The sequence below is a fragment of the Lepisma saccharinum genome, chromosome 6, assembly GCF_977018435.1.
Source record: "Lepisma saccharinum chromosome 6, izLepSacc3.1, whole genome shotgun sequence".
Lineage (NCBI taxonomy): Eukaryota > Metazoa > Arthropoda > Insecta > Zygentoma > Lepismatidae > Lepisma > Lepisma saccharinum.
Genome location: NC_139234.1, coordinates 30,127,192 through 30,199,280, shown reverse-complemented (window position 1 = coordinate 30,199,280; position 72,089 = coordinate 30,127,192). Strand labels below are relative to the sequence as shown.

The 72,089-nt window shown below is 40.6% G+C and overlaps 1 protein-coding gene across 4 annotated transcripts; it reads left to right on the top strand.

Annotated features, from left to right (window-relative positions):
• The first annotated feature begins 45,583 nt into the window (after positions 1 to 45,583).
• LOC145989291 (uncharacterized) lies at positions 45,584 to 62,634 on the top strand. 4 transcript variants are annotated; one of them, XM_083124623.1, is made up of 2 exons: positions 45,584 to 45,733; positions 61,051 to 62,634. In XM_083124623.1, exon 2 carries the CDS (start codon positions 61,060 to 61,062, stop codon positions 62,512 to 62,514), a length of 1,455 nt encoding a protein of 484 aa, XP_082980749.1. In that variant the 5' UTR covers positions 45,584 to 45,733; positions 61,051 to 61,059; the 3' UTR covers positions 62,515 to 62,634. The 4 variants fall into 4 exon arrangements, with proteins under 4 accessions (XP_082980749.1, XP_082980748.1, XP_082980750.1 ...); XM_083124622.1 differs by having other exon boundaries at positions 45,584 to 45,747; XM_083124624.1 differs by lacking the exon at positions 45,584 to 45,733 and adding an exon at positions 52,993 to 53,113.
• The last annotated feature ends 9,455 nt before the right edge of the window (positions 62,635 to 72,089 follow it).

The following is a 72,089-nucleotide window of genomic DNA, read 5'->3' as shown; positions in this document are numbered from 1 at the left end:
GTCTCAAGAGGTCTGCACCATAGTGGTGCTGACATACTAGTACTACAGATAAATGGGTTGCCAACACCATTTTAACACCACTGAGATTGAACGTTGACCAAAATGTGGTGTGTTCCTCCTCGGACTACTGTCAGTGTCGCCGATCTCCGCGGCGGAGTATAAGCACAGTACCCTAAGACGCCAGAGGTCCCGGGTTCGAATCCCGGCCTGAGCATGGGTGTTCTTTGTGAGCGTCCCATCATCAATTTTCTATCATTTCTTATCCTCATCTTTGCGATTGGCCAAGAATGGCAGAGAAGCGAAGTAAATAAACAAAATCAATCAATCACAGTGCGTGTCGCTTTGGAATAATTGTTTCAGAGAGATTCCCACCGAAGCGACAGCGACGCCTATCAAGCCGCTACATTGTGAAACGTTGCTGTTCATAGGTTTGTTCCCCCAAGCTAGAGATGTCGCCTGTCGCTTTGGTCTGAAAGCTACCTTACGAAATAGAGTTTCAAAATTTGATTTATTTGTAGAACTTGCAAGCAGGGTGAGCAGTCAAATTGATGACGAATGAGAAAATGAGGAATGAAGTTAGAGAAGCGTAAACAACATGGCGCCCTGACACTGTTGTTTATCTAACCAACTCTCTACCATTCCTAAACACGAGGTTTATGGCTGCAGCAACATAAGCTTTCAAAAAAGTTGACGTAACACAAATGTATTTGCTCCCTCCGCTCCCATTACAAACATTTCTGGAAGACTCGATTCAAGTGTATTACGTAAAACAGTTCTTATACACTGGTGGCTAGCATAACGGGTAATCACTTATTGTGGAAAGGTCTGTCGCAAGAAACCAATGACACTGCACTGAATAACAACAAACAACTACTGAAGCACATTCTACTGCAAATGGCAGTTCATGGACAGTATAACGAGAGTGTTGCCAACCACACACTGTTGCCAGCATAATCATCATTTCATACTCAAATAATGCTAAGAACGCTGCCGCACTCTGTGTATGATTTGTTAATTATTAATATTATGTGCTGATCTGTTTTGAAAATTTGAAATACATGATCGATATCTCCAGATACTATAGCTAGTTTAAGGGTCGCATAATATTCTTAATGTCAATTATAGTTAGGCACGGACTCAGAGGTTCCCCCAGAAAATCTGCCAAATTTGATCAACAACAGAAGATCCTTGTAAAATAATTTGCTGCAGAGATCTTTAAAATCACGCTTTTAGCACGAATCAGGGCGAAATCTCGGTTTGGAACAAGTAAATGGGGGAAAAAATTCACAGAGAGCAATCAATAAATTTGATAGGATATTTTTTTTCCCCAAATCCCTACGGACTGCTTGCAATTTGTTTGAAATATATCTTCTATCCTTGCTAGAGAAGAGCTATTCTTCTCCATCCTTTATCGATTAAAAAGGGAAGGCGTATTTAAGATGCACCTGTGCACAGAGACTTGCGGAGAACACGAACAGAAGTTAAATTTTGTATGTAGCAAATTGCCTACAAAACTATTTTGATTTGATTTGATTCTTGTTATATAGCGTTGCTTTTTTGCCATTTTTGGAGCTTTTATTTACCCAGAGCAATACACACTTCTTTATGTAGATGGCTGGGGACCTCACATGCAGAAAAATTAAGAAATTAGGTGTTCTTTAGCGACAGACTGGTGTTTCAGGTACGTACAGTCACCAGCAAATCAAATGATATATCTAGATCCTAAAATACTCGCTTCCCTGCAATGCGTTGTGTAGATTTTAATAGCAAATTTTCAATTGCAAGTTCTACAACCGCCGTAAAGTTAAGCAATACGCTAAGCAGGGAAGGATTGTTTCGAGATCTACGTGTTCCATTTTTATTGCCGCTAACTGTACATTGCAAGTTGTTGCTTTTTTTTCACTATTTTCCCCATAACATTTTTTCGACCTTTTTAAAAAAAAGTCTAAGGTTGTGCTCTACCCAAAAATAAGTTCTGGCTGGGTATATAATGAAAATATTAATGTGGGTAACACTGAATTATCGTGCAGAATATCGCGACTTTGCATCTGGTGCCGTTATTGCAGCTTCAGATTGTTGACTTTGTTGAAATGTTCATCCAAAACGCGCCAGTTACTGAAATTGTCCCCCCAGCGGGGAGTCTGGCGACCACGACATGCGAAGTAGGCAAATGAACAACGGACTTTCGTTTCACGCGGCGCCAACAATTGCTGTCAAGATGCGCAGGTGCTCGTGTGATAAACGATTCATCCTCTGCAGCGGATAGATTGCCACTGCTCTCGGCCACGGCAACTTTTGTGCCGGGAGTAGCGTTGCCAACTATTTGTATGTAATGTCACTACGAATTGGCGATTTTCTTATTTTGCGTCTCATAAACACCCATGCCCAGGCTGGGATTCGAACCCGAAACCCCTAGCGTCGTAGCGCGTTGTGCTAACCACTCCGCCACGGAGGCCGGCGAAACGCAGGATAATTCTTTATTTCTTCTACAACGACCATTGTTAAGCACGCGTTTGCCGGCATGTTCTTTACATAGCTTGCATTGCCTATACGCGCAGACGCACATCACTTGTCCCTACGTTCCAGCGTTTGCCAAATTATGGCAAATATCCTACTTGTAGGGAGACATTCGCACATTTGGCAACACTGACCCAGAGTACGTATTTCCTCCGCCTGCACAATCCATTTGTTCCCTCAATGCACAGAATCAGGTAATTAATTGCCGGCACTCAACACTGTCATGGACATGTCCGTAGGGACGCTTTGCGACGTGCGTGTGACGCTGAAAGGCCTAATGGATAGGGAGCACGGTCCACTAATCTATTAGCCGGTGCTTATGAGTGGAGGAAGGGGGATGGGTCAAAATATTGTCCACTTCTTCTGTGTGAATGAACAAAAGCGGATTCTGGAAACAGCAAATGAAGGATGTGACCCATGTCCTTGCATTCAGAACAAAAAAGGACCACTTTGCTGACTGAAATGTTAGGAGATCTATTTTTCAGAGCATAAAGGTGAAGTGCTCCAGAAAATATGGCTGTGAAATTAGCTCTTGCATTTCAAACAGACGGGATGAAGGAATAATCTTCATTAATGGGTAATTTTGGGGATGTAAAAGACAAAAATGGCCTATCAGAAGCGAGATTTGTGTACTTTAGGTACTTAGGAGGGACGGAAACACTTAGAATGAAGTAATTTACCTTCAGCCTGTGCTCAGATTTTCGTAAGGGAATGTTACATCATATTCTTTTAGTAGTCAGTCCTATGTTTGTCTTCTTCCTCGGCATTTGGAGTTATTTTCTTGGAGTGCTGGACCAGAGGGGAGTTATGACCCCCCCACCATTACTCCCTCTACTACTACGCCTGTTTCTCTTCACTTTTTAACATACACCATCTTAAAGAAAAATGTTTAAAGTTAGTCTTGTGTTAATATTGTTTTTCCATTCGCATTTTTCTTTTGCGTCGCTTTCCTGCTATTAATATCTAATCTCGGCGACGAGGATGATATTGTCATTACAGGAAAGCTATGAATTTTACACTCGCAATGGCAGGGCTGGATCCCAGAACCATTGGTAACGAGATCGGCAGTCGACCACTCAACCACATAGGCGGTTAATCTAGTCACTACCAAGCAGTCCCTTATTAATTAATCACGCACTAATTAAAGAATATTGCTGGAAGTCGCGACTTTTGTTATAAGGTAAAATTTATTTAAAATGTTCACGTTCAGACTTGCAAATGTCATTAATGCTTTTAGCTTCCCATTTTGGAAATCCAAAATTCATGGGGAATTGAGTTTATGTTCGGAGAGTGACATTCTACTTTGGGGAAAGAGAAGCAAAAATCTGATTGGTTGAAAATGTTCAGAAGTTGACTTCAGTTATGGGAAAAAAATATTTTTACTTACCGTGTATGTACTTTATAGACCTAACTTAACCCTTTCCTTTAATACGACACATTCTTCGGTAAGCCCAGGCTCCTGGCGACTTGTTGGATGAGGATGAGAGCGGGAGATAATCTTTTCCCAAATTAAGCAATTAGTAGTCAGAATCTAACCGAATCTCTAGCAATAACACAATAAATTCATGTTCAAATTTAACGTGCCAGGTATAACATACTTATTGGTAAAATGCACTGGGAAGACTGGTGTTATACTAGCTTATCGATTTTTTAATCGAAATAGCATTAAATTTCAATACGTTGAGTCAGACAGAATTATACGGTTTTTAGGTGAAGTTAAGAATTTCATCCAAAAGTGAGGATAGATAATATTGAATGGACAGTCGAGTTGTCCGTAGAGAACCACCTTCCGGCAATTTACGAAAACAAATCCATCGTTCAGTTTTGATACAGATACAGGTGAATTCCAATTCGTCTGATGATGCTGGCCTTATGCCGACGAACTTAATTTCAATACCTATTTAAAAATTACTCCTAGTGCACACAAAGTCTATAAAAAAACTCTTGGGTTTATTAAAAACTGAAACTCAGGAAAAAGTAAATACATATTTTTGAAGGTAATGTTATCTAGTTTTGTTTACAATTTAGTTAATTTCAATGTGTGCCCGTTTATAGCAAGGCACACATCCAAACCATAATCAACTTGGCAGGGGTGATGGTTGTCACAGATGCGATAATTCTTTGCCTTAGATGGTTGACATCTTGAATTTTCTCCGCATAAACCATGTTCTACTCATGTCCCCACAGGAAAAAGTCTAAGGGAGTAAGGTCCGGACTTCTTGGAGGCCATGGAAAAGGCCCTTCCAATCCACACTTCCAGTTTCTTTAAACGCCTTAAGCCATTGGCGAATGGTTTTGTCCGGAGGCTAAACACCACCATACTCGCGTCGAAAGTTCGGCTGTACAGTAATAACAGATCCAGTTTCTACAAGCCATATCACGCACTGCACCTTCTGTTGTGGCGTCGCCGTTTCATGACTGTGTTCGGCTCTGCTCGGCTCGGCTCGGCTCGGCTCGGCTCGGCCACTTCAAGTTCAACGCTGCTCAGCGTTGCCAACCTTTTTTGGAATAAACTCCAAACGGCGTGAATAAAACTTGATGAGCTACTGATTTCAAAGTAATTAACTAACCTGAGTTACCTAATACAGTTTGCGCGCTAGCATTGTTTAAAATCCTGGAGTTCTTTTATAGACACTAGTATTTAGTAATATGCTTATATGAGTCGTGCAAAATTAACCGAAGTGGCTGAAAAAAATTAAAATAGTCTTTTTAAGGATGAGGTATTTGGAATTTCATTAAGTAAAACAAGCAAATATCGTTCTCTATTCGTAATTGTAAAAGTTTGAACACATCAACCCCTGCACAATTCTTTGAGCACAATTTGATAATCTCAGGGTTCCTTTGTTAATCAGACGACGGGACGCCCAGAATGCGATCAGAGGTTCGAAGCCCCTCTGCGAATTTAATGTCAGGCGTTTTCCATGCAAGTAATGTCAGTTAAAATAAAACTGATTCTTGTAAAACTGTGGCGTTCCGCAGAACCTTAAGATGACGCCAAAGTCGAACTGTACTTTACGCAAGGTTAGATAAAACTAAAACTAATTCAGGCGCCAGCTCCTTTTTGGCAGGAGCTGTCTTTTTTTTTAATACACGCTAAAGAAGCCAAAGTTACATATTTTGAAATCTGACGTTAAAACATTAATTCATTAATTGGATTGGATTAAAAGTAATTAATAATTATTGCGCCAGAGTGGCTCTCCTAATGAAGGCTCAACTGGTATGAGCATGATTAACTATGCAATACATTATAATATATGGCCGACTCAATTTTATCGCCACAGATTTTAAAATTCGGCCAGCAACAGTGCAAAAATGTATAATGGCATGTTTATTATTCTGATGTAATGATCAGTGGCGTATTCTGAGTCCAAGATCTGGCCTATCTCACTATGTCACGTGGTCCTAGGCTATGAATAGAAATCACTTTGCCAACCCATAAGAAATCAGGTTGCCAACTCATAGGAAATCAGGTTGCCATCTCATAGGAAATCAGGTTGCCATCTCATAGGAAATCAGGTTGCCAACTCATAGGAAATCAGGTTGCCAACTCATAGGAAATCAGGTTGCCAACTCATAGGAAATCAGGTTGCCAACTCATAAGAAATCAGCTTGCCAACTCCAGAATCAGCATCATCATCTCACTGATATGAATAATAATTTACAATTTCTGATCGATTTTTCTCCTGAATTTTATTCTCTAGACTTCAGGCTTCGCAGATAGCCTAGCTAGCCTAGAATATACGCTCCTAGTAATGATATACGTGATACGGAAAACACATACTGTACTCGTTATTTTAAAACAGGTAATGGAAATTATCTTAAGCAAACTTCAAATATTTTTTAAAAGAGTTTTTTTGAGAACTCAATTTGAAAATTCAGTGCATAAAGTGCACTCCAAAGTTAAACGAACAAGCGCGTAGACAAACACATTGAGACAACACATTCCATCATCATCGAAATTAGAACTCCATCTTTGTAACAGATTCCTTTCGCTTCTTGAAAATGAGAAGCACACTCAGCGAACGCAGCCTCTGAATTATCCATTCCTCCCCCGGAATTCCGCACCTGTTGATCTTTGCTCTTTTGGGGAGATCCACCTCGGGCCCCAATTTAAGTTTCCCCGCCTGCGTGGGAATGGATTCCCCCCGCGATGATTCGGATTAGGGAGAGCCGTTCCTGAGGAGAGATCGATTCATCCGGAGATTCCGTGTCTCCGCATCATCTTAAGTAATTGAAGAGCGACGTCATTCCTCGGATCCAATTATAGGAATCTGTAGCAGTAATTAGTTTCATAATCCGACTTCTTTTCCTCCACCGCCAGATGATCCCCTTTGTCGCGCGGGTCTCCAACTGATACATCCTACCTTGAACAAAAATATTGAATCAGTGGTGCAAACTGTTTTGTCAAAAAGTCTCATCTAGCGTTCGCGGTATTGTAGTGCTCAAAATTAAAAACTCTCTTCTTGTGAAATTTAGAATTTGTTCTTCATTGAGGAAATTGTCTGAAACTATTTTAGAACGCTAATTGTGTCTACTGGGAGGTTCATCTATTTCTATATAGATAGGTCTATTTCGAGAGTCAGCAATCGATAACAAGTGTCCGTATATCGATATCGCCAGGCACGTAGCCAGGGGAGGGCTAAGGGGGCTGAAGTCCCCTCCGAAATCCTACAAATATCTAATATAAATAGTGTATAGTGGTAATTAATTATACTTCCTCAGCAAGATTAAACATTAGATGGAAAAAAGTTTAGTGTATATTAGATCAACAAGCTTATATTTTTATATTCTACAATTGTATCCAAAGAATAAATGGATCCACAGCTCCCAAAATTTATAGCTTTCATTGTGAGGTCACACAATGTAAACTTTATGAGTAATATTTGACCCTAACTTTTAAAGTCCTTTTCTGAACGGTATATGTAAAAGTTAGTAACAAAATACAATAACTATGAATTTCAGTACACTAACTGTACAAAATGTAAGATAAATAATGTCACTCATACTATGTATCGAGTAGCAAAGTCCCTCCATTTATATAATTATAATAACAATAACAATAAATTTGGATTGAAATTGGTTTATTTTTAATAACTTATAATAGTTATTGTAAAATGACAATTACAACCGTGGTACTATTTATTATGATTATTATCATTTTTACTAATCAAGTTTTTATCAATGGCCTGCCCCCTTTGCAAATATTTCTGGCCACGCCTCTGCTGATAAGGGATGAGCCCCACCCCCGAAATAAAATCCTGGCTACGGGCCTGGATATCGCCACATCTCAGATACTTTTACTGCTATAAAGACAACAATAATCCCTCTGGAATTATTCCCCAATCTTCCTTTAGCACTCAATCAAACTTTTTAATTTTTATATCAAAAGAATTTTAAAACTCCGTGTTACATTATATTTTGTGTGAATGAGATTTATGTGTGCATGAGATTTATGTGGCGATGAGAATGACTTATGAAAATATATTGTTCATTTAGTTTATTTTACTTCGCATTTTTGGCTAATCGGAAAGATGAGGATGAATGACGATGTTGATGAGAGGACACACAAAAAACATCCATACCCAGGCCTGGATTCGAACTCAGGACCGCGTCGTAACGCGGTGTGATAACCACTCCGACGCGGAGGCCGGCCTATGAACTTATGAAGTGGATGATGGAACAAAACACAATGCTTTAACAAGGGTTCCAACCTGGAACCTCTGTCTTCGTAGATCGTTAAACTGGCCGCTCCGCTATGGAGACAAGCTAAATGCTGAGATCGAAATGTGATAGAAAAGACAAATTATGTTTAAGGTAAAAACACCCACCAAAAAGTGGTAAGTGATCCGCTGCAACAAATATTTGCACAGATTTCATGAACAAATATTAATTAAAGTGCTTCAGAATGTTTATTTTATCTCCATTTTGACGACTTCGAAGTGCTTTTGAAGTTAAACTTTCGTGAAGAATCTTCATGCAAAAATCGCGTGTGCTGCTCGGTAAATTATAGAAATGTACAAATTTCTTGCTCTTACTTAAACATCTTGACACCAACACACATAAAAACGTCTATGGCATGTGCAACTACTTCAGAGATTGAGTACGTGCAGGAACGCGACAGCAATGGAAGGTAATGAAGTCAAAAGCTGCCAAATTACCAGTTTCATTTGACTTTGAGTGATAAAATTACATTCAGCATATTGCATGATATTACTTTATTTGGCAACACTGCATAGAACGTGGAATTTCTTCTTATGAATCAGGTTTCCGGTGATTTTCGTAATGAAAGGTTCCCCGGCCCTAATTGCTTCTTCCACTGCAGCAAATGCCTAATTAATTAACCTTGGAAAGGGATAATTACCTTTCTCCAGAAGTAAGCCTTCGGAGGCAAAGGGAAGGAAGGCCTCGTTACTTATGACGAGAGTCTCCTTGGAGGGAGAAATTATCTTGTCATTAACTCCCAACTGTTGCTTCCAAACACACTTGATTGCATGTGAAGTTTTGTGCAACAATGTTAAGTGTCCTTCGTGAGCGGAGTAACGACATTGTTTTATTGGCGTTTCCAGCAGTGAAAGAGCCCATGACATAAATTGGCTTAGAACCGATTACCGCAAACTAATATTAAGTTGGTTTAATGTCACTCGACAGCTGGATAATGTACCGTTACACAGAGAGAAATGTGCCTTGTGGGAAATGCGCTAAGCACTTAGAGACAATGAAGAGCATTCTATAGAAGCGCATCACAAGTTAACTGATTAGATATGACACCGAGATCAGACTGATCCCTTGAACGAGGTAGCTGCCGTATGTGGCGCTGCGGTCGTTAAAGCTTTAAGGGTCGTTTTTGGAAAGTCTGTTAACTATCTACCAGTTGAAGCGACAGTTAACTAATCCCAACATCGCATTTCAAAACAGGGAGTTGGCAACCACGCTGATTAATTTTCCAGCTTATATGGACAGTGGTTGAACTCTGCCAAACGAAACAAGTCTTCTACACCAATGTAACTTTTTAGTGAATTGTGTCTTGATTAATTCGACCGTGACGTTGTCGAATGTGGAATTTCTATAGCTCCATGAGGCAGCCATGTTGCTTCGCAAATTCAAATTTAGCTGTTAACTGCACACAACACTTCTAGTTAGAGGCAGACACACCAGTCTCTGCCGCGGCGCAGATCCCAATTTTCGTTTCGTCTCCCTCCCTCTTAGCATCACGTATTCTACCCTGCTCGCCTACCTTCGCCATTGTTGCCAATTGTCATTCCATTCCTGGACACACTCGAGAAAACATAATTGAAAATAATTTAATAGCGCTCCAGCTCACGGTTCACACTGTTCGACAGGGACGTTAATGTGGCAATATAGCATGACGTAGTGGTTGCTTCTTTTATGCAGTGCATGTTCATTGGCTAGCTAGTGTTGCCAACTGTAATAATGAAGCACTATTTCTATCACGGAAGGGGGTGACGGTGAGTTTTCTTGGATTGGAAGCACCATATTATTATTTTAAGTATTTGACCAGTTTGACGTTGGGTGCGTGTATTGCGTGAGTGTATGTGAAAGTGCATGTGTTTGGTTAGTGAACGCTAAATTCCATTATGCCTCCAGCACTATTGTCCATATTTCACAACTTCAGAATTGCTCAAAATAAATAAATTATGTTGATTTATAAGCTTTTCAACTCTCGGTGTTCTTGTAGGAATTGTATGATGGAAGCTGTTATATTTGCTGTTTAATGCGGTGCATATTGTTTTCTTTGTTAAAATTAGCATGCTTTGATGGGTGACAAGTTCATAACAAAGAAAAAGCCGCGCGGCTTATCGTCTGGTGGCAGTATATGTACTTGTTATTCTTGTTATTGTTGCGGAAGGCAGCATCCTTTGTAAATGTACAACAAAGGCAGCCGACTGTCGCCCATCACAGAGAGGAAATAATACTCCTTAAACTGCTTAAGGAGGAGTGTTTGTGGTCCAATTGTCTCTGTTTAACACGTTCGCAGGTTATTACCAGGGGGTGCTCGTTCGGCGGTGCAGATCGTATGCGCAGTTGTCCGTGGATGCATTACGTCATCGCTGAAAAGCTCGGCACGGAAAAAGCTGGTTCCTTATGCAAATATTGAGATATTTGACAACGGATATCTTCTAAAATATACTAGCAGGGGAAAAGTTACAATTTTACTGTTAAGATTCGTCCTTTGTAATCAATTTATCACAAAATTGATTCAAATGCGTCGAATAGTTTTTAAAAAATCGTCTTCCGAATGATCCCCTATTTTGTTCTCTCCGCGCTGGCCATGATAGAAGCGCGTTGGATTTATTTTTGCTGGATGTTTTCCAAGGATTTTCTTATGTTTTTGTCAACTGAAATCATGCCTAAATGCTATGGAAAGCTGTGGAAACTATTATCAGAAAACTAAAGAAAGGGAGATAAAATATCACAGTTATCCCGTCGATAATTGTGCAAGTAAACGAATAGACAACATTCACGTAAAGAATGCGGGATTGCCCATTTTTGTGAAAAAGGCATTGTGCGATATCTAAAAGCAGAACTTTTGTATATTGTATGTAAATGTAAGGTCATAATAAACGTGGCTGCTTCCCGTAAAATATCACTGTACTCTCGGCACTTTACCCTGGGGGGTAAAGGCGGTCAGGGGCGTGATGCTGATCACATCACCCCCACTCACGACCGGATCAAGAAAGTGTGGGGCGTTACCCCCACACCCCCTATACGCCTTCATGGTATGGTGCTAAGCACAGGGGAGCACTTTACCTTATTTTTACCTTTACTCTCGGCGTTTCTCCTCTGTCTTCTCTTTGGCGCCGTCAATAGCTTCAACACTTTGTTTTTTTTGTTCTTTTTTAAATGATTTCCGTAAGTACTTTCTGCTGTAAATTTGAAGAAATCCGTTTCCCTTATACTATAATGTTACCCTAATTTTCCTTCGTTAATTTTTAATATAAAAACTACTTTAATTATATTACATTTTAATTTCTTATATATTTTAGCACAAAATCATATTTTTCTGAAAATTGTTTACACAAGACACCTCACGCCCTCATGCTCACTAACAATATTTTATTATAGAATTGTTCTTTCACATATTTTTAAAATTGAGAAACCTGTTGATGTATGCGTCTTGCACGGTACGTGTATTAAAATAAGACATAACGATTAACGACAATTTATTTGGATTGGATCTCGAAGTTTTAGTAACAGCTTCAAATTCCTTTTTCATGCATATTATACACTTGCATATGATAATTATGATTGATCCATAGGCATGCGCACGGGGAGCAGTTGCCTCCCCTAATACTCTCACTTAGAATTTTAGTGTAGAGGAATATTTTCACAGTTATTAAAAAAAGTGTTTTCAAGCCTGAGAATATTCCAAGCAACTACCGAGGGGAGGAAGGTGCATTATTTCCTATGAAATTGAACATATCCAACTTCGTTCTCTAGCATCTTTTTTGTTATTAACATTTTCGCACCATTGGAAATCAGTAGCAGCGATTGGATGGGAAAAGTGGGGAGGGGGCAAGGAAAGATTATTTTGTCTTTGTAGACAAGGCTTAGCATTAAGATGCCATAGTGCGGGGGCAAAAGTGCGGGGGCAAAAGTGCGGGGGCAAAAGTGCGGGGGCAAAAGTGTGGGGGGCAGCTACCCCACACGCTCCATTGATTTCCGCCACGGTTAGAATTTAATAAATTATGTGTAGTTGTATTGAATCTGCTGTACGAAACCATGTTTGCATGTAAAATAGTCTCTGAACTACAGGAGGGGTCAAAGAACATTGGTGCCACAAAGTTTGAATTCTTCTAATACATTGATTTTCGGAGGATACGCCTCTATTGCATACTAATCAATGCAATAAAACAGCGAGATAAAATGAGGTTTTTCTTTGTCAGATTGAACTTTCATCAGGGCTTTTGCCCCCCCCGTCCCCTAATCAGAGGATCTGCGCACGCCTATGGACTGATCACATCACCCCCATCCTCGGCCATGATCAATTACACCCTCTATATGCCTTCATGGCCTGGTGCAAAGCACAGGGGAGCACTTCTGCATTTTACTTTTTTTTAAATTACAAATTCGGAAGATAAGTTTCTTAAAGCCTTTTTTTTTCTACTACTGCCAACTGCCATACATAACAATATCCATTGCAAAAAACATGTTTTGTTTTCATTTTTGTTTCATTCTTGTTTCTTTAAGTACTTTACGGCTATTACGCATTTTAAAGCATAATATACGTGTCATGTAGAAAACCTTTTTTACGCGTAATTGCACAACCCTGCTCCTCTCCCCGCCATGTACGATTTCAGTTATGTCAAATGGCCAGCTACATTTTTATAAACTTGCGGCATAAAAACAAATATTTCCACTATTTTCTGAAGCATCATAGCAATATTTTCCCGGTGGAAGCCCCTTTATATATCGAGGTCCGGTAATATGGTATTTCAAGCAACTCCCTCCCCCCCTCAACCAAACCCGGGCCTGACCTCATGATAGAAAATTATACATATGAGAGATTGATTTTACTTCGCAGTTTAAAATTTTAATAGCTTTACACTGGGATCTTGCGTTGCCCAATAGTTAGCGCCCTCTCCTTTGGCAAGAGGGGTCCCGTGTTCGATCCTCGGCGGTATCTCGCAGCGTCGGGACGACAATTGGGAAGCTATTTGGAAAAGGTTAGCGCCAGAAAACAGGCGCGATGGGATTCAATGCGCTGACCACACCTCACCCAATGAAAAAGCCGCTCTAGCAGGACCTGGCTGTCGCAGGACTGTTGCGCCAATTCATTTACACTAGCTATTATCAGCAAATGTTATGCGTACTCCTACAAGTACATTTAGAGACTGCAAGGGGTAAGTCTCGATTAGAAATATTATTACTGTTCTTATTAAAACTTATTGTAAAAATTATTTGTTACTTCAATAACCACTCGAAAATGCTTGTCGGATTAAATAAATAGTATTCCACATAGCTAATTGTCACTGTATATTTCCACTGTGAAGTGGTTAACACCCGCCAGGGTCCCCGGGTTCGAATCTCCGCCTGGGCAAGTGTGTTTTTGTGAGTATCATTTCATCAATTTCATCATATCGTGCATCCTCATCTTCGCGATTAGCCAAATATAGCAGATAAGCGAAGTAAAATCAACTATCAATGAACTGTTCATTTTTAACTCTTTCATTTATTATGTATTATTTTTAGCATGCGACGTTTTGGTTAAAATTATAATACCATTTATAAAATCTTGAAATGCTAAATGACAACACTGCAACTTTCTTTGTAGCGCATCGATCAGAATGTTTCAGACATGGATTTTCAAAATACATTTGCACGTGTACTTTGCTCCTTTTAAAAGTAACGCGTTTTCAGTTATGTTACTAATCATTAAAAGGATGCATCAATACCATCTCTCAGAATGACAATTCATATTCCCCCCCCCCCCTCCTCAAAGTTAAAAGAAAAATACTTTTCACCTCTGAATCTCCCATATAAATGCTACGGGCCGTCTGCTTCAGCCAAACTCAGTGCCTCTGCAGTGACGTCACGCGTTCGTGACAGATCGGCAATCTTCGGATGGCTCTACCTATCCTCTATTCCTTGGGTTATTAGTTCTGAAACCAGTGGTAGTGCCAGTTGTGTATCACACATATCGTTGCAGTACCAGTATGGACTGGACGAGCTTATTGGGAGTGAACAGTTGAAATGCCACCAGGTCCATTAATGCAATGGAAAAATGATACATTGCTTGCTTTATTTGAAATTTTACGGATGTGTTAGTCCATATTTGGCGACGTTTTAGTCCATATGTATGTACATATAAAGCCACTTGTTAGTACATATTAATCCCAGCCCTGGTTATATGCACGGTGTTTAAAACTGAACGTTAGATAGAGCTGAGTTCTCTAGTTTCCTTGTTCTACGTAACAGATGTGACTCGACGCACTGTAGCGATTTTTCTATCGAACAGATTAGCAACACTGGTTCTGGCGTTGTGTTGTGCCGCGCGCGGCAGAGACTGGTGGGTCATACTCTACCGAACTAATTGTAAATTGAAAAACCCTATTTCTTTTTTCAATCTTCCAGTTACGTGCTAACTTGAACCTTAATCATACACTGAACAATGGGACCTAAGTCCACTTTATGCCCAGATGGGTTAATCGAAACTGGACCTACAGGTTAAAGTGGAATCCGTACCACTATGCAACGTCTTCGCCGGGGATCGAAACCCGGACTGGTTGATTACAAAATTATAAGTTTACCACTACAGCATCGGGGAGATTCCTCTGTGATGACTGAAGAATTTAAATGGGATGCACGGTGTCTTAGAAGCAGGAAAAGCTATATACAGATTGGTCGTATTTTGTTTATGAGTTTTACATATATATATATATATATATATATATATATATATATATATATATATATATATATTGTGGCATTTTTGATCGAGGAATAAATAATATAAGGTTATATGGTAATGGTACTTTTCATTTCAAGGTTTATCGGACACCTGGAGTATTATCTGCGTTCCCATTCCCAACAAAAGCCAATCTCGTTTCCCGTACCGCCATAATATCAGTCCCATCTACTCTCGGAACTGAGTTTTTGAGTCCACAGATAGGATAAACAGGACTGGACCTACAGTTTAAAATGTGATCGGAACCACTCTGTCCCTCCACTGGGACACCTTGATCACGAGACAGGCAACATTTACCACTATGGCATCGGGAAGGCTGGCCATAAATAAAACAAGTACAAAAACTGAAACAAACGGTCCTGAACAGCTAATTAACGCAAAAAGGCAGATTTTAGATAAAACAGACGAGAGAAACGAAAACAAGCTATTATTAATGAGTTTCCCAGTTTGCAAATTTCGACAGCAGAAGTCAACAGTGGCCAAGCGTGGTGTCGCTGGAAGGGTAGGCACAGGCGTGTGAGTTCGTGTTGTTATGAATGCGACTTTTTTAAAATATAAAAAATTATAACCTTTAAAGTTATTTTTGAAAATGCAACAACATATTCTTGCATCTATCAACGTACCTGAATAGTAACTCTTGGTGTGTGCTAACTCGTAGAATGGAACAAGTTGTCTTTGCCATTCTACCCTCACCTTCCCTTCCCCCTCCTTGGACACCCCGTGCTGGAATAGAAACAGATGTGAAGCCCAGTTTGTACCGTGTGTCCAGCGTTGCCAACCTCCCAATCAGGAAAAGTGTGCTGATTAAACTCTTAAATTTTGCTAAATGCAACCAAATTGTGCTCGCATGACTTAGGCCTTAAGTTCATTTTATGCATCTATTTTGGCGGCAGTTGTTGATTAGTTAAACAGTATTGGTAATTTCTTTCATTAAATTAGTTACAATGATTTAACCAATATAATTGGTTCAATATAAAGCTTGAAAAAGTTTGAGAAAATTCGAAGACTACAGAAAGCGGCGGCTTGTTTTATCTGTGACTCCAACTTTCTAGCAATTTCCTTCAATAAAATGTTCCTCGTGAGCTAAGTAAGGAAAGATAAAGAAAAGATGTAGCTGGATCGGCATGCTACCTTTCGATTGAAACAAATAAGATTTGCTGTTTTATTTAAATTTATTTTTCAAAATATATTCCTCTGAATTCAATTTATCTGTCTCCCAGGGGCGCATGTTTATAGATTATGCTATATTTTACCATTATTCCAAACACAGGGTGATAGGTGACAATGAAGTTCAAATGTTACTACGTTTAGCGCAATTATGCTAGGGTTGGCATCACTGCGCGAGGCCGGACTCACTGTGTCCATTTCGGGCGAACGCGCCCCTGAAATTATGCTTTCCCGCATGAATCACATAGAATGTTATGGGACCTGCTGAGGCCCTTGGAGAAGTGGCTCAACATGCGACGATATAGTCTCTGGCAGGGATGGAAGTTTGTGGAAATTATCTTAAGGCCTAGAATTTCAGTTTTCTTGTATTAAGGCGTCGTTTAATGACATTATAAGTAATAAAGCAATCCGTAATAGCCAATTATATTAGGCCTCCGGGCCTCTTATGACGCTTCGCCACTGGAAGTCAATTATAGCTAAATAGCTAATAATAAATTTAGGATTTCTTTTAGGTCGGTGTAAAAAAGAGAACAGACATATGCAGAAATCTCTTACATTGAAGGAAATGGAACAAGTTTGTTTCCATAAAACTGCGTCTCTAGCGTGGATTTAAGTTCGATGGAAGGAAATAAAAAGCAACCGAAACAGATCAAATAGCCTGAGGGCAGAACAAAGATAATAAACTCGAAGCAGAAGACTGGGAAAAAATAGACGAGTAGAAAACATGAACCTAGTTCTCAGAACAACATACAAAAAATACATTCCCCAGAAAATAAACTTTGTTCAAGAAGGTATCTCAACAAGCTTCAGGTTTCGTTTACTTATCATTTCTCCACTCAGGTTTGTTTCTCTTACAAGAGGAAATTTGTGAACGGATTTCTTTGAAATTTTGTGCTGGTAGTGGCGAATGGCTGCCAGAAAGACACTACTAACATTCCTGACTAAGAAAGATTAAACCTCCCAGAACAAATTACCACACTCTTTCTGACAGTGTGTATGGGAGTTTTCAGACTGAAGCGATGCGATATTTAGAGATGATCCTGAAGAATTAAATGCAACATTTCGTACCGAGTGGCACCGACAAGCTGCATATGTCGCTTGCGAGGTAGATTTCTGAACTGCGTATTGCGCATACGCAGTGAATAACTCTTCTACAGACCACCTACCCTTCATCCTCTCTTTCTTTATTTCTTTCTCTCTCTCTCTCTCTCTCTCTCTCTCTCTCTCTCTCTCTCTCTCTCTCTCTCTCTCTCTCTCTCTCTCCTCCCTCTTCATTCCCCCTTTTCTGCTATTTTTACCCTCTCCCTTTCTCTTTATTTTCCTTAGTCTGTTTCATCTCCTTTCATTTCGTCCTCTTTCCCTTTCTTCTCGTCCTCTTTCCTTCTTTTCGTCCTCTTTCCTTCTTTTCGTCCTCTATCTCTCTCCTTTATATTTATTTTCGTCCACTTTCTTCTTCTTTCATTTCATCCTCTTTCTTCTCTTCTTTCTTTTCGTCCACTTTCTTCTTTCTTTCTTCTCGTCCACTTTCTTCTCTTCTTTCATTTCATCCTTTTTCTTCTCTTCTTTCTTATCGTCCACTTTCTTCTCTTCCTTCATTTCGTCCTCTTTCTTCTCTTCTTTCTTTTCGTCCACTTTCTTCTTTCTTTCTTTTCGTCCACTTTCTTCTTTCTTTCTTTTCGTCCACTTTCTTATCTTCTTTCTTTTCTTCCTCTTTCTTCTCTTTCTTCTCTTCCTTTCGTCCTCTTTTTCCTTCTTTCTTTAAGTCCTCTTTCTCTTTTTCTGTTCGTCCTCTTTCTCTCTTCTATATTTTCGTCCTCTTTCTCTCTTCTATCTTTTGGTCCTCTTTCTCTCTTCTATCTTTTCGCCTTCTTCCTCTTCATTCATTTCGTCCTCTTTCTCTCTTCTTCCATTTCGTCTTATTTCTCTCCCTTTCCATTCGTCCTTTCCTCTCTTCTTTCTTTCTTTTCGTTATCTTTCTCTCTCCCTCCCTTTTCTTTATCTCTCTCCCTTTTCTTTCTCACTGTTCTTTCTCTTTCTCGGTCTCTCTCTAGCAGAAAAAAGAATCAATCGATAACAACATTTCACACTACATCGACGTCACACTGCATAATCCTATGTTCGATTGGCTGTTAGCTTCGAAGCGAAATCTCCCTCGAACAAAAAAAAAAAAACATTGGATAAATAAAAAATAACACAGGAAGTGAAAAAATCAAGTCAAATCTCTCCCTTACGATTGCATCCTAATCGCTTTTGGAAAATTCCTGATAGTGCTAAAAAATTCCATGTAGAAAATTATCGCAACGTCGTGTTTTCGACTTCCGATCACGTCTAATTCCAGTAATTGAAGAAATTGCCGGCCAGTAGACGGTCTGGGGCTTCACAGATGAGCGAAACGAAAGAGTCCGGTGATGAGGATGAAGACCATGTTGCAAATGCCTGCTCTCATCGTCCCTGCTCTCATTATCTGCTTGACGGGCGAGGACAGCCGCCTCTCCGAAACCTAAAATTGTTTCCGGCTAACAAATGAAGGCTATGATAAATGTTGACACCCGTTCTCCGAAGGATTTGCTGTATGTCCCTCTGCTATACGTAGCAAGCGCTTTGAAATATTCGCCCGACGAAACACAACTTCCTCCTGTGTATATATATATATATATATATATATATATATATATATATATATATATATATATATATATATAAACATCCTGAAAGTACAAGAACAGCTAGAAAAAAAATAAAACGATATTTAATTGTTTACAAACTGCTCACACTTTTGTGTGAAGGGTGGCTGTCTAATATGACAAATATCTGACATTGAAAAATGATAGATGAAGCAAAAACGTGTTTAGTTTTGTCACGTTTCACTCCGGTTTCATTTTCGAATTTAACGGATGGCACATGCCCCTCCTAAAATGGATAACTAGGTATTACCAAAGTGATGATATTTGTTACATCCCAATAAACACAAAATGTGCGAGCAACATAAAATAGAATTATTCGATAATTCCCTTCAGTTTAGCACAAACAGGTTAATTGAGACTGGACACTACGGGACACTGAAATGTAGTACTACCGGAAATCAAATCTGGGACTTCTTCATTACAATACAAGAACATAACATTAATGTTACACCCTTGAGAGTCCCTCAAAAAGTAATGTTGTACTTGAAATTGGATGTAAATTTACGCTCACAGAGCCAAAGTCATTCATCACAAATACGTAAGAAGAGGTTAATGTCGGTTATTGAAGTTGATGTAGATATGAAACACCTTTTCTTTTTCTTATCTGATTGGAAATATCAAGATTCAAACTTGCATTTTATGTAATGGCTAAGATATATAGACCAAAGTCTTTGGGTCCTTCTCACATTTGAGCCATAAACCGTATCATATTTCAGGAAATTTAACATAACTATAATGTTGATATTTGTATTAAATGAAAATCGTTGTGACGATAACGTTCTATTCTGATCAATGGGTCTGATCACAGATATTTCTATTTCATGCTGATTGATAGAAGTCGTTTGCAACAAAGCGGCTAGGTGAAATCTTTCAGATATTTGTGACAAATTCGCCTGAGGAATTGAACATTCTCCTAATCATCTACATACGAGGGTTGGGGAGTAAGTCATGGCAACCCAGTAATAATTCGACAATCGAACAATGTACTAAAAATTTGTTATATACAACTGAAAGAGTATCCATTATGGATATTTTGTTGGTAGGAATCATGAAATGTACAAGTTACAAAAACCTGTCTTCGAAAGGTTTGTCATAATCAGACAAGTGTTTGTAACATGTGCACATGTGTATGTCACAGGGTCAGAGAGGTTTTTGTAACTTGTACATTAATACATGTGTATGTCACAGGGTTGCTTGGGTTTTCTTTCATGGTTCCTACCAACAAAATATCCATAATGGATACTCTATCAGTTGTATTTAATTTTTTTTGAATACATCCTTCGATTGTCGAATTATTACTGGGTTGCCATGACTTACTCCCCAACCCTCGTATATACAAGTACCACTGGAACCTCACAAAAAACTGCTAAAACTGTCGCCTCATTATTGGTGGGTAAGGCCTATCCTAGGTGGAGGCACATTATGCAACGGTTCGCATTCCACTTAATACCGAAGGTCCAATTCCGATTATTTAGGTACGAAGTGGACCTAAAACTAATTTTGCTATTTTTTTTCACACAAAAACTGGCGATGTAATGTAATAACTGATGAAAACAAATCAGTGGTAACTGCAATGTAGCAGGCCAACGAGGTTGTGGCGCCTGGAATAACAGTCAGTATAATCCTCTGTGAGGCTTGTGTTGTGACTGTAAAATATATCACCATTCATCCTCGCCTTCGCGATTAGTCAAACTTGGCAGAAAAGCGAAATAAAATGAACAATATCAACCAAACGAGAACAGTATGTTTTATCCTTGCATGGGCGTAACTTAGGACCGAACTTGGGGGCTTAACTTTGAAGGGGGCGAGTAGAATCAAAAAGTTTCATATCCCATAATAGTAGCGTCAATGACTATTTTGCTAAATAACTGTTAAGTTTGCGAAACCATTAAAGTTACTCATTACTTTGTTTCTCAGGTCCGAGGAGGTTAAAAAAAGTACCAATAACTTGCAAATTTTAATACATCTGCAAATTTTGTGGGGGGAAGTCCCGTTTGCCCCCGCCAAGTTACGCCTATGCATCCTGGTGTTTGTGCGTGTTGATGCACCCACCCACACACACACACACACACACACCCACACATGCACACACACACACACACACACATATATATATATATATATAAACAAAAAAAACTTGCACACTTCAACTTTTGACAACCTTTCATAAGAAACGCTAACAAGACAAAAACAGAATTCCAATTCAATGCCTTTCACTTGTCCTTCGTTCACGGCAGAAGCCAATGTTTGATATAAAGGTTTAATCCTACACTGCTACAAAATTTGAGCGGATTCCGTCCAGGACGCAGGTGAAAGAGGCAGGTTCTCTCCCGGCATAAATTCAGGATTTGGAGAAACAGAAAATTATAGCCAGTACTTTCCAGTATCCCGAGGGTTAAAGCCTCCTGTCAGAGCATCCCGCACTCTGGAGGACAAATTTAAAATTCCTGCAAAGTCTAGGATTATCCGGAATAGTTTCCCCTTCCTTTTTTTGGCGATTGCCTGCACGGTTTTTCGAGACTTGGGCGTGGAGGAAAATCCAATAGGATGGAAATGGACAGTACCCTTCTCTCGCCCTAGGCTAAGCTCGGGGAAAGAGAACTTCAAGCGAAGACCGTAATTCCGCTAAGACCCGCAGCTATTTTACGGGCGCTGCATCTCGCTGGTGCTCTCTTCCCAGCATTCTGGGATTAACCTGAGCTGTGTTCTTCATATACTATGTACGAGGGATGTTCATAGAGTTCCCAAAATCGGATAAACCGTCACTGGTTGTTCTAGAGTTATTTGCTTAATTATACGCTGGGATCAGCTGTAGTGATTTATCAACAGCTCCAACCCCAATTTTCTCAACGGTTTCCTAAAATTCTTTGATAAAAATTTGATGTATGGTAATTCTGATGCTAGTTATACCTTTGCACCCACCCCTCCCCACCAGAAGGTGCATTCGGATTGATTGGCTTATTTTACTTTGCATTTCTGCCACCTTTGACTAATCGCGAAGATGAGGATGAGTGATGATCCAATGAAATTGATGAAGGGACACAAACAAGGACCATCCATGCCCAGGACAGGATTTCAAACCGGGACCCCTAGCGTCATAGCACGCTGTGCTAACAATTACGCCAAGAGTTGATTGAGTTGGTGTATTTTAAGTCCACTTTGTGCACAGTAATGCTAATCGGGACTGGACCTACGGTTTAAATTCGGATCCGAACCACTATGTGCCTCCACCGAGTATCGAACCCGAGACCCCTTGATAACAAGGCGACGACGCTACCACTGCACCGTCGGGGAGGCCATGCTCCGCCACATGTGTATTCTGGATAAAACCCCTGCAGTGGCCCAAAGAGGTTCGTAGTGCTTCGGATCACAATTTAAATTGTAGGCTCAATCTCTCCCGATTAGCCTCATACACAAACCCTGCAGTTGCCGACTTGCGATCTATCTCCAGATTCAGGTTCACATGTTTCTTGTCTGTCTCTCCCTTTCATCAATTTCAATTACAGCTCAACCAAGATAAGAATAACCGCGACAAACTAGCGCACTGAAGCGGACAGTCATTTGTTTTATCCTCTCGCTTGCCGTGTTGCCACATGCATAGCCTCGCTCCCTCGCTTCGCTGTCAAAAAGCTTCTACAAGGTTAAAACATTACATCTCTACGTTTGAAATGTATTTTTTTTTCTCTTGGAGATGGCACAAACACTTTGCACTTATAAAAGGTGACGCCAATGTGTGCAGAAAACACGTTGCACATTTTGGCAACGCAAGGGCAGGACTATACATGGTAAACAGCTGATAGCATCGCCCACTATCTCTCCGCTCGCTTGAGGTTGAACATTCGACAACAGCGCCACGGGGGTTTTCTGATCTTGGTTCAGCTATAGTCGTCATTCATCCTCATTGTGAGATTAACCTAGGGAAGTAGAAACAAACAAGGAAAATACGAAAGACATTTTCAACTCGGCTATGATTGACGTGATATGATATCCAACTGACTGTGACCGACTTTCTCCCAAGAGTCGTTATGTTTGTTCAAAGTGGGATCCGAGACACTGCGCAGTGTCCCTCCACCGGGTACCGATATCGTTCGCACTATGCCATCGTGGAAGCCCTTAACAGGCTTGCCGGTTGTATTAGGTACTGCCTAGTCACATTTAGTTTATAGGCACGAATGAAATAATATTTTCGCGCCTTGATCAATATATACCGGGTGGCCACAAATAAATTTCTCCTTCTCAGAGCCCTGTGGAGCCCGTTCGAAGCAACGGATTGCGCTGAAACGTGGTATAGAGGTTATGGAGACCAAGGGGAAGCGAATGCTGGTAGGAAAAAATAGTTCCGGTTTCCACCACCAGGTTGAAATGTGGTACTGAAGTAACAACCAGTACTTTTAGTATATGCTGTTACAGTAATGTTCAATATGCGTGAATGACCCTTTGGAAGCGTAAGCATATGTGATCAATGGGTGTACGAAGCGTTTCCCAGGATGTTGTTCACTGTACACAACATTTCAGCACGACATTTCGACATGGTGGTGAAAATTTGTACTTTTTTTTTTCATCAGCATTCGCTTTCCCATGGCTTCCATAGCCTCTATACCAGTGGTTCTCAACCTTTTTCAGTCCGGAACCCACCTTGAAGGATATTACACTTAATAGGACCCATAAGGACGGGCGTCGACAAAATTACATGTAGGGGTTTGCACCCACTTAACAATCATATTTTTTCTACCATCTAGTACATGAAGAAGCCCTCTTTTACGCTTGGGGAAACAAATTACACATACTTCATTCTAGAAAAGTAAATACGTAATTTAATATACTAATTTGCTCTATTCTAACTAAATACACATGCTGAACTTAGGAGATGCCGGTAAAAACAATGCTAGAGCGCGAATATCAGAAATATAGTATTTACTACGTACAGCACTGGTTCAATTTAAATTGTTAAAACAATATGTATGTTAGTTATTTAAATGTAATAGGTTTTTAAGGCAGTAAATACATTTTCGAGTCCGACTTCGCGACCCACCAAACGCTCCCTCGGGACTCGACAGTGGGTCGCGCCCCATAGGTTGAAAAACTATGCTCTATACCAAGTTTCAGCGCAATCCGTTGCTTTAAACGTGATCCAGAGGACTCTGAGAATGGCAACTTTAATTGTGACCACCCGGACATATTCATCAACGCGCGAGAAGAATATTTCATTCGTGCCCATAAATTAAATAATTCCACAACACATAACATTCTGATTTAATTTGCTACACGAGAAAGGGAGATGAATGCAAATTAAATCAGAACGACTTTATCAATTACATAAGGAACTAAAATATATTTCAAGATGAAAGACCTTAGAGACCTTGCCTTTTCTAAGGTTGCCAATATTGGCAGGTCTATGGACAATGTTCGAATTGGGCAACATTTAGAGCAGTAGAAATTGGGAAGTTTGTTTACGAACATTTAGGTAATTTCTCGGTGCTGTAACCTACCTAGCAAACAAATAACATTCACATTGTGTTATTACAATAACAACAATGTGTACTGGGGCCTCCCCGATGGCCCAGTGAACAGTCTCGCGCGAACCGCGGAAGGAGGAAGTTGGATCGGTGCTCTCTCCCGTAGCGTGTAGTTGAGACAGCGCGCGTGTATTACGTAATCGTCCAGTCGAACAAAACTGAAGTCTTGAAAATCGCCATCAAGCGAGTGAACACGTTGAAATTGAACTTTAGAGAAGTGAGATATAAGCCAACGTCAAATGAACTACATCGCTGGATAAGTACGAAATTGAAACTGAAACCAGAACAGGTTGTAAGTATAGAAGTAGACTATTATAGAAAATGTGTTTTTGTGAAATTATTGTCTAAAGTAACGGGTGAACAGTTATTACGCGAGTCGAAAGGAGTGTATATGTATAATGACGATGACGGCGAACATGAAGTGATTATGACGTGGGCAGATGAAAATCATGTGATAGTGCGGCTGCACGTCGTGCCGAGTGAAATGTCGGATGAAGCAATATATTCTGTACTAACTAACTACGGACAGGTGATATTCCTTGATGACGAAACGTATTCGAAAGACCACATATACCCAGTGAGAACCGGAAGAAAATTCGTAAAGATGAACTTGTCCCGTGCGATACCTTCATATGTTACGATCAGTGGCGGCCGATATTGGGTCACGTACAATGGTCAAGAGCGTACGTGTTCCTACTGTGATGCGGTCGATCATTTCTTTAACCAATACCCTAGTCGTCAGAGGCCAACAGCACGCACAAGTGATAACTCGTACGCAGAGAGAGTGCGACCCGTCCCATTCAACCTCAACAGCGCTGAAGAAGTTATACACAATGATCGGACAGTACTTCCAGCTACAATAACCAAGACGCAAACTGAATCAACTGTAGACGCCAGTTCCGATACAATACAGGATGTCCCTTTAACGCCGACCGAAGAAAACAGCACCCTGCCTAGTGTCGATCCCATGGAGGTTCCAGTATCTGCCAATGACGAGACTACAATCATGCCGCTAAGTATCCATACTACGCAGATGACTCCTGTGGAAACCATCGAGAACTCACCACCAGTAGATGCAGGTTCTTCGCAGACGACAAACATGGACCTGACTCTAGAACCCCCATCATTGCCGACCCCATCTTCACCCATACTGGGAAAGAAGAAGAGGAAGAAGCAACGTTACACAGACCAGAATCACACCCACCCGGCGAAGAAAACGAACGAACAGCGTTCACCATCGCCAGTGAAGTATACCCTGACCCCAAGTGTGCCCAACCTTTTGGAAATACCCCCCACCCCACGATGACGAACACTCTAAATACCGATTCTTCAGAAAACCTGAAGTTTATATCATTAGTGTGTTATATGACGGCTCCCGTGTATCATTCTGCCACACTAAATCTGAACAAACTATCCTCTACAGTCAAACACCATGCCTTGACCGATTATATAAAGCAAAGTGCTCTCGATCTTCTTTTCCTTCAAGAGGTCGGTACAGACGATTTTACATGTGGCCACGACTACACTATATATAATAATTTCACATACAACGCCACAGGTACTGCCATTTTGGTACGACAAGGTATACCTGTTAACAAAACTTTCCTGCATCCCTCTTGGCGAATTACGTGCGTCGAAATAGGTAAAATCTGGTTTTGTAATATCTATGCGCCTTCAGGATCAGTGGCCCGCGAGGCACGAAACCCCTTCTATGCAACGGAAGTGGCGACAGCTTTAGGGGGCAACCACCAACATAGTGTCCTTGCTGGGGACTTTAACTGTGTGTTTCGACGACAAGATCAATATCCAGGGTTTAACTCATCCCTTAGTCTCTCTACCCTGGTCGAGGCCTTTCACCTAAAAGATGTCTGGGAAACCAAGCACCCACAACTGGAAGGATTCACCTTCATACGTCCAGACTCGGCCAGTCGATTAGACCGTTTCTATGTAAGTGCAAACTTATTACCCAAAGTGTCATCTATAAAGATTTTTCCCACTTGCTTCACCGACCACCTCAGTGTGCAACTAGACATGGCAATCGACGCCAAAACTGCAGTTCGGGGATAGGGATACTGGAAACTTAATAGTCGGGTTCTCCAAGATGAACAATTTCGAATAGCCTTCAAACAAAAGTGGAAGGAATGGGAAAATATGAGCAGGCGCCAAACTGATATCATCACATGGTGGGACACGTTCCTGAAGCCGTCAATCAAGCATTTTTGTATAGCATACACACGTATGATGCACACGGATTTCCATAAGAAATACAACTTCTATTATCGCGTACTCCACGAGTTGACGACACAACTCATACGGGGCGACTCCGTCCTGCAGGAACTGATGCGCATACAATCGGTCCTACTGAGGATGCACCACGAGCGAATGGCAGGTTTCGTGGTGAGAAGTCGTCTCCCAACAACTGACCCCCAAGAACAAGCCAGTGTTGTCCATGTAAGCGCATAACAGCGAAGTGGGAAAAGGAAACTCATAACGAGATTGCAACAAGGGAACGAATGCCTCACACAACCCTCAGACATTCGTGCATGCCTATATGAACACTATGCAGCACAATTTAAGGCACCCCAGGCGGAAGAAGAACACGTGACATACCCCGATATCCCCACGCTATCAGGGGAAGATGAAGCCATCTTAAACCAACCGTTCACTAAGGAAGAAGTGGAAGCGGCCATCCAAGAACCTCAAAAAGGAAAAACCCCGGGTATAGACGGACTACCGATTGAATTATTTCAAACATTTTGGCCTACCATGGCATACCTGCTTATGCGGTGGCTCAATGCCTGTTTTGCGCAGAAGAAGTTAGGTCGTACAAGCTCGACAGGGGTCATGGTCTTAATCCCGAAAGTGATACATCCCTTAACACCTGAACATTATCGCCCCATCACTTTGTTATGTGCCGATTATAAAATATTGGCACGAATATTAACGCGCCGACTACAACACTATGCAGCTACTCTACTAGGCCCTCATCAATTTGTGCACGGAACTAATGGCAATATAACAACCGTGCTCACTAGCATACGAGACATCGTTACTGTAATGAATAAAGCCCCTGACTCGGAAGCAGCTCTAGTAGCCCTGGACTTCAAAGGAGTATTTGACTCATTGTATCATCATTATCTATTTCGGCATTTAACTCACGTTGGATGCGGAGAATCCTTCGTAGAAGCGATAAAGAGCCTATACACCCAGGCTCGGGTACATTTGTGTGTAAATGGAACATTATCCTCGCCATTTGTTCTTCAACGCTCTGTTAGGCAAGGTTGCCCCTTTTCACTCCTCGCCTTCTGTACAGCTCTTAGCCCCTTCCTACACCAAATAAATCAACGACTACAAGGAATACAAGCATATGGCATGACCTACCGAGTTTTTGCATACGCCGACGATGTCACAGTGGTGGTGCGTGATCATCAGGATTATGTTAACCTAAAGGAAATCTTGGAACAATTACGAGTAAATACAGGCTTGTGTCTCAACCTGAGAAAATCAAAAATACTACCCTTGGGGACAATGGCATGGAACTGGACAGAATCTGTCCCAATGACCGTGACGGATGTATTGAAAGTACTCGGGATCTACTTCTCGAGAAACCTGGTCGAGACTTCCAACCACACATTTCAAACCATAGTGCCCAGAATACAAGCAGTATTACATTTCAACCGACTCCGCCAACTGTCACTAAGCGCTAGAATCAAATATGTCAACAATTATGCACTCTCGAAACTATGGTATGTGGCGCAAATACTACCCGTGCCTACCCAAACGGCTGCGAGAATCCGGAGAATGATCACACGCTTTCTCTGGCACGGTCACCTGTTCCATGTAGCTCATAACACACTATGCTTACCAACTCGCCTTGGAGGATTAAACCTGCTGAGCATCGACCGACAAGCGCAAGCCTTATTTTTGCACCGCCATATCACCATGATAGTCCAGCATCAAGATAGCATTACGGCTCGTGTGCTACGCTCCATGCTGGATGAAGTGGAACTATGTGCCCCAATTTACCCAGGTGTTATACCCACTAAATTTCTCTATTTACGAACAACCATAGTGGAAATTTGTTACATGTTGATGCTCCTTCCAAGTGTGGATCCTTCTGATATAACAGTCAAATCTCTATCAAAAATGCTGCAAATCCGGATGAAACATATTCCGCGTATTGTCCCATTATTCCCCAGTGTGGAACATCGTGTGGAGAAACATATCAGCGACCAACCTCCCCAATCGAGTGCGCTCCATATGGTACTTAACTGTACACGATGCTAACGTCACTAGAGTACGATTGCAGAGATACCTTATGGCAGACAACTCCCATTGTACCAAATGTGCACAGGACGACACCTTAGTGCATCGACTGACGACATGTGTGGCAGTCGTGGAACATTGGAAACACCTTAAGAAGTTACTTGGAATCATATGCCGCCGCTTCCCGAATGACTTCACAGTGAACCATTTATTAACTCCAGAGTTTCAGTATTTTCCTCTCACAAGAACACGTGCAGTACAATTTCTCATAGGGCATTACGTCTATTATGTGCTTGGCAACCAACCTCATGTACAAAAACTGTCATTCAAATTCTATGCCAGTGAACAATATTATCACAATGATCAGATAACCTGTAAAGCCTTGTATGCAAATTTCCTACATATGATCCTTTGAAATTCACGTCCAAATGTAAAATCTGTGTAAGTAGTAGCTTATTTCAATAAAGAAAATTTAAAAATGAAAAGAAAGTGGTATCGTCGTCGCCTTGTCAAGGGGTACCGGGTTCGATACCCGGTGGAGGCACATAGTGGTTCGAATCCCACTTTAAACTGTAGGTCCAGTCCCAATTAGCCTTACTGTGCATAAAGTGGACTAAATACACCAACTCAATCAATCAAAACAATGTGTACTGGTTATCAAGGTATATTTTTAAATGCCGTAATCATTTTATTTTTTAAGAATATAATTTTTATGTAACACGATAGTACAACTTACAGTTCCAGAATTCCCATTTATTTCACAAAATATTACCATGCCAGTTGTGTAGTGGGTTTAAAGTCACAATAGTGCAAGAACGTATTATTCGCAAGCCAAACTGACGTAAAAAAGTTGAAGTTTGAGAGGAATGTTAATCCTGCTCACATACGTTATGTAGTTATAATTCGTCTCTTTTCCGATAGAGGTCAGTCATTCCCAATACCATAGTTAGGAGTCAGGTTTTCCGATAGAGTCCGTTCGAATGCTGAAGTTAAAAGCCATGTATGAACTCCGTTGTGGATTTGAAAGGAGAAATTTCCCGTGTCGTCATAATCATAAACATCAAAATGCTGAGGCGGGAAAGCGACGAATCTAGCTGTACACCGAGAATGATGATCAATATACCGAGAAGCTGTACCATTGAGAGTAGCACTGACATGTATCCTTGTCCTACTTCGCTCCTTAATGTATCTTGTTCAGTTCAATAAGTTTCTGCATTGCTTACTGCATTTTCTTTATCAATAATAAATCAATATCCATTCGTGATTTTTGGCGCACCCTGTAAAATTAACACCTCCCCTCATTAAATGAGTTCTAATGGTAAAAATTGATGAAAAATAAAACGTAACGATGATAGAACATCTATTCGTAGGGGGAACTTATTTTCCCAGCGAACGAACTTTGAAATGTAAAAGTTGAGAAAGAAACTCCATGGCATATTAAATTCAGAATTAATTTTACATGTTTGCAAATAATAAGCTGTAATGGAACATTTTGCTGTAAGTGCTTTATTTTTCCTTGCCTTAAGCACTCAACTTCTTTCACAATATGGCAATGGGTGGCAAAAAAAAAACAACTTGTCGATTCTTACTTCACTGCTAACCGGAGAAAGTCGTCAGAGTATTCTTTTGTGTATTTTAAATGCTTTCTTATCAAATGTTTTGTTCGACTATAGTAAAACACATAGTAAAAGATATGAAAATTTTAGTGCATAACCAACAATTTCAAATTCACATACTTCAATTCCCCGTTGCGTAGAGGTTAAAGGCCGTCAAAGAAAGAATAGAGGTTAATGTCTTTTTACCTAATACCAATCACATTAGGATTTTTTTTATAACCGACTGTTTCATAATCAAGTGTACTTTGCACAAGAACATAACTTTTAATTATCTGAATGTTACTGACAATGGTTCTCCATTACCATACAATGTTAATTGAACATTATCCATTTCCTAAATCATGTAACTATTCTAACACTACGTTCTCTCGTCTTCTGCTGAACAAATTTCTTTTTCCGGTGGTGGGGACCTAACCTACGACAGAGCTCCGATTTCACCACAAATCCGGTACGCCCCACGTAAATCTATGCTAATTTTTGCTTCACTTATGCTACTATTTCTAATTCCGTAGTAAGGTTGGAGGACGTATTTGCTTGAATTCTACAATAGGATGACTTGGTTTTGGGCCATTCCTATTCCCTTGAGGACTAGAGAAGATATGTTCTCTCGAAACATAGTGTTATAATTATTAAAATAAGTATAGTTAAAAGCACTAGATAATGGATGTCCAATTAACATTGCATGCTTTCAGAAATTATCTCCTTTTCGAAATGTTACTGCATTCCCACTAGCTTAAACAGCTTGGAAACAAATTTCTGGTGGGTGATTATTTAAAGTTGGACTTTCTACAAAATTTCGCAGCCATGCAGCATGTTCGTTTTAGGATAATTTGTAACAGTATTGAGGTAGCTGCAAATAGTATTGTGGGGTGTAATGCAAATGCAACATTATTTAGAATGTAACAGTTGTTTCATTATTTAACACCGTACTTGGAGCATCTGCTTGTTTCAATTTATGCCCTCGGCTTGGCTTCGAGTGGCCTGCTTAAAACATCCTCTCCGCACAGACGAAGTCTTTCCCGCTGTGCAATCTCAGCTACCCGACCGATTCGCCTCATAAATCAGCACGGCTCTTCTTCTGGAATTCATTTACGCTGCACCCAGCGGAACAACTTCTCTAGCGAAATTAGGGAATCCAGCCAACCTAAGCTAGGAAGAAACTGCTTTGAATTGTTCCGCGTGGAGAAACAAAACGTGCAAGAAAAAAGTCGATTTTGAACAAACTGACTCGTTCATGTACTGTAGAATGCTGAAAAAAAAGTAGTACTTCCCGTACTAATTTCGTTGCTGATATATTCCTAAACTGCCATGAAAAGAATGCAATGACGACTTGCAATTTCAGTTAATTTATTGGACTCTTCGTCAACATGATAAAACTAGAATAAATTGTTCAGGAATGAAATTTTGCTGTCTCTTAAGTGGAGTAACCTTACGAGACAAAAATAAAAGTGAAGAAATCAGAAATAAATCGAAGGTCGAATGAATGGTGGTAGAAATTAAAAAATATCAAAGTGGAATCAAGTTGTTCTGAGGGTGCCAGATAGCAGTTTTCCTCGAAAATTATTAAATTACAGGCCGTAAGGAAAAATAAATTTAGGAAGACCAACCACATCGTTGATTGAATGATCAATTTTTGTAACCGCATAACGGGCTTTGGTTATCCAGACCTGCAAGAGGAAGAAGAACAACAAGTTTTTCTATTCTGGTATATCTATTTTGGTTATCTACCTCTTGAGTTAATCATGAAAATTGATCTCTTGTACACTTTCCACGTATCTAACAGTACACTTAAGAAAAAACGTATGATTCTACCACATCTTTGCTCCACGCGCTTGATGATGCGTAAGAGGCGACCTATTCAGAAGGCGTCCAAACGTCAACCTCACTTGCACGTAGTATACACCACTTGCAGGCCAACGAAGCTCTGGCGTATTTACCCACGGCCAGTATAATCCTTTGTGGAGCTCGTGTTGTGTGCTGTCCATTTGTGATTGTCCTTTCATCCAATCATCATTCGTCGTCATCTTAGCGATTAGCCAAAAGGGACAGAAAAGCTAAGTAAAAATAAAACAAATCAATCAATCCACGCATTTGATGATTTAACCATACCTTAATTCTATTCCATACTGGAATGATATCTGGAGGACAATAGGAGTTCATTTGATTCATTCGAACCTCCCTGATGGCATAGTGGGAATGATGGGGTCTCGAGTTCAATTTTCGCTGGATGCACACAGTGGTTCGGATCCTACTTTAAACTATAGCCACAATTAGAACACTTCATTTCTTCCATCCATTTGAGTCCCACCCATGGTCACTTGATGCAAGGGCTGGAGCCTCCATTGTGTTGTGCTGTCGTTTTAGGTATTCGGCATATTCTTATTGAATGTGCAGATTTTGTTCTCGTCAGGCAGACTTTTTCTTCCCAACTGTTTGTCATCCCTGTTGGGAGATGACGACAGTGTTCTAACAAATGTTTTAGCTTTTTACGAAGAGCTGGTCTCTTCCACTGTCTATGAGGAAGTTTCTGTTCTTACTTTTTAATGTGTTGTGTTTGTCTTGTGCAGGTCTCTTAACAACCTCGCACATTTAACCTTTCTCAAGGGGCTTCTTACATCCCTTGCTTTAACATTTTAAGTAAGCATTTTAGATAAGGGATATTTAACTGTACACATTGAAGGGTGCAAAATATGTGCTGACGCACCCACCAATTTTAAATCAATCAATTTAAAACATTAGTATAATTAACCCATCAGAGTATAATATTGCATTTAACTTAACATCGTAGTGAAATTTTATTTTTCTATTATTAATTCTTATAAGTTTTTGGTATTCATTTTTATTCGAGTGTCTTTTCCGTCCAGGTTCATTTCGAGTTGAGTTGGTGTTGTTGAGTTGGTGATTTAAGTCCACTTTATGCACAGTATGGCTAATCGGGACTGGACCTACAGTTTAAAGTGGAATCCAAACCACTATATACCTCCGCCGGGTATCGAGCCCGGGACGCCTTGATTACAAGGCGACGAAGCTACCACTGCGCCATCGGGGAGGCCCAGGTTAATTTCGACTATAACGATTGATTGATTGATTGAGTTGGTGTTTTAAGTCAAATTTATGCACAGTAAGAATAATCGGGACTAGACCTAAAGTTTAACGTGGGATCCGAACCACTGTGTGCTTCTACCGGGTATCGAACCCGGGACCCCTTGATTACAAGGCGACCACTGCGCCATCGGGGAGGCCCTCCTACTATAATGATGTTGGATCGATGAAACAGATGGAACTAAATAAAAGAAAGGTAAAAATCTACTGGAATTCCAGTCTACTTCTCCCATCTTCTAGCACATCTCTTCGTACGGAGATTAGCTTATTATTTATAAGAGCATCTTTCTGTGGACCAAGTGGCAGAGTGGAATGGGGAGGATACCGTTCTTTCCGTCAAGCAGTTTCAATAAAGGTCAAATCGATTTTACTCCTGGCGAACGTAATGTAATCCGTCATCGCCGTGGACACGGTGAAGCCATCAATAACAAATTGAAACACTTTGAATCACTCGTTCCAATTTCCTTAATGCAACCGCTCAGATGTTTGTGGTGGTTCTATGCATGAGATGTAGCCTATGTTACAGCTGCCGTTAACCTTCCTCCAATTCCAATTGTATATTCGTTCGTTCTTCACTGGTGCGAAAATTGCTGATAATATCGTCAATGGCATGCGTCCAAGTACACCTTGCATATTAATGTGTGCTCGCTTTATTGTAATTGTCGCCTACCTCTCTTGCATTACTCGTTCCATGTTGTGTATTCTTGTATTGTCTGACCCTTGCGTCACTGAATTTATTATCCCTATGTGTTTGGCTTATCATCGGGGGTTTCTCTAACACTTGGCATTTATGTTCCAGAAATGCCAACCCACACCAAGAAGTCAGACGCCGCCAATAAACCAAATCAATCCATAGATTATGCCAAATGTGCAGCACTATTGGTTTTATTGTTCAATACTACATAAGGATTTGTTAGCAATTGTCCGAACACATGAAAGAATTGAGATTACATGAATCAAATTATAACCGTGACATGACCGTGACATGATTTTGTAAAATCAGTAAAAGTTATTTCCAAGCCAATTGATGATGCTAGTTGGGAAGAAAAGGAACGAATTTGCGTCGCCTTCGTGTAGAGGACTAGAAGACAAATGGAGGGCTTCCACGGCTGAAGCTCTTGGAGCTGGTGAACTGGCGGGTCGTTCGTCTCTCGTCCATCTTTCCACTGCGAAGTTTGCTTCTTTCTCTCTGTCTGCCCTTCTGACAAAACTTCCCGCCAGCAGTCTCGTCGCTTCGCTTTCTCTTAGGCTCCGAAGCCGCCCCGACCTTTGTCCTGAGGATGCGGTTGTCCTCGTACTCCATCACGCAGCCACGAGTCAAAGTATTCTCCTGGCCCTTCCTCGCTGGCCCCTTCAAGCTCCATGGACTCCTGGCCAGTTGGACGGCGACCGAGCTGAGGATGTCTTTCTCCGAAGAGCATCTCTGGTCCCGCAGATCCCTGATGGCCCGACGGACCAGCGTCGAGTACCCGGGCATCTCCTCTCGGAACCATGGGCTCCTTATGGTCGTACAGCCCGTTGAGGGGGTCGTAGCGAACCTTTTTGGTAACAAGGTTGCCCTTGTGGTCGGCCGCATGGCTGTTGTCTGCCGGTCTCTCGCCTCTGTTATTGCGAAGCCGCTGCAACGAAAGCAGAAACATTGGTCAGAAGTTTCCTCCACGGTCTGATAGAAAGTTCTGTTGCTAGGCGACGTGAACAGCGGCTGGCTTCGTCAACAGCGAGGAGAAATCTGAGACAACAATACGTTCCGCGCTTGTTTAGAGCTTCACGCGAACCTCCTTGCAGACAAACTAACATGCGGCATGTACCAATTGCAGCAACAATTAAGGGTCTGGTGTGGGGCATATCCAGCTGCTAACAGTCACTAAAACTAATTGCTAAGGGCTATAAACCCAGGGGCGGCGCCAGGGGGGCGCGAGGGGGTGCTTGCATACCCCTTAATTGGATTCAACACTAATATCGGTCGTTTTACATGTCACCCCCTTCCCACCCCAACCGCTAGGGGTGACAGTGGTGTCTTGGAGTTGAACGGCATTGGGAGTGTCCCTATTTGTCTTATCGACCCCGAAAACTATGGATTCCACACTAACATCGGTCGCTTTTTTTATTTTAACATTTTACCCTACCCACCCCCACCCCTAGGTTGCCAGGGGTGTCTTGGAGTTGAACGGCATTGGGAGTGTCACTATTCTTCTTAGCAGCCCCCAAAACTATGGATTCCACACTAATATCGGTAGTTTTCCATTATTTTTACATGTCACCCCCTTTCTACCCCACCCCTAGGTATGCTAAGGGTGCCTTGTGCTTGAACGGCATTCGGACTATCACTATTCATCTTAGCGACCCCGAAAACTAAGGATTTCACACTAATATCGCTCGTTTTCGATTATTTTTACATTTCACCCCCTTTCCACCCCCACCCCTAGGGGTTCCAGGGGTGCCTTGTGGTTGAACGGCATTGGGAGTGTCACTATTCACCTTAGCGACCCCGAAAACTATGGATTCCACACTAACATCGGTCGTTTTCTATTATTTTTACATGTAACCCCCGTCTCACCCCCACCCCTAGGTGTGTCAGGTGTGTCTCGGAGTTGGACGGAATTGGGAGTGTCACCATTCATCTTAGCGACCCCGAAAACTATGAATTAGACACTAATATCGGTCGTTTTCGATTATTTTTACATGTCACCCCCTTACAACCCTCACTCCCAGGGGTACCAGGGGTGTCTTACCCCCAAAGTATTTCATTCCAGCTTGTAAGTGGTACGCGTACCAAGTTTGGTTGAAATCGCTCCAGGCGTTCGAGAGTTATGCAGGAACAAACATACACACATACATCCATTTTTATATGTTAAGACATCTATAGTTCAGTGTTAGTTGTTTTATGATTTCCTTTGCACTGTTAATTTCTTTCTTAACCCCATTCCATTTCAGTAACTTTGCGATCTCCGTTCAGTCGTATTTTGAAAGTGGGTACGTGTTACAAGTGTTCTTGCGATTTTCTATTGTTTTATACAGTGTTTATTAAGCGTATAGTTTTCCAAGTGTTATTTTGTGTTTTGCTATAGTTTTAATAATGGCACAGACGCACGCATTACAACAAAACGTAGGGCCTCCCCGATGGCGGCTTATAATAACCCGGGACCCCTTGATTACAAGGCGACGACGTTACCTCTATGCTCCTCCTCGATGGTGTAGTGGTAACAGTGTGATCAAGGGGTCCCGGGTTTCATACCCAGTGGAGGCACAGTGGTTCGGATCCCACTTTAAACTGTAGGTTCAGTCCCGATTAGCCTTACTGGGCATAAAGTGGACTTAAAACACCAACTCAATCAATCAATCAATGAATACCACTCAGAAATGTCACGAGACGATTTTTAAACATAAACGCCTACATTATCTGGCCAAGGAACAAGAAAAGGCATTTTATGGCAAATCATTAGCCTATTGTTGCTTAAAAGTTAAAACAAATCTCCGGGATCAGCCCAGAAATTTCCTAAAACCGTGCCAAAAACGAGTGGATGCACGAGGACAACATTTCCAACATCCCCCGTGACAATTAACGTGCTTATTTCGAATGTAATTGTAACTATAATTCTGAGAACTTGAAATAATTTCGAAGCTAGCGGCTTTCATAGCGGAGATATTGCACGGGATTTGACGGGAGTTGGCGTCAGGACGGCCGTTAAGCGTGACGCCGTCAAGGCGCTCAAGGCTGAACGGAGGACCCTTAGTACACGTACCATTTCAGACTTTTTTAAAGACTGTTACCAAGAGGCCAAAAATTCTCAAAGAAATGTTCGTTGTTAGGGACATTTCGGCACAACGGATTTTAAGTAAGACGTTGCTGCGCACTTAGCGTTTTGTTCTGCCAACACAGCATCTGGGCAGACGGAAGGTAGGCTATGTATTATGTAAAACGAACGCATATGAAAAGAGGGGTAAGAAAGCAACGGAACATTTTCAGAAGAAACAGTCAAAAAAAAGTGATTTCATAATTACATGAAAGTGACTACATAATTTGGTATTTATTGTCTTATCTTCTTCAGGTTTCATAGTAGCGATTTCTTTCTTTTACCCAACGCACACAAACTAAACACTCAGCAGTTGTCACCTATACAACGTATTTGACATTTGATTAATAACTGAATTTTGTACCTCAATTGGTTGTGCCTTGTAATCAAGAGAGGCACATTGTGGTTCGGATCCCACTTTAAACTGTAGGTCCAGTCCTGATTAGCCTATATGTGCATAAAGTGGACTTAAAACAATGGATGTCAGTGTAAAATTGTACATTTTAGTCATGGTCTTTTATGTTAATTATTATAAGAGCGTTGCAGGAACATGGCAACTTCAAATTGAAGGATATTTTAGAGAGAGTGAGCAACACTATTAGAGAGGGGGGGGTATACCTCGCTCGACCCCTTTCCGTGGAAAAATGCCTTGCCTAGCTTGCCTCTTCATGGAAAATATCCTCCAGTGGTCCATAGATGTCACTGGCCAGCCTTGAAAAAGCGGTTTTTTACAAATTCCCAAGCGTCGTTGTTGTGCCAAAATCAGGCAAAAATGAAGCTTGCCGTTTGTATTCTTCATTCATTAGCATATTATCATATATGCCTACTAAAAGTTGATTGATGTTTGATTTAAGGAGTAAAACATGCATGCATAGCCTATTTCATGTTTTCTTTATTTTCAACGTCGCACCACCCCAAATTTCATTCCGCACCCCCTCAGCACCCCTAGATGATTAATCCTGGCACCGCCGCTGTATAAACCTGACCACATATGCAGTATTACAACTAAGCTGAATTGTAGGTTAGGAGTGCCAGGTTTAGAGTCCTTGGCAATTAGTTATAGTCACTTAGCAGCTGGATGTGTCCCGCACCAGACACAAATAATTTACAATGCTGTGATTGGATTAGGTTATTTTTCATCGCTTTTTTGCACTTTTGGCTAATCGCGACGATAGAGCTGATGGTAATATGATGGGATGGATCAAATTATAATAACTAAACCTATGGACGACACAAAACAACTCCTGCAGAGGATTATTCTGGCTGCAGCATCGTTAGTCTGCAGAATACAGACCATGGTGTACTACTTGGAAGTGGGGTTAACATTCGGCTATCTTCGGAAAGGTTCACCTCCTTTCACCCTCAATTAACAAACCACCACCGCTGATCAAAAAGTTAACTCTCAAATAGGACCACCTTATAAAATATGCTGCTGTTGCGCAATCATCTCTATCCGTGTTTCAGTTATGTTACGTCGCTCTTATACCTCTTGGATTCATCGCAACGATGAGAGTAAATGGCGTACTTTAAGAAATGATGGCACAAACACAATGCTACATCCATGCTGTATCCATGGTTCGAAACTAAGAGTGTTCTCAAATCTTGTATTCTTACCGTACTGTACAATGGCAAGATATTGCATCGCTATTTTTTTTAAAAAAAAAAACAACAACTGAATGCACACTGTCCGCCCACCAGTTTCAGTGTCGGCGGAAACTATATAGTCTGTCCCAAGAACCTGTGGAGAAAGGCTGCGCATAATGGTAGAGAAGGGGAGAAAGCGAGTGGACGTAACAAATCAATGTGGGCTGCTGCAAACGGCTGGTAGCTGCAGCCGCGTTCTCCCCTCCATGCACTCACTTTCCCTCTCACGCGTTCATTGCTCGAGCCCTCTCGAGTCATTGCGTAGATATTTGTTTTCGCTCGCTTTCTCGCGAGATTAATAGGACATAGTATAGTCAACACTGTATAGTAAAGGTTGCCACAACGAACATACGAACCAGCGAATCTTGGTCCTCGATCGCATCAGTTTAATCATGATGTGGCTCCAGAGTAATTGGCTAGGACGCCTAATTCCGTGCTAGTTCGTACAGGCTGGAATAATCCATCAACTACAACAATCAAGAATACAACATTTCTAGGAATATTTGCGTATGAATAGGATCGTTCCTGTTCCTAAGCAGCAAAATTTCGAGCAATAACTATCTACCAGCGCCTACGAGGTATCCGATTCCTGCGTTTTTGTTCTATTTTTCGTTACAGTTTTTCTCCACTGTCACAACAGACGCTCGACCTTGCACGTGGAATGCTCGAACGGACTCAGCTTTGATGGAAGGCAGGGAACCGCAAACTTCAACTATGTAGCCGTACAGAACTGTTTCAAACTGTTGGTTCAGTTCGCTAATTTTAGCCTCAAATGCATAATTTGCCCAAACCGGAGTAAAAAGAAATACAAAGAACTGCCACTGGAGGGAGGGGCGGTCGATGTAGGGACTGGCTTTCATGGAAAACAGTCAATTAGTGGAAACTCGCCATTTCGCTCTAACGACGCTCCGGAGAATGGAACCATTTCAGGATATCTTTTTTTGGTTCTCTTTGACTTACTCGTGCCTGTAAGAATCTCTTTCCAGGCTCAGCTTTTTGATATCTGTTACAGTATACTGTCCTTCCTAGTCTAGGAAAACTAACTTATATTGGGCCAATATTGGAGAAAAATCACAAATTAAATTCTGTGTAAACATCAATAAACATATGAGTAATTATATTTTGAAAAGTCTCTGAAATCCTACCGGAGCTTCGTCCTCCCGTTTGGTAAATAACCACCACATGAAAAATATGCATATCCTTGAAACTAAGCTGGAGAGAGAAATTACATTCATCCGCAACTTCCAGAAATACATGAAGGATTATCATATTCAAAGTCCACAGAAATTACACCCCTCCCCCCTCACACACACACACGCCTTATACCAGTTCTCATCCCTTAACAAGCAACTAAAATGTGATAAATAATTGCTCTTCCAGGCAAACTATACGACATGGTACATGATATTTAGGTGTACAGTAGGTGTGACAACCACAAAAGAACATTCCCCGCACCTTCTGAAATAGATGCTTCCGATGTAATATCCTGGGATCCTAGACAACTCCATTCCATTGCGTATATTCTTCAACGTGAATTCAATAATAACACAAACAACAGTAAACAAACAAAACGTGATAGAAAATAAACAAAGTGTAGCAAGTTCAGTGGGTGTCGAGGTGTCGTGTCGTTTGCGCCGAGTCATTTGCACCGAGGCTTCTTATCGGTTCATAATCCTGTGTAACGTATTTTGAAATAAGCAAAGAAAAGTCATATTTGACTCTCTGAATAGGTTTAACATTTCAGTGTAAACACAGCTGTGCAACGTCATAAACACACGTTTGTTTGTTTGTTTGTTTGTTTGATTGATTTCATGCACTATGCACCATGTTCCCATAAACACACGTGCGCGCGGCGGTAATGACACTCCCGATTGTGGGAAAATCCACCAAGGAAGGTCTTGACATATGTCGCGGCGCAAATGAACCGATAAGAAGCCTCGGCGCAAATGACTCGGAGCAAACGACACGGGCTCAGTTCAGTGTATGCTGTAATGTTTTGGTTATATTTGGCTTTATCATCTAGAAAATTTATTCGCGCAATGCCACGTGTTACAATAAAATATGAGAAATTGTAACAAAATGTGTATGCAAATGGTGCATACGTAAATGTCTATAACGAAATTCAAAGGAGAAAACAACCACTGTCACCAACATTTCAAACAATTTTCAAAATAAAGTTGTTTGACAGGTGCAAAGGCAAGCACTTCATATATTTTCTTCAATGCATGGCGTTACAGAGGGAGGAGAGAGATTAGAAGTTTGAAGGCAAACATTTGCTTTGATGTTATTTATGCACAAAAGCCGACATTGCATTATGGGGGGAAAAACTATCGCTGTCAGTTCCAACATCCGCCTTCCAGAAACATACTTCGCTCTGAACATCCAGGCGAAGCTTCCGACCGGCCAGCCAGGGTAGGTCCTCGCACACGACTACAGCACAAAGCTTTTAAGAACTAATTACCGAGGATCAGACTCCATTAATTTCAGCGGCAAATTCCATTTCGAAAACAGGCTTCTCCCTTGCCGAGAGAAAGAGAAGAGGATTTTGCGAGTCCTTCGGAAGAGCTCTTGGGCCTCTCGAAACATCCAGACGACTTCGGAAGTGGAGGACGGCTTCGGATCACGTTTATTGGGAAACGGCGGGGAATTGGATTGGCCGGGACAGGAAGAGCAAATCGCGCAGTTTGTAAAGAGATGGCCAAATTGTATTACCAGGGACGAAACAGCATTCGGAATTTTTGGTACAATGAAAATTCCAATGCAATAATCAGGCTCTTTTTGTCTTTTATTCCAACGCAGGCCGTCACACAAAGGCAATTTCGATTAGTATTCTGTCCCCCAAGTTTCATTCGACTAAAACCTTGGGCAGAGCTCTAACTTTTTGTACCGTATTTTCCATGAAGTCTTTCGCACGTTTAAGAATCATCTTTACATCAAGGCCACTTACTTCTATTTCATTTTAAAACACCTTTCTCGGGCATATTTCTCCCCCAAGATAATGACAACTGTGAATTTTATCTCGATGCAAATATTTTTATTCATGTATTACTAGTAAACACACACAAACAATATCTACAGGGTGTACCAAAAGTCCCATTACCCCCCCCCCCCACTTTGAATTGTAGACAAACCTGCAAAATGTTATTTTAACAGCATGCGTATGGTGAGAGGATGGTATACCATTAAATCAGACCAATGACCACTATTTACTCCAGAGGATCTGTGTGCACACCGCCATTTTCATGGCACAGTATTATTTGCCTCCAGGTGCGATGTGAAATCCTCCGTAACATAAGATGTCAGATCTGGATTTCGGGGTGGCCATTTTAAGATAATTCCTCAATGATGTGTTCAGAGACAAACGGATTGGACGAAGATCGCCAAATTTACCGGCACCTTTAAAATAGCCACCCCGAAGTCCAAATCTGACATCTTATGATAATGCGCTATGGGGGCACATCAAACAGAAAGTCACCCATAATCGTTATCAGACAACTGAGGAACTTCAAGAAGCTGTTCGCAGTGCGTTTGCTTCCTTCACGCCAGCCAAGTTACGGAGGATTTCACATCGCACCTGGAGGCGAATAATACTGTGCCATGAAAATGGCGGTGTGCACACAGAGTAAATGGTGGCCATTGGTTTGATTTAATGGTATACCATCCTCTCATCATACGCATGCTGTTGAAATAATATTTTGCAGGTTTGTCTACAATTCAAAGAGGGGGCAATGGGACTTTTGGTACACCCTGTATATAGTGTGTTCAGTCTTCAAGTATATCGTGTATGTTGATGTATTTCGTTGACGGTATACTATCAGGCTCAACACCCTGTGCATATGTAAAATCCACCGCGGTGACAGGTTACCAGGACACAGTATTAATCTCAACTGCCCTTCCACCTTTCTAACTGGATTTTATAAGTGATCCATTAGATTGCGAAGAAAGCACTTCGTTATGTAGCCCCATCTACTTCGTTGAACTTTTTGATTCTCTCTGCACTCACGCGTATCGTTGGTTACACGGTGCAACACCGACTCGTCTACTTTGTTGCTTTGGAGTCAAGTACTGTATTTGGTGTCTGCACCGTTTGCACTTCGTTTTGGAGCGGTGTGGTGTATGGTCACGTGGTGCGTCCTAACTAATCAAATGAACGTTTAAAGCAGCAGCCAGGCATTTGTTGAATCTTCTGAACTTGAACACCGCTATCAGTCTACTTGGTTGAACGTCATTTCCTTGCACCAGCGTGTCACCGGGATACACCTGCACTACACCCAGTGTCAAAAAGTGCAACGAACTAGACGGAGCTTGTTGAATTGTTATTGTTGTTTTAAGTCCACTTTATGCACAGAATGGCTATGGGGCTTGTATCTGTTAACCTAAGTGTCCTTTTATCCACATTTCTTAATCTTCACCAATATTATACTGCACTACTGAAGCATTTTTCAGCCTGGTTATTCATAAACCTTACTAACTAACTAACTCCCTAGCCTTCTTAAACCCGAAGGTTCATGGCTGCAGCAACACAGGCCTTCCATCTTTCCCTATCTTGAGCAAGTTCTATATACTCATTTCCATCACTACCGATTTCCCTTAGGTCCATCTCAACGTTGTCCCTCCATCTTCGTCTTGGCCTTCCTACAGGTCTCTTACCATCAGGATTCCCAACAAGAATCCTGTAAACTCCTCTTTCCTCTCCCATTCGTGCCACATGGCATGCCCACCTAAGTCTTCTTCATTTAATTATTCTAATAATATCTGGACATGAATACAAATTATGTAGTTCTAAATTACGTAACCTTCTCCACTCACCTGTCTCCTCATCCCTTTTAGGTCCAAAGATTTTCCTAAGGATCTTATTTTCAAATACTCTCAATTTATGTTCCTCTTTCAATGTAAGGGACCAAGTTTCACATCCATATAATACTACAGGCAAAATTAGGGGAAGGTGGGGTAATGGCGCTCAGCGGGCAATGGCGCTCACCCCTCTGCAGTCGTTACGGAGGGTGTTATTGAAGAGTAACCCGTGCTAACATCTAGAACCCAGTACTACGAGGCACCAAACAAAAGACTGCACATGTGGAGTTGACTTGTAAGAAGCAGGGTGCGAAAAACGAATTTGTCATATGTTATAAAATTGGGAAGGAAAAAAGTGCAAGGTAAGTAGACGGAACGTTTAAGCTAGAGTCTTGAAAATTTTACAGATATAATAATAGTATCTCCTGTTTATTTCTTAATTATTATAAAGTAAACATTTGAGGTTCTTCATGAGACGAGAAACAAAGAACATAATATGGCACCAATCTGGTAATGACGCTCACGCTGTTTGTGATGAGAACATGAAGGGTGCAAAGACGTTTCTCATAATAAGCGTCTTATGTGTGCATTTTTGTGCAAAATTGTGCTCAATTTAATTTGTATCTGCATATTAATAAATATAAGTACTTAAAGATATAGTTTCTGTATAGTACAAAAATGGCATTGATTTACTGTTAGGATGAGTACTGAGTGTCATTACCCTACTAATAGGGCAATTGCGCTCACACGCACATTGTTACTTTTTTACGTTTACAGAGATAACTATTAGTGACAAGGAGCAAAGTAATACGCAGAGATGTACTACAAACATTGCTTTTTCAGGCCCACATTTTCTTTTTGTTTTACTGCGTACAGTTTTTGAGATTTTTAAAATCTCCCTTAGGTGGTCGCAATTCCCCCACTTTCCCCTACGGTTTTGAATATTTTAACTTTTAGTTTCTTAGATATTAAACGAGAAGACAAAAGGTTATGAAGAGAGAAGTAACATGCATTTCCTGAATTAAGCCTACTTTTTATTTCCTCTTTAATATAATTTTCATTTGTTAATATTACTCCTAAGTATTTGAATTTGGAAACTGGTTCAAACGAGTTGTTATCAATAATTAGATTTTGATTATTACCTAACACTTGGTTTCGGCCTGTAAGCATATATTTCGTTTTCTCTTTGTTAACTTCCAAACCTATCTCTTTAGCAGTTTTGAAAAATATTTTAGCATTATTCTTAATTGTATTCACATCATCCCCCAGTAAGTCTACATCATCTGCATATGCTAACAACTGAGTCACACCATTTAATTTTAGTCCTTCTTTAGTTTCTTTTACCTTCCTAACAGCATATTCTAAGGCAAAATTAAAGAGCAATGGAGATAATGCATCTCCTTGTTTTAACCCATCATGAACCTTGGGTGAAATATTCTGTGAAACTTTAATTCCACTCTTTAAAAAACACAAACACACACAACAAACACTAACAGCTACTGAACATTTTGCAAAATATTTGCACACAATATTTGCGTTGAGAGATAAAGAATACTGTAGGGGAGTATAACCGCTGAGCGCAAATGAGATGATAGTTTTTCACTGCGCGGACGCAACCGACGAAGCCTCCTGTTGCGCTCACTCCCTCTTTTACGTAACGTTACTTCTTACACTGTCACAGTACAGCTGCTCGCTCTCCAGTCCACACACGTATACAAGCGCTCTTCCACAACTATGGCGGGTTAACAAGGCATGACATAATTCTACACATAAAAGAAACGGCTAAGTGTGTTGCACAATGCTATAATTCGCGAAAAATGAAAATTCACAACAGCAAGCAATGAAACAATGAATATTTTAGAATGGTATTAGTATAATTTTACATTATTTTAAAGCTTGTTTTCTTATTACTGTTATTATTGTTCCTGTGTAGAACAATGGATGACAATCCCCCCTTCTACGGCATTCCCCCAAGAGCAAAAGTTGATATCCAACAAATAAACAAAGTTACCATTGTGTTTGGGATAACCATGGCAACATGAGGGCGCTGCATCAACGTCCATGGTTGAGAGGGAAACAGATCCTTGCTAGAACTGGAACAGCCCTCGCAAGGACAAGAACAAGAGACAATTACGTATTGAAGTAACTTTTTTTAAAGCAATTCCATCCGAAGATCTGCGACAGTTTATTCTTCATAAACTTTGTGGTAAAAGACTTAAGGTATTGTCTAAGAAGTTTATTCGCTGTTTAGGTTATATTCAGGTCACAGGTCACTCCTGATTCTAATGAAGATTATGTGTGTTGTGTAGAGTGCAAGGTAGAAATGCCTTCACACCTATTCACATATAGGTTTTAAACCATAAATTCCTTTATCTCGGAGGTGTAGCACTATTTCGGAAAGGTCCAACAAGGTATGTATGGACTGGTACAGATAAGATTTTAAATAATTTTAGGTTCTCTTAAAAGTTATGAAACTTCCAGAGAAGTGAGACCCAGCTTGTCACTTGGGAACGAAACTTTAGAAATAAATGAAACCTTTCGTACCGCAGAGACAAAGTGCACGTATCCCATGTCCCTTGCGATTCACTGGGACTGTGACTTTTTTTTCAACAGTGTATATTGTATGTATCAGTTGATCGAGCATGCGCATTGAATGCTCTCTTATACACTGAAGAGACTAGTTTCGCTTGTCGCTTTGATGTGAAACCTCCGTGTTGCGTGTTGGCCGTAGCCCGTCGCTTCGCTCTGAAAGCTCCCCTACGATGCTAGTGATGACCAGCGACCAGTCCGCACACTTATGGAGAAATCAAGCCATGCTCGTTATTCCGTTCTCGTATACCATTTAGCCGACCTGCGGGCCTGAGCGGTTAGCATAGCGGCGGCGGGGGTACCGAGTTCTAATCCCGGCATGGGTGTCCTTTCTGAGTGTTCCTTCATCAATTTCATTCTATCATTCTATCCTCATCGTCGCGATTAGCCAAAATTGGCATAAAAGCGGCGCTAAATTTTAAAAAATCGAAATAACAAATTGAAAAGTATTTAGAATTCTCTGCATCTTCAGAAATTATCCCCTCCTTCCCTCCCTCAGTCGTCCCTACTCATATTTGTGTGTCGTTTTATTCATTTCGAACCTCAAGGAGAAGAATCCTAACATTTTTTTAATTGTTAAATTATGTCACCACGGACAATCATGAATGGCATGAGGTGGATAAGTCAATCTCTCTTCCACGCAGTGCAACCCGGTAACTGCAGCCTTGCATGCCAACGAGGCTCTGGTGCCTGGAATCAAAGCCAACATAATCCTCTGTGGGACTGTGCGTTGCCCTGCTGTGATCTGACTGGCAATTTACAGCTTCAATTTCAGCATATGCATGGTAATTTCAGTACTCAGATATTTCATTTCTATCAATCTTGGTAAGGAATGTCTCAAAACTCATTATATGGAGGTTGTTTTATTTAAGACCTGTCCTTCTCTTGTCCCAATACATCGCGCTGGTTCAAGTAGCCTCAGTGCTGAGTCACCCAGCATTTTTTTTATCTCAATCTATCAATCAGATCAACCCTAGATAGAATGCCATATTGGATATTACAAAAGGTTGCCAATGTCCCGAAAATATTAAGTAATTCAATCCTGCAAGAAGTAGGACCATGTCCCTGTAAACTTACCATCTTCAGGTATTGTGCATTAACTTCATGTCAATAACTTCATAATTTCGGAACATTTATCAGGATATTAGAACATTTACTACAGGAAAGTGAGAAAAATATTTAGTGAAAAATCGTAATGCCAGCCTAAATAAATGTTTGCAACATATATTTTGATTTGTTTTTAGTCCACTTTATACACAGATAGGCTAATCGAGACTGAACTTATAGTTAAAATTGGGATTCGAACCACTGTGGCCCTCCACCAGGTATCAAACCCGAGACCCCTTGATTACAAGACGAAGACGTTACCACTACGCCACCGGGGAGGCCAATGAAACTGCTAAAGAAAATAGACATAAGTTGATGATCACTCCCTATTTTAGAGATTCTTAGTGCCTCTAAATATCCCTTGCCTTCGTTATCAATCCATCGAACTTCATGTGGAATCAAGTCAAGAGATGTCATTCCACAGAAATCGCCGTAGACAGTTCGTCTTTAAAATATATTTCCCCTAAGCCTATTGATTTCCTCTTATGGAAAATTCAGAGCGAAGATCAATTGTTTATACAGGAGAGAGCAGCCCGCTCGTCTCCGGGCATTAGGATCCCGTCGGGAGAGGGGGGACTGTTTGGGAAGTATGGCGTATTCATGACCTGATCTCGGCCGGAACAGATTACTTCCCTCAGCTGCTTCGGTTTGTTTGTGAAACTCGAGTCTTCCCGTCTGTTCTGTTTTCCTTTCCCAAAGTAATCATTGGCCGCTTCCTCTCCATCCTTTATCTGATTGATTTTAACGAGACAGGGCCGTAACGAGTCAAGGGAAGTTCCAGGGAGTCCGGCCATGTAGGGGTGGCCTGGTGTGTGAAGAGGCCTCGTCTCGAATTGTAAACCTCGGTTTCGTCCTCGAAGAACAAGTATCGGTATCCCCTAGACAAGAATAAGACAATATTTTTTTTTAAATTTACGTTTCCGCTACTTTTGGCTAATTGAGAAGCTGAGGATAAAAGGGTGATAATATGAAGGAACGATCACAAACATATATGGACAGCTAAAGTAACTGAAGCCTAGGAAGCTATTCAAAGCTATTTTTCTGAGATATCAGTCGAGTTTTATGAATATTTAGTAATTAGTTTATTTCGATGTTATTTTTTTAAGCAGAGTTGAATGATTTTAAATTAAAACTTTTTCTACTGAGAACATATTGTACACTGTACTATTTATTTTTAATGTTATTCTTAACCTTTCTTCCTTGTTTTACTTGTAGCCTTATGTTCTAGTGGAATCCACACAGCTGGAATTTTACTGTTTCCAATAGTAGTAGTAATGGTACGTTTTTAACAGACACTAAGACATGACTGAAATATCCTTAAATATGCTAAACATTTTTTAAGATCAGAAATGCAAACTATGAATCTTCAAATATAACCTATGATTTTTTCAAATAAGTTTTTCTATGTTTTCTCATTTCAAAATTTGTAGGATGTAAATCAGAAACCATGACATTAGAAGAAAATATCGAAGGACGCACATAAAATGCCGGTGCTTGGTAGGGGGGAGGGCAAACTATAATCCTGCCTAAGATGCCAATATATCTAGCTACGGAGAAACACAACACAAGTCACATGGATGATTATACTGGCCATGGTTCCAGACGCCAGAGCCTCGTTAGTCTGCGAAATGCAGTCCAGGGTGTACTATGCGGTCTCCTTCAGAGTCAGAGAACTTTCACAGAGTATAAGTCACTAAGTCAAATAACTTTAAACGCTAGCTGGGTAAATGTTACCTATATAGGCGTAGCTACGGGGTGGCACACCCTAATGGGCTGCTTTACCAAAGAGAATTAAAGACAGATATTTCAATAAGAGAGAAAATAAGCGGCAGTTTGTAAGAAGTTAAAAATGTCATTACTTGGTACAAACGTGTGCATTATCGCTGATGAAACGAGTGTCTGTAGTTTTTCGATATTTTGATGTCATTGGAGAAAGAAAATATTTACTGCATTCTACTCTATACAACAGCGCTTTTCTTCTATACCTGTCACAAGCTGCACGTGTGAGAGATAGCTGTTTCCAAGCTTTCCCAAGTTAAAACTAAATTAAGAGAAACTCGCAAGCAGGATAGATTGGAAGCCCTGCTCTTGCTATTTGTGGAACAGGAAAAAGCCTCGTCTATTGATGTAAATGAAGTTATTGATGAGTTTAAGAACATTGTACATTTTGACAGACATCTCTTGTTATAGATGACGAGTATTTTGATGTATTTTTTTGTAACATTTATGAACATTTTATTTGTGTGTGTAATTTCTGCAATTTGATTTTTCTACTACATATATTCAGAAATTTTCAACACTGTCATTTAATGAATTTATATTCCTTTACAAACATCAGTGCAGTTAAAGAGCCAAGTGATTGTGTTGCAAAATATGCTATTAAAAAGGTACAAGACCTCATTTTTTTGTTCACACCCAAATATAAAGTTCTAGCTACGCCTATGGTTACCCACAAGCGAAATTACTTCTTAGGTCCGAATTATAATTGTTATATACCGTGCGGATAATAATACTTTCATTGATAAAGATGAGAAATTGATTTGGTTTATTTTACTTAGCTTTTTTGCCACTTTTGGCTAATCGCAACCATGAGGGTGAGTGATGATGTGATGGAATTGATGAAGAGACACTCGCAAAGAACACCCATGCCAAGGCCGGCATTCGAACCACTGTGATAACCACTCTGTCACGGAGTTTGGCTAAAAGTATGAGAAAAAGTACTCTAATACGCACGCCACCCACCAGGATGCGAAGACGCGCGCTGCGTAAATTACTTCTTAAGTCCAAATTATAATTGTTTTAAACCACATAATTTTTAAAAAACACTATTGATTAAACTAGTTTTATTGAGTTTGAATATTTTTGTTGTATTACGTAGTTGGTAAAAATGAGAAGAAAAGAACATGTTCTCATACCAAACTGAAACGCATGAGGGTGCGTTTGGGTGAAATTTACCCAAGCAGGGTTTCTACGGCCCTGCGAGCGAAACTAATGAAGTGTATCAGCCGATTCAAGGTCTGGACAGTCCGAAGGGTTAACTGAAAAGGTACTGAGAAGGGTGGCTCCAGGCGCTCATTAGAAATGGTCAAAAAAATATATTTCATAATCGCCTGTGTAAGCTTTACCCATACGCGCGATCTTACGGGTTAATAGAGCTTATCTGACTCTTTGTTTCGAAGCTACGAATGCTCGAAAGAGGAAATTCTATCCTGAATAAATGTTATAAGTTCAGGTTGACTGTTAGGAAAGAGGTTCCAAGGAAAAAAGAAATAGACAGGGAAGATAACAACTTGGAAAGGGTGACAAGGTGAAAGAGGTAGAAAGAATGAGACAGAAAAAAGAGCAAGAAAGTGTACAAAAGATAAAGAAAAATAGATTAGACGCAAAAAGAAAATAGAGAGAGAAAGAAAGAAATACATGAATAAATAAAGAGGGAGAGAATTGAACAAATAGAGTAAGATAGAGGACCTTTGCAGCCGTTACCACCGTTGCAGAGCCCTACCCCTCTGAACATATACCCCCCCCCCCCCTTTGAGCCCATTCTAACAACGCCACTGAGTCTTGCCTCACAACAGCTAAAGCCTCTGCCTCTCTGTATATGTAGTCGTAATGATTTTCCCCAAAAGGGCAGAGCCTGTCATACGGAAAGATCTGACATCGACTCCCGGGAATACAGAGAAAAGCTTAATCAGTTGTTCAAGGTAATTCCCCCCACTTTAATTCGGAAGTAACAAGTGCGCTTACTTCGAAGGTAATCCTATGACGGCACAACGATAGTTGGGTTTAAACCGAACCACTCATTCTCTATCTGGAATCTAACCAGCCACTTCTCCATTACAGGACGATAACGTTAACCACCACAATATCGGGGAGGTTCGATACCCGGTTCGTAATGTCGGATTATATTATGGGGTTGTTGTAAAATTCCTCTTTAGCGCAACGCACAAATCCAGAGGTCTTATGTTCGTATCCAATGTGAAGCACTTACCCCTCACCCCCACTCCTCATCTTCATTGTCGGGATGTACGTACCTACCGAGATAGTCATGAAATAACAATACAAGGACTTTCGCTCGTTCTGCCTTAAACGAGCAGCTTCGGGCCGTTCCGAGGTGCAGTTTTTATCTCTCGTAAACAAATCCGTAACATTTCGTAACTTTCCAAATTAACCAATTCCTAGCAAAGGACCTTGAAGAAATACAAACTCCAGCATGCGTCGCGAAACAGAAGCAAAAGGAGCGCTGGCGACATCTGCTGCAAGATAACGCCAGAAGTTTCCCTGCAAAATTACGACTGGAGCGACGTTTATCGGGTTGTGGCTGAAGCGCGAACTAACAGTGATCTGGAGCACTCTGATAAGCCAAATCCACAGCGCAGAGAACTCGATTTTGCCAGAAAGATAAATATGTATCATGTATTTCCGTATCTACATTTTCCGTGCCTCGAGTTTTGAAACACGGTCGTTTTCACATTTTGAAAAATATCTTACGAATAATGTTTATAACGTGCTTTTAAAGTTCTGTGGCAATCTACAAGGAAAAGTGACAGAAAAATAATTATATATATTGCACTTCATGCACAGCAAGGCTAATCGGAACTGTACAGTTTAAAGTATGATGGGAACCACTATGTGTCTCCACCGGGTATCAAATTCTTTTCCTGTGACTCTTTGATCACAAGGCGACGACGATACCTTAGCAACAAATACAAGAAATTGTCACTGGGTATGCCAGAATACCTTTACAATCAAATCAGCAAAGGAGATAGATTTTGTAAGATGTCACAGAAAACTGAAGGCCAAAACTAAGTGTTAGGTAATGGTCATGGACGTCCGGAAGGGAGGGGGGCCGCCCCGCCTGGAAAATGAATGTCCATCTAAAAAGTACGTATATATTTCACACATAATTTCATTTCAGTCACTGTAATTTATGTTAATTATTATAAGGGTGTTGAAGGAACATGATAATTTCAGACTAAAGCAGTGTTTTTTTAGAGCGCATCAATATTTTTGGGGAAAATATGCCTTCTCTGCCCCCCCCCCCTGAAAAAATATCTTGCTTTCCCCTTCCTTCAAAAATCCTGCGGACGTCCATGGTAATGGTCACAGCCTTAAAAAGGTAAAAGATAAAGTGCTCCCCTGTGCATAGCACCACGCCATGAAGGCGTATAGGGGGTGTGGGGGTAACGCCGCACACTTTCATGATCCGGTCGTGAGTGGAGGTGATGTGATCAGCATCACGCCCCTGACCGCCTTTACCCCCCAGGTACCCATGTTATTCGACGCTGGGTGGGCGCCGGGGCCGCTTCCAAAGTTAGAAAAGTTCCCGGATTTGAACCGGCCGGGGATCGAACCCGGGACCTTTAGCATGGTAGTCAGACGCGTTACCGACTGAGCCACCGCGGCCACGTCTTATTGTAGATAATTCACTTGAATTAATTTCTAAATTCGCGTTGCAAGAAGCCGTAAAATCATACGGGGCCGGGGTGTAGAGTTAATTTTCAATCTCGGTCATTTGTGGAGATGATGTGATCAGCACCACGCTCCAGCTGTCTAATATTTAATTTTTTTATATAGAGATATAGCGCATGTCTTTAGAATGAAGCATAACCGTCGTGACATTTGGATTTTGAGGGCGGAATGCTGTATAATACGTTTTTCCATATTATTGCAGGGCGCGTTCCCCGAATATCCCCCGCTAACGACGTCCATGGGAACTGTACCCAATTGGGGATGAACATCAAAATGTAAACTAGGGAAAAGCAACAAAGAGGGTGAAAATTGCTCAGCCCCTCACCCGCTATAATGAAAATCTGACATGAAACCATTACCTGCTGTCTGACCGCAGAAGGCAAGCTAGCTCCTGAGGACGAGTCTAACCGCGATAGGGGAGGTAGGTAGGCAACATGCACGAAACAATGCTCAGGATAATCCTCTGTGGAGCCGCGTTGTCCTGTGTTTGTCCTTATATGTGCCGAGTGCCCATTTACAACCTCAGCTTTTAACTAAGTAAGAAGTTTTAGTCCTTAGTAAAGTTTAGTCGTGTTAAGCAATGACTGAATGCTCAGCTTTAAAAATTGAGTGAGGAAGTCTTTAACAGGCATGTTTTCTTTTTTCTTATTACGTCATCTTCTCAATTTTGTTTTAGTCAAGGGGTTTAACCCCGTATTGTGTGACGGCAAAATAGCATATGTGCTGAAATGCCCATAAAAAAAACCCAATCAATATCAGTTTAATGTGATTCGTTGTTCTCAATGCGAGCAAAGCAATTAAAGCATATTTTGCTTCGACTTTTGGCAAAACATTTTGAAGAATTAGAACTTATCTTGCATATTCCCCCTGTTCCATATTTCAAAAGTGTTTAGTAGAGCAGAATCTCTCTTGAGCCACTTATTTCTTCCCGGAAGCAGATGGTCGCGTTCTTCTGGAGATGAGAGGCTGTTTATCGCGCAGAAGCTAGGAAATTGGAAACCCAGTGGCACGGAGGTGCTTTCGCTCCGCAAGGCCACAGGCGTTTCTCGGAGTTTAATTTCCAACAAACGATACCCTCGGGCAATGAGATGGCCAGAAGCAAAGCCAAGGCAGGGATTGCAATATTTAGAAGAGCGTCTTCCCTAACTTCCAGAAAAACGAGGCACGTTGATCTTCCATCGGGGGGGATGCACTTTTTGTCGTTTAAAAGTTAAAGAACGCAACCAACAACTAGTACACGATTTAATTTTGCACGATTATTATGCTCCACATCAATGAGACTTCAGAAAATAGTACAGCATTTAGATAAAGCTAAATATCAGGCTGTTCAGAAAGTAATTTCCGGAGAAATAAAACGTTACGTGGAACATGCGCACAAGAAAAATTCGTGAAGTGAAGAGCGGTGGAACCATCACCTGTGATGATGAAAGTGACAGGTAGCGTGGAATTTGCGTACATACTAACTGAAGGCATAGCAGAAAATAGCGAAACATGTGATCTTGATAACCGTATACCGCCAGCTCTGTGCGAGATGACGTCAGCCCGCTTTAGCACTGGTGCATGGGCATCAGGGTCCCGATCGCTGTCTGGTCAGTCAACGCAAAGTGTGAGTCAAGCCTACCAGTGCATACCTGTTTATATTCCTGCTTCCTTAGTTGTTAACAAGCTAAGCCATTTGGAATTCGAAATTGTTGAATCCTATGAAGGAAGGCTTTGCTTGATACACGAATGTTACCTTTACAGCATTCAATGAAGAAATGAGAATTATCAAGGAAGTACACAGGAATTGCTAAGGCCCCGTGGTGGAGTGGTTAGCACATGTGTTGATGTAACAAAATATTTTCGATTAATTTGTATAAACCATCATTTATGACTCACACAGGTTTGATACAACAGGTAGAAATACACAATTGCCAGTCTTAAATCTGGATAAAGCGTGAGTGGAAGGTTTGTAACATGGTAAATAGTAAATCACCTCCTTGCACTCTGGACATTTGTACTCAAATTTCACGTCACCTGCCACTTCCAGCAATGCACGTGTTACCCCCACCACTCTAGTCTTACCCGTTCACTTAAAAGTCCACTAATTTTGTTTGTACAGTCAGAGAAAGAATTGCTTGGGCCCACGAGACCTAGAATCTCGTAACGTCTTAAAGCCTGTTGTGTATGCAACCCAAATAACAAAATATTCGCTTAAGTTTGTCTGGTGGATCTGGGTTCTAGGCAAGGATTGAGTATTGATAGCATGAGTCGCATGACTCATGTCCCAGCCACAACAAACAGCTGGGTGCTACGAGGCCTCCAGAAGAAAATGTCAGGAACTTGGTTTCTTAACAACAGCCACTCATAAGGAAATATACTGACTGATATTAGAGTCGATGTCAAGGAGGTTCACTGAAATCATGGTTTACATCGAGTTCTCACCACAGACCACACGCTAATTAAAAATGAGTTGTTTAAGTCCGGTTTATGCACTGGACCTACAGATTAAAGTGGGATCCGAATCATATGTTCCTCTATCTGGTATTGAACTCGGAAGCCTTTGATTACATGGCGAAGACGTTACCATTACGCCATCGGAGAGACAATAGAACGCCTTGAAAAAGAGACGAGCGAAAATTGAGACAAACCATATTTGGCCGTAAATTTTTACCATATTTTGCCGTAAATTTTTATCATATTTCGCCGTAAAATTTAAGATAAGACAATATTGTGTGCTCACAGATTCGAACCGTGGGAAAGGCATATAATTTTTGTCCCATCGTTCATTTCACGAGTTTATAATTCCTCCTCACCGACACAATTACCTCAAGTGGTAAAGAAAAGCGAAGTAACATAAATGAAACATAAATAAAAGGAAAAAGCGAGACATCTTTTATCCTTAATATTCTGCAGTCACTTCAGTCGCATTTACGGATGCTACCTTTAAAGAGAGCCGCGGTGTCTCCCTTGTCTTTTCGCTTCCTTTGTGATCTCGCTTCCCTCTGTCACGATTGGTCTAATACTAATTAATGCAATATTAATTACAACATCCAAACAACGAAACAATACACAATCGACTGCACCACGTCGTCGCCTTGTAATCAATCGGTCCCGGGTTCGATACCCGGTGGAGGCACATAGTGGTTAAACTGTAGGTCCAGTCTCAATTAGCCTTTCTGTGCATAAAGTGGACTTAAAACACCAAATCAATCAATCAATCAACTGCACCAAACAACATTCTAATTGTTTTCGAATCGGAAAACAATTTAGATGCTGTTAAATGAAGTAAGGTGCAGTAATAAGATGGGATTTTGGTACGGTATAGAACTAAATCGGTGGGGATGTTCGATTTGATTGGATGTTTTAGATGTTTGTTATTTAGTGTGGCTATTCTTTCACTTTTGGCAAATCGTGACGATGAACATGAGTGCTGAGTGATGATATGATAAAATTGATGATGGGACACTCACCAAGAAAACCCATGACTAAGCTGAGATTCGAACCAGGGGCCCAAGCCGTAGTAACGCGCTGTGCTAACCACTCCTCCACGGAGGTCTGATACTAGTGGATATTATAACATACTTTGTGTGATCAATTGGGAACAAATGTTTGGAATGACTAGGCATATTATTATTAATACATATTCATATCATTATATCACGTCATTTTATTTACCACGAAGTAAGATTAGAGACAATCACTCGTCCATTTTTTCCTTTCAACTAATTCCTTGACTTTAGGTTAATCACAACAATAGGATAAATTATGAAACAAATGATAATGAATATGGGATTTTGCCAGTTATTACGAAATTACCTGACACAATCATAATTAAGGAGGCTCGTCCTTATCGTTGCCATCAGCCAACGGGAAAGAAAAGTGATGTTACGTAACAAAAATTATAAAAGTAAACATGATGGAAGAGTACTTATTTCATCTCTCACGAAATCTCCTACAAAATCTGAATATATGAAATATATGTATCTTAACACATATTTTCGATTTCTATATTTAACTAGTCGAGACCGAGAACGGGAGATAATTTTCAATTCGAGGAACCGAGAGACCGAGACACTGGCAAGTCTCGTTTCTTCTTGACACCTCCCTAATCGAATTGTTCTGTTTGTTATTGGCTATTATTATCATTATTTTTCCTCTGTAGGTAAATCATAACAACGATTTATGATCAAATAAACCAGATAAAAGGGCAAGAATAAGAAAGTCATGCCTGCCCGGGACTCCATCCCAGAACCTTATTTTACGAGATTTGAAATTCTGGAGAATGCATCCGTGTTTCGCGTGGCTTTCTCTTTCCTCTACTTCTGTTATTTTATCATACATGTATAATTAAAATGGATCTGAGAAAATATATAGCGATTCACATTAGTGTTGGTTAGATGCTACAGATATGAACTTCAACCTGGAATAAATTATTATTTTCTGTTTCATATGGTTGAACATGAAATTTTCTTGCACTGTGACAATTTCTTTTTTTTACATTTTGTTTTGTGCACAAATAAGATAATCTGTACTGGACCTTCAGTTTAAAGTAGGATAAGAACCACTACGTGCCTCCATCATGTATCGAACCCGGGATCCTCGATTACAAGGCTACGACGTTATCACTACGCCATCCAGGAGGCCCCGTGACAAAATGTTATTCACTCGATTCTTATCATAATGTACTTCAACATTTACATTATCGTTTTATTTTTCTTGTTTATTTTTGTTAACCAATTTTATACGACTCTTTTTGTGTATTCGAATTTCTTCTTGTTTCAGGAAAAAAATATATATACAGGCTGTATAAAAATCCCTCCGTGCAAATAGATAGAAGGCTCACTCTCGAGAACCAATTTATAAATAACATAACCATTAGGAAACTATTCGAACGTTAACTGATATAACTGCAGATGAAACAATACTTACAGGTACTAACGAAATAACTATTCTTGTATAGGCTCAGAAGCAACAGGTATCTGGTGAGTCATTCACTCTTGCTAACTACGGGCGAAGGTCACTGAACTGCAGGGTAGCAAGGAGGCGTCTGATCTACCAAACTAGCAGACGATGTCACGTGTTCCTGTTATCAATGAGGAGGAACGCAGCTTTCATATCAAACTAGACGTATGTTTTGGTTCCGTAGAACACTTTCTCGTCGTGGCCTTGAAGTTACCTCAGGACAGTCGCTTCTGTGCAAGAAAGATATATTCCCATTGAGGGGAAGAAAAGAGCTTCGATACCCCCCTTCGTGACAATCGCCGAATGAGTCGAGACTTTGCGTGCCATATGTGCTATACATGTGCGATTATGTGCGCGAAAAATTTCCAATTGTGCGAGCTTAATAAGAACGCAATAAGATATCAAAATCCGCAGAACAGGGTAACACCTCTCCGTGACTTTCAGATAATAAGCTCAAACTTCGTCCCCCTTATGTGCTGATTTCAAGCTTCTGTTTGGGTTATTTTGCGTCGCATTTTTACCTTTTGCGGTAATCGCGACGATGAACATGATACGAATGCATCGACAGGTTTCGAACCTGGATTCTCTGGCTTTGTAGAGAGTTACGGGGATTTCTATTTTTAGTTTTATTTGGTGTTTTAAGACCACTTTATGCACAGTAAGGCTAATCGCGACTGCATCTACAGTTTAAAGTTAGACCCAAACCACGATGTGCCTCCACCGGGTATCGAACCCGGGACTCCTTGATTACAAGGCGACGCCGATACTACTGAGCCATCGGGAAGGCTAAGAGAGAGAGTTACGGTGACTATGCTAATGAAGAATTGAAAGTAGCAGAACGACTAATTATTCTCTAGTCAACATTGAGATCGTTAATGAATATTATGAATGTCAGTTCAAATTTTTTTAAAAAAACTACATTTCAAGAATGCGTTACAAAGTTACTCATTTTATACAACGGTTGGTGAGCGCCGGAACCTCTTGAGCAGGTGAACAAATTCCCGATTCTCCCTCGTCGGGATCGAACCCAGATCTCTCGCATGGCATCAAACACCCGCCCTAACGACTGAGCTACCGTGGCACATATAGTATAATATCCTTTGTAATTAAGGAGAGTTATTTTATCGTTTCGTTCTACGTATTTAGGCGAATCATTTTCTGACATATGAAGTGTATCTCTTCTCGGTTCTGCGACTTGGCTTGAGAAGAGGCGATTTTCTGACGAACAACATTCCACCTGACAAGTCACGTGACTTTCCTACATTTCCTGGGGCTGTTGGCTTTTGCATGAAAGACGAGTTGCTCTTGAGACAGACAGAATCACCCGATCACCTAAAGGTGCAATGTGTGTTGCCTACCATCCTGCATCATTTACTGACATTAAGTCTTATGGGGAAGAACTTTTTTTCCACCATACACATATTCCATGTATGCATCGCCCCCGACTCGTATATTTGTACTAAATTTATTTTGGTCAGACTTACACCATAAGTCACTTCTCTATACAGTCACAACCATTGTTAAAGCGCTTGTCTCTCACTTGATACACTGATGTAGTCAGAAATAGTGTATCGCAAGCAGTTTCTCATTTAGGAAGTGATTGATTGGTTTGGTTTATTTTATTTCGCTTTTCTGCCACTTTAGGCTAATCGCGAAATTGAGGATGAGTGACATGATGAAATCGGTGAAGGGATTGCTCAAATATAACACCCGTGCCCTGGTCGGAATTCAAACCAGAGACTCCTAACGTCATAGCGCGCTGTTCTAACCACTCCGCCACGGAGGTTTGCATATCATTTATTAATTTAGAGAATGTAGCTCTTCTTTCTCTTTCATCAGATGAAGCATCTTCATTACTTTGTCTGCCGTGTATGTTGCTCAAAATGTTCTAACGGCACTAGCCACCCACCTCGTAGACAGGGATAGCGCGCGCTGCACCTGGGTACATTAAGTGTTCGCCACTGTACTATAACTACTTTGAAATAGTGTGAAGTGCAAAGTGTAACAATACTGGAGACGAAAACTTAGCCTTCATTCCAGAAGATGGAAGACCCAACTTCAACAATTCCAAAAGTGAGTAATATCTTTTCACTCTGAAAGGAAGAAATACTGCTTCTTGAAATTTCTCCAAGAATGGTCCCCATCTCTCCTTCCCTGCGTATTAACATAAATCAGAGCCTCTCTCAGCAGTCCATCTATCGTTGGTGAAACATTGGCGTTATTTCGCGTCGCCCGGAGACACGGCAAGTGGCTGAAACTGGAATATATCGGCAGCTGTATGTCATTCCAAGCGCCACGGAAGAGCTTTCGTCGCTTACCAATGTGTCTCAGCTAAATCATCCCCTGAGTAAGTGCAGCCGCAACTTAGGCGCGGAGGAGGATTCTCGTACTTCACGCCTTCGATATTTCCCCTCAAGTACTTTTAGCAGAAGCAGGTCTCGTATGTTTTCCTCTTTTGTTCCGTGAAGAAAGCCAGTGTTGCCACATAGGAGCCAAATGTGCCTAAAATGCAGCTAAATGTCACATCCGAGTAGCTATGAACATTTCAGATCAAGGTTGGGGTTGTCAAAACATTGGTGACTTGCTTCTCTCCTCTCCAGTTCCACCAGAACCCGTTAATATGTTTCAAAGTTTTTATTGCGGAATTTTAAGCTAAACGATGCACTAAATTACTGTAAGTTGTGTGTATTAATGTCATTAAATTAAGTCTAAAGAGAGATTTGAAAATATCAGTAGAATTAGGAACGCCCACATCAAAGAGAAAAATAAATTTTTCGTCCGCCATATTACATGGCTACATTACAACAATATAGTATAATCATAAAAGTAAAAGGTAAAGCTACCCCCTGTACATTGAAATATGCCGTGAAGACACGTGGAGGCATGTAGATGTAGGGACCCACATATTCAAAATGTCGGCCATTTTTAGATGTTATGTGGTCAACACCACGGTTCTATAGGTTTTACCTTCCCAGGGTTGCCTCCAGGTATGCACTGGGTGAACCCCAGAGCCACTCCATGCAGTGCTGGAGATATACGCACCTGGGAATCGAACCCGAGTCTCCAGCCGGAAGTCGACGCCCTATAGACTGAACCACAATGGCTCCTATTTTAATAATATGCTATAAAAATAAATACTAAATATTAAGAAGTGAGGCCCTTTGTTATTCTAACTTGGTAGTTAAATGATGCTGTGTACGAAATGAGAATTGAATATGGCTATTCTGAAGAGCTATATTTTTTTGGAATATTAGTGTGGCTTTTACGAACAAATAAGCGAAAAAGATGAAGTTGATAGATGTGAAAAGTTCGGAGGGGTTTCAACTATGAAAGATGCAACGCAATCTACAAGCATTTTAAAAGTTGGTAGCAATGCTTACAGTTGCAACATAATCACTGTCTGTCTGCTTTCAGAACGTCAAGATGATAAAGCAAAGGACATGGCCCTGCCTCGCGGATAGACCCAGAATCAGCGAAAGCAAAACTAGTCAGGTGACTTCCAGCAGCTTTTCGGGATGTTACAGTTTAAATTTCAATTCGTCCCGTAATTTTGGTATTGCGACGGAAGGTAACATCTCGTCCCGCGTCTTGTTCTGGGTGAGGCCCAAGGACTGGTCCTACGGGAAGAAAGACAGCTCCCTCTTCAGCAGACTCCCGCGAGCGGTGATGCTCAACATCTTCTCCAACTTAACAGAGAAAGAGCTGTGTTTGCAGGCAGCGGTTTGCAGGAAGTGGTACACGTTATCCAAAGACCCTTCTCTGTGGAAAAAACTTCGGTTCAGCGGCAACAAGGCGCCCATCAACTTCATCCGCAGGAGACTCCGGGAGTGTCCTCAGCTGGTAGAACTGAATCTTGCCTGCGTGCCGTTCTCCATCGTGATTCTACGACAGGCTTGCCGTTGCTTGACATCTCTTAAGTCCCTTACTGTCAAGTTCTGTACTGCACTCGACAGGGTCAACGACGGGTACCCGAAAGAAATTCCGGAGGCCGTTATGTTGAACGTGCTGTACAATTTTCCCAACTTGGAATGCATCAACTTGAAAGGGACGCAAATATTATCGAGCATATTCTACCAAAGATTGGCAACCCTTCCTCGTCTAAAGTACCTGAACCTTGGCTCCAATCAGCTCATCCGTTCTCAGGAACTCAGTTCCGCCGTCATCAACTCCAGGCACCTCCAGGACCTGAGGCTTGTCCCAAGATGCACTTTGGAAGGTCGGCCGGTGTTGACGGACGACGACTGCGTTCTCATATTTAGCATCTTGAAGGACAATTTGCTGTCGCTGAAGTTCGACGCCGAGGGACTTGGAGACAAAACCTTCGAATGCATCTTCAAATGCAAAAAATTGCACACGCTCAGCATCGAAAACGCGACCTTGCTTTCGGAGGATTTTCTACCGCTTATCGCGCTTATTACAAACCTCAGGACGCTGAAGATCAGCAACGCGTACTTCCTAAGCTCTGACGCGTTTGAGAAACTCTTCCGGATCCAAGACATGAGGCGTCTGAAGCAGCTAACCCTTCTCACCTGCTGCCACTTGAGCGACAAGGGCCTCGAAGCCATTGCAGAAACTTGTTCCGCTCTTGAACACCTCAGCGTGCAGAGCTGCAAGAGATTGACCGATGAAGGCGTCGCGAAGATTATCCAGCACTGCAAGTGTCTCCGGCGTCTCAATGTCGCGTATCTGAATCGGTTAGACGGGTGGTGCTTCGAGTTCATCCCGGAACACCTCCCGACTCTAAGGGAACTCCTTATAGAAGCTCAAGTCAACGACGAGAAGAAGGAAGCTTTGGAGTTTCTGAAGCGAGAATTTCCTGAGCTCCAAGTAAGCGAGATAGTTTCAGAATTTGGATCAAATTTGCACCCATTAACTTGAGAAATGTTACTACGTAGTGCTGCTTTTCTTATGATTCTTCAACCGTTCGTTAGAAATATTTAATAGAACGAAAAATACAATCAGAGCATGGAGTACTCATAATCAAAGGCTATTTTATGATTCTTCAACCGTCATTTAAATATATTTGTAGAACGAAAAATACATTCAATAGAGTACCAATAATCAATAACTACTTTTATGATTATACAACCTTCTTGTGATATACAGTATATTTAGTAGTAGAATGAAAAAATACCTTTAGAGCATGGAGTACTCATTAGAGTGCTGCAATGAGCGTTTTTTGCTCGACCGGCAAATAGTTCGCACGAACGACGCTAGATAGCGTTAAGAACTGACAGCTCTTCGATCACCATGACGTCACGAGCGAATTTCGCTCGAACAGGCAAAACGATCAGTATACGCTCGAAACCCAGTAGTTCACGTGTAACCGTAATTTTTCTGTAGTGTTGGCCCTTCCAATATGGATCGTGAAGTGAAAGACGCAGTGAAATTGAAACTGAAGTGAACATAGTCATCATTTTCATGTTAAAATGTAATTTAGTCCATCTCTACAACACATAGCAATGTATGAAAATGAATAGATGATTATGGGCTGAAACTACCAGGACGGATTTTTACGCATATATTTGTACGATTATTGTCCCATTAAAAAGATATTTGATATTCTATATATTCGAGCGAATTATCCTCGAGCGTGGGAGATTCAATCGAGTATTTTCGAGCGAAAGAAAAAACTCTAAAATGTAACACTAAAGTGAATGAATTAACCATAGAACTCCCGAGAGAGCGAGCGTTGCTATTTCATCCTACAAATGTGGCACTTACTTCGTGGTCAAATTTGTAATTGTTGTTAATGATGAGCTCCACGTTTTCAAGAAGAAAATTCCCAATAACTTGGGAAAATCGTGTTTTTCTTATGGGCTGTGGGAACGCTCCCCTTTCTCTCTCCCGGGAATATTAAGACATGTAAATTCTATGTTTCTCTTTGCAAGGTTGGTGATCACATATCACTATAACACCATATTATGGACACATTACTAAGGGAAGTAGTAAAATTTAATAAATTAGTGTCAATTTTGCATGGCTTTCATGCAACGCACATGTTCATAATCTAAGTTCATCTTGAAGTTGTTGTTTTCTTTCAATTCACAAAAATACTGTGCAACACTATATTTAAATGTCAACATGTAAGCCTACAATACATTAAAAAAAACTCTTGAATATTAAACAGCATTAGACAAAGAAAAGTGTATTTGACCATAGAGCCCCCCATTTTTGGGGGAAACTGTGTTGTATATAATAGCATGGTAGAGTTAAGCTTAACGCCCACTGTCACGCCGGAAACGCGCCAACCCGAACCTCTGAGTGTAAAATCCCATGTGCCATAGTCCTCCCATGTACACTGGAGAACTTTAAAAAAAGGTCTCCCTCCTCTTAGTTAGATTGGAAGGTAGTTGGAAACACTTCATTACTCCTGTATTAGATAAGAAAGTGGGGGATGGCAGTTGCAAACAAGGCCATCACTACCCTATGCGCACGTAAACTTGTTTCCAGAAAGCTTTCTATTGGAGTCTTGTCAGGCATGATCTTGGCAGTTTGTGGAAGATTTTTGTGTTCCTACCCCCCCCCCCTCCTCTGTGTATGTGTGTGTGTGTGTGCGTGCGCGCGAGCACGCCGATGGGAAAATAAAAAGTATAAAAAATACTAAAATTCCTGGCATGAGTAGTTAGTAGTAGTAAAGGTTAGGTAAAGTTCCTCGTGCGTATACAACGTGCCATGAAGGCACATTTAGGGAATGTGGTAGTAGGGCACCGCATATTCTCGAGCTCGGCCATTTTGGAGGTGATACGATCAGCACCACGATCCAGCCGCCTTTTTTTCGCCAGGGTTGTAGTAGAAATGAGAAAATAGAAATGTTCTGCATTCTGCGTATGTCCCAAGTATCTGTTAACATCCTAACCCGCAGTTTTTGCAGGATAAACTAGTTGAAGGCCGCGAGTAGTTCCTGAGAATTAATGAACATATCACAGAATGCGCACTACTTTAGCTCACGTTTCTTGGGGGGAGGGGGGAGAATGATATACAAATTTATTCTACGAATGCTTACGTCATTGTGACAATGGAGTATATTTTGCAGACTAACGAGGATCTGGCGTCTAGACACAAGGCCAGTATAATGGTCTGTGAAGTTTGGGCTGTGTCCTACGTTTGTGATTGTCTTTCACAAATTTCGTCTTAACACACCTTTCATCCTTATCTATGTGATTACTCAAAAGTGGAAGAAAAGCGAAGTAAAATAAATCAGTCAATTGGTCATTGTGTCCCTGCGTTTTTCAATATTTCTTCCTGAACGAAAATTAATGTTTCACCGATTTAATGCATCAATATAGTCATGTGAATTATTATTTTCCGTCATCATAGTGTGCTTAATCATTCCTTAAAGCATAGACTTTAACGCTGTTGTCCTTAGTGTAAACGATCTTAACTGTGTGGAAGTTTTTATGTAGGCAAAAAATGGTTAAGAGTAAATCCCAATTGATTGTTATAAATTTAAAATATTATAACTCTGACGTGACGCATATTAACTGTTCTTAGTTCGCTGTCAAGGAACGATTTCTCCTAACTAAAAAGGATTCCGGCCTCCGTGGTAGAGTGGTTAACACAGCTTGCTTAAACACCGCCTTGGCATTGTGTTCGTTCGGTGTTCATTGTGACTGTCCCTTCATCAATTTCATCATTTCGTCGCTCATCCTCATGGTCGCGTTTAGCCAAAAGTGGCAGAAAAGCAAAGTAAAATAAACCAAATCAAACATAAATAAGAATCTGAAGGGAAAAATATTCCATTACCAAAAATAAAATATATATAAAGTACAGTAATTACTTTGTTGACACTGCAGTTTTTTTGGCAGTGTGTAGCTGTCTTAGGGTCGTATGTTCGAATTAGCTGACCTCAAAATATACGAAGAGTGAACGATTAATGGAAATGGGGATGCACATTTCTATTACTTTAGTAAGCGTTCAGTCGTAAGTCCTGTGGACACAGTGTGATTTTCGTGCAAGGAAGGGTTCCTGGGACATCAACTAGGTCGACGTTTACTTATAACACTACGAGGGTATGGATTTCTCTCAACAAGTGCAACAAATGTTTATGGTCATGGAAATTATTTATACAATTTATTTGAGTAACGTCGTTTTCTACCTCTTGAAATTAATGGTGACTGGAGATGAAAAGACACACGTGGCAGATTGTAACGTGCTTTGAAGACAGAGTCTTAAGTTCGAACTATGATTAAGGTATGTTTGCCCCATCACATCCATGTTATCAATTGGTCAATCATTCTCATCGCTACGGATTAACCAAGAGGCAAAAAGGCAACGTAATATATCCTAAATAGAAAAAAATACAGAAAAGGGGCAAGGAAATGCACATATCGTGCCGAGTCGAGGTTGTGTGTTGCAAGAGGGAAATGTGTAACTATTATCGCAAGAGCACGTTCAATTATATTAGGGCAGAACCATATATCACACAATACAGATGAAATTGTTGTCGGTTGACGTGAATTGTTAATCTGCCTAAACCCTTAAGGCCGTACTAAAGGCAATTTTGTGGTAATTTTTCGATAACAGATGGCAGCACCGTTTGCCATGGCAACCGAGGGCCATGTTGCCAGATCTCCGCGTAATCAAGGTAGATGCATACAGGTTGGTCGATTAGGATACTCCTTGATGGGATATGACGTCACGTTGGTTAGCAGATTTTTTTGAAAATCTAAGTAGATGTGGAGCAACGTAATTGTTTATCATGAGATTTTAGTTGTATGTTCTTATTGAAAAAAATACAACAATTTATCAGCAATGGAAGGTAGTAATAGTCGTAATAGTAATATCAAATCCCTTGTATTGTATTATGTATTTCTTTTAATATTTCGAAAGCAGAAGAGAAAACATACAAAGATAGCTGTAGTTAATTCAAGCACGAAATGCATAAAGTAAGAAGAGTAATTGAAATAATTGAAAACATTTTTCAATTACGTTTGAAGCGAATGCTGCATTGACTGTAGAATTCACTTTATATGACAGTACTTGAACATATTTATATCTTTTATCGGTGACGTTAGCAGATTTTCTTCATAAATTTGCAGAATTTCAGTGAACGTCTTGTAAATATTTATAAATATTAGCGCTCTCTAACGATTCTCAATCTTTTATCCTTCCAGTGAATAAACATGTAATTCTGCACCCTTATTTTTACTGAGTTTTAATATCGCGATTTTGAAAGAAAAATGTCAGAAGAATCATGGATACACAATAGAAGACATATTTGTTATTTTTATAATAGTTCAATATTAAATACAGTTTTGTAGCGCATCTAATTTATTTGCATGTAATGTCACCACACAATGTCCTGTTTCATAGTTCTTTACGGATTTGGTCTATTCTGGTTTTCAGTTCTGCAGCTGATGTAGAATCTTTGGAAGTATCAGTAACATTTTCAAGTAACAGTAACTGTAAACTACTTACGTTATGAAATTAGTAATTGTAACTCAGTTATTTTTCCACCTAACTAGTAAGTTGTACAATTACTTTACTGCATGGAAAGAAATATTAACTTAAACCAAATGTTCTCCGCCCCCGTGGCGGAGTGGTTAGCACATCGCGGTACGATGCCAGGGGTCCCGGGTTCGAATCCTGGCCTGGGCATGGATGTTCGTGAGTGTCCATTCATCAATTTCATCATATCCACTCATCTCCATCATCGTAAACTAGCCAAAAGTGACACAAAAAGCGAAGTAAAATAAAGCAAATCAATCAATCAATCAATTGATGATTATTAAACTCTCGAGACCATGAGGACAATTTTGTATTTTTTTCGTCAAGAGCCAGGATGTATCCCAAGTTTATTTGTATTAGAACACTTACCATATAAGACTACATACATAATCTCCAACAATCCTCATGGACACAGTAATTTTATAGTTCAACAAAAATTCTACAAAAATATTTGGTTTGCTGAACAAAATGAAATGAAATGTTAATCGTCATTGCTTTGTAACAGAAGTTTACTGTGAATTTTATTGCCTCAATGTTTGTACATGAAATGTAAGAAATAAGTTATAATTTCATGAAACTTAATGCTTAGCATTTAGTGGTCATCGGTGGTGAAAAGGACATCGCGCTTGCAACTCATGATCCGAACAACGTCTTACGAGATGAAACAATTCTAGAGTAAAGTAACTGGAATAATAACTATGTCAAGTACTTTCTAAAGAACAGTAATAATAGTAATTCTATGCTAATTACTTTCTCAAGTGATTAACTCGGAGTTACTTTTAAAGAGTAACTATTCAAACACTTATGATATATCATCGAGTTCAGCAACATATTAGTATGAATTGCAAGGGAAGTTGAGCCTCCCCTTTGGCAAAGTGGTAACGTAATCGCCTTGTAATACAGGAGTCCCAGGTTCGATAGACGGTGAGTGTACAGTGATCGTCAAATAAAAATGGGACAACTAGATCCTGAAAGTCTCCCTTCTCTGCAATGCGTCTTGTGTGTCGTCTAAATCTACGGCGATGGGTGAATTGTAATAGCAAATTTTCAATGGCAAGTTCTGTCACTGCCGTTGAGTTAGGCAACACACATAACGCATTGCAGGGATGCAGGTATTTCAGAACATAGGTGTCCCATTTTTATTGCCGGTGACTGTATATAGTGGTTTGGATCCCACTTTAAACTGTAGGTCCAGTCCCAATTAGCCTTTCTGTGTATAAAGAAGATTTAAAAAACGTATTTCGAGGGAAGATACAATACAGTAATAAATACCATTAGAATACAAGTTCAATAGCTTATAAAATAATTGTTTACAGGAACTACTAAAACTAGATTTTCGGGATATATAAAATCATATTTGCGTTGTTGTTTCAATGCATATTTTTTTTTCTTTATCGTACCCTGCAAAACATTATTGCGTTCTCTGAGAGCAGTGTTGGCGATTGGGTTCCAAAACTGGGAGAGAGCAAGGACACTTTAATTTCCATTGGTAGATGAGGTTTTGTATAGTATTGGGGTAAAAGTGGGGGCCATCTGCCCCTCCCCCTAATTGTCGGCACTGTCTGAGAGATATGCTTTTTGCAAATCATCATCGTATTCAGGAAGAAATTTATTTCCTTAGGATTTTTGAAAATACCTCTAAAAATTTCAACTTGCAAGAATATCAATGAATGCGTACCAATGCTTGAGAGACAAGACAAGTAAGTCACACCCCTGGCACTGTTTTTTTCTCCTGTTTCCCCTAATATACAACTTACAATTGATGACCACTTGCTATCAGATATTATTAATGCTTGAAACATAATTTCTTGAGCATATTTTGGACTCTTGATTTCTAGTAAATCATCAGCATTCAATCAAGTGTCTACGCTAGCAAGCAAAAATGTATGTACTCTTCCATGTAAAGTTCAAACAGTCCACTTTGTTGATTTACAATATATTCCGTAGAAGCTTATACACCAACTGCCATGGTACGCAACTGCCATTGTCGGTCAAATCTATTGTCCTTTTGTACAAATTTCAATAGTGCTCTTTACTATTGGTACAAGACACTTCGATTAGTTTCCCAAATGCTCATCTGCAAAAGGAACAAATAAAAATAGTTTTAAGATCGTATATGAGACTATGAACTTACAAAACATGTTTAAAAAATATTGATATTACATTGTTACAACCTTAGACAAGTTGAGTTAATAATGGAACTTACAGATGTTGAGTAAATGGATTTGAAAATAATGGATCCAATTGGCACTATAATACTTAACGATATCGTCCTGTTATTAAAGAGCAGTTTGGTTCACGATATGATCTCACTTCAATGATCTAACTTTATAATGAATGTTAAATATGATGAGCCTAAAACAAAAATTGGCAAAATAATTGTTAGAAATATTTTCATAGTAGAGTGATGATTGCAACGCTATATGGAGTGAGGTTCCTCCAGGTTCGAATCATGGTTTCATGTATGTATTTAATCATTATCTTTGTTCCAATCATCCATTTTATCAAATGATTATTCATCATCATTGTTCCAAGGAGCAGAAGTTGGAGGTAAAATAACAGAAATACATTATGAAATGGAAATTCAGTTCCTACTATATTTTTATTTGAATTCTTATAGTAGACCAGCCAAGAAGCAAAAAAGCTTTAAAAAACTTTTATCTTCATGGAATGTTAATAATAGGCATTGTGACGTGTTCGCGTCCTTTAGTATAATGGTATAAATTTGGAAGCTCAACAAAAATGTAAAATAGATTTTGTTATACCAGTAAGTCACACGACCACTTCACATCAGCACTGGCCAAAAAAAAATAGAGCCACAAAAACGGTTGGTTACCCAAAAAAACTAGATCTGTATAAATGTTAAAAAAAAAACCCACAACCCTTTTCTCTCTTTGCTCTATTCCCCTATTTATTACTACCGTGGTAAAATCACCATTTAGTCCAAAACGATGACCACAGAGATAATTGGCCCTCTTGCGCTGACTCAAAATTTAACGTGGATCTTCGAGCACCAATCCCCACCATACCATATATTTCCCAGCATATCTAATCGTTGAGATTTAATGTTGGTTTCCGTGTTCGTGGTCGTCTAGCCACGAAAACGGAAACACTCAACATATATATATATATATATATCAAAGCAAGATGGAACGCTAATGAACATAAAAAATAATAACCATTGCATACGTCAAACTTCAATTTTAGTGTCCATTTATTGTAACAAAATTGGCACCCGGACAAATAGAAACATCTCCCCAACAATTTGACAAAATCTCTCTAAATATATATATATATTCAACTGTCTGTACCATATAATAAAACCCACGTGGCAAAAATAAATACTGCCCTTTTTGCTACATGTCGTTAAAATTTATAACAAGGAACACCCGTTAAAATGAACACAAAGTCATATTTGTGGTTTCGGTGATCGGAATCCTATATCGACGAATTTCTCAACAATCAAGGTGGCGAGTTTTTAACTGTGTTACGTCAGTCATGGAATAAATGCATTAAGTTTTAAATTACAAAACGGATAATTCCAAAAAGACTATGGTAAAAATTTACTATCCTTCGGACACCTCTATTTTTTCGGTTTCGTCAATTTTTGACATTGATACTTACGTATCTGCTTCGCGGAACATTCCTGAAGGTGTATTAACGTTGTTTTGATGAAATTAATTGCAATTTTTCACATTACCAGAACGTCTTTCTGGTAGGTGTTTTCCCTTGCCTGAGACACAATATCGCGAGTACACCTTCCTACATAATTGCGCGTCCGGCTTCTCTTTTGCCAAATTTTTGACATTCAAACTTACGTATCTGCTTCGCGGAACATTCCTGAACGTGTATTGACGTTGGTTTGATGAAACTAAGAGCAATTTTTCACCTAACGACTACTTCTTCCTCCTACCTTTCCGTTTGCCTCACACACAACATGGCGCGCACACCTTCGTAAATAATAACGCGTAGGAATGACGCATCGGCCTTGTTTTTTCTCGATTTTCAATTGTTATGCAGTGTTTCAACCTTCGGAACCCAAGAAATGCCCGTCGACAAACTTAATCAGATCTATTTCTTTTTAACTTTATTTTTCGCGTTCTGACACCAAATTTTAACTATGTATCCCAACCTAACTCAACTAACCTATCCACGCACCAATGGTTCGTGGGGCTAGCGCCAATGGTTCGTGGGGCTAGCGCCAATGGTTCGTGGGGCTAGCGCCAATGGTTCGTGGGGTTTTCTTTTTCACTATTGAAACCATTGCGTGGCCTACTAACCTAACCACGCGCCAATGGTTCGTGGGGCTAGCGCCAATGGTTCGTGGGGCTAGCGCCAATGGTTCGTGGGGTTTTCTTTTTCACTATTGAAACCATTGCGTGGCCTACTAACCTATCCACGCGCCAATGGTTCGTGGGGCTAGCGCCAATGGTTCGTGGGGCTAGCGCCAATGGTTCGTGGGGTTTTCTTTTTCACTATTGAAACCATTGCGTGGCCTACTAACCTAACCACGCGCCAATGGTTCGTGGGGCTAGCGCCAATGGTTCGTGGGGCTAGCGCCAATGGTTCGTGGGGTTTTCTTTTTCACTATTGAAACCATTGCGTGGCCTACTAACCTAACCACGCGCCAATGGTTCGTGGGGCTAGCGCCAATGGTTCGTGGGGTTTTCTTTTTCACTATTGAAACCATTGCGTGGCCTACTAACCTATCCACGCGCCAATGGTTCGTGGGGCTAGCGCCAATGGTTCGTGGGGCTAGCGCCAATGGTTCGTGGGGCTTTCTTTTTCACTATTGAAACCTTTGCGTGGCCTACTAACCTATCCACGCGCCAATGGTTCGTGGGGCTAGCGCCAATGGTTCGTGGGGTTTTCTTTTTCACTATTGAAACCATTGCGTGGCCTACTAACCTAACCACGCGCCAATGGTTCGTGGGGCTAGCGCCAATGGTTCGTGGGGCTAGCGCCAATGGTTCGTGGGGTTTTCTTTTTCACTATTGAAACCA

What these genes read in the sequence shown, in the direction of transcription:
- LOC145989291 (XM_083124621.1), top strand. Translation starts at nt 59,680, where the DNA reads ATGGAAGACCCAACTTCAACAATTCCAAAA. An exon ending in CAACTTCAACAATTCCAAAA is followed by an intron (nt 59,710 to 61,050) that starts GTGAGTAATATC and finishes GTCTGCTTTCAG; the next exon opens with AACGTCAAGATGATAAAGCA.